The 60,948-nt window shown below is 62.8% G+C and overlaps 5 protein-coding genes across 13 annotated transcripts; 2 read left to right on the top strand and 3 right to left on the bottom strand.

Moving 5' to 3' along the window:
* The first annotated feature begins 228 nt into the window (after positions 1–228).
* PERM1 (PPARGC1 and ESRR induced regulator, muscle 1) lies at positions 229–4,710 on the top strand. 3 transcript variants are annotated; one of them, XM_032863092.1, is made up of 5 exons: positions 229–293; positions 691–913; positions 1,279–3,422; positions 3,936–4,061; positions 4,318–4,710. In XM_032863092.1, the coding sequence occupies exons 3-5, from the start codon at positions 1,421–1,423 to the stop codon at positions 4,425–4,427; spliced, it is 2,238 nt and encodes a 745-aa protein (XP_032718983.1). In that variant the 5' UTR covers positions 229–293; positions 691–913; positions 1,279–1,420; the 3' UTR covers positions 4,428–4,710. The 3 variants fall into 3 exon arrangements, with proteins under 3 accessions (XP_032718983.1, XP_032718984.1, XP_032718982.1); XM_032863093.1 differs by lacking the exon at positions 691–913 and having other exon boundaries at positions 277–293; XM_032863091.1 differs by lacking the exon at positions 229–293 and having other exon boundaries at positions 630–913.
* Positions 4,711–5,374: 664 nt separating this feature from the next.
* PLEKHN1 (pleckstrin homology domain containing N1) lies at positions 5,375–13,381 on the bottom strand. Of its 4 annotated transcripts, XM_032863097.1 has the most exons (16): positions 13,246–13,381; positions 13,047–13,146; positions 10,274–10,420; positions 10,100–10,180; positions 9,904–9,976; positions 9,446–9,573; positions 9,233–9,364; positions 8,870–8,950; positions 8,006–8,081; positions 7,743–7,882; positions 7,457–7,606; positions 7,123–7,263; positions 6,820–6,960; positions 6,431–6,667; positions 6,129–6,177; positions 5,375–6,044 (listed from the first exon to the last, which is right to left on the bottom strand). In XM_032863097.1, exons 1-16 carry the CDS (start codon positions 13,326–13,328, stop codon positions 5,929–5,931), a joined length of 1,875 nt encoding a protein of 624 aa, XP_032718988.1. In that variant the 5' UTR covers positions 13,329–13,381; the 3' UTR covers positions 5,375–5,928. The 4 variants fall into 4 exon arrangements, with proteins under 4 accessions (XP_032718988.1, XP_032718986.1, XP_032718987.1 ...); XM_032863095.1 differs by having other exon boundaries at positions 9,233–9,573; XM_032863096.1 differs by lacking the exons at positions 13,047–13,146; positions 13,246–13,381 and having other exon boundaries at positions 10,274–10,660.
* An 871-nt stretch (positions 13,382–14,252) lies between these two features.
* KLHL17 (kelch like family member 17) lies at positions 14,253–20,243 on the bottom strand. Of its 3 annotated transcripts, none has more exons than XM_032863098.1 (12): positions 20,017–20,243; positions 18,900–19,159; positions 18,691–18,812; positions 18,292–18,513; positions 17,698–17,814; positions 17,285–17,498; positions 16,822–16,966; positions 16,570–16,737; positions 16,055–16,143; positions 15,873–15,946; positions 15,486–15,667; positions 14,253–15,173 (listed from the first exon to the last, which is right to left on the bottom strand). In XM_032863098.1, the coding sequence occupies exons 1-12, from the start codon at positions 20,133–20,135 to the stop codon at positions 14,945–14,947; spliced, it is 1,941 nt and encodes a 646-aa protein (XP_032718989.1). In that variant the 5' UTR covers positions 20,136–20,243; the 3' UTR covers positions 14,253–14,944. The 3 variants fall into 3 exon arrangements, with proteins under 3 accessions (XP_032718989.1, XP_032718990.1, XP_032718992.1); XM_032863099.1 differs by lacking the exon at positions 20,017–20,243 and adding an exon at positions 19,356–19,717; XM_032863101.1 differs by lacking the exon at positions 16,570–16,737.
* A 1,362-nt stretch (positions 20,244–21,605) lies between these two features.
* On the top strand, positions 21,606–34,635 carry NOC2L (NOC2 like nucleolar associated transcriptional repressor). Its single transcript, XM_032863090.1, has 19 exons — positions 21,606–21,715; positions 21,844–21,996; positions 23,351–23,525; positions 23,612–23,734; positions 24,393–24,513; positions 24,599–24,689; positions 25,610–25,688; positions 25,794–25,904; positions 26,297–26,410; positions 27,139–27,327; positions 27,608–27,747; positions 28,686–28,797; positions 30,407–30,520; positions 30,854–30,955; positions 31,898–32,041; positions 32,157–32,270; positions 33,272–33,407; positions 33,763–33,897; positions 34,202–34,635. Exons 1-19 carry the CDS (start codon positions 21,690–21,692, stop codon positions 34,306–34,308), a joined length of 2,286 nt encoding a protein of 761 aa, XP_032718981.1. The 5' UTR covers positions 21,606–21,689; the 3' UTR covers positions 34,309–34,635.
* A 342-nt stretch (positions 34,636–34,977) lies between these two features.
* SAMD11 (sterile alpha motif domain containing 11) lies at positions 34,978–55,404 on the bottom strand. 2 transcript variants are annotated; one of them, XM_032863103.1, is made up of 13 exons: positions 54,511–55,404; positions 53,251–53,342; positions 49,129–49,310; positions 47,777–47,827; positions 43,771–43,895; positions 40,593–40,682; positions 40,285–40,419; positions 38,218–38,380; positions 37,018–37,133; positions 36,712–36,790; positions 36,132–36,628; positions 35,362–35,472; positions 34,978–35,241 (listed from the first exon to the last, which is right to left on the bottom strand). In XM_032863103.1, the coding sequence occupies exons 1-13, from the start codon at positions 55,025–55,027 to the stop codon at positions 34,997–34,999; spliced, it is 2,403 nt and encodes an 800-aa protein (XP_032718994.1). In that variant the 5' UTR covers positions 55,028–55,404; the 3' UTR covers positions 34,978–34,996. The 2 variants fall into 2 exon arrangements, with proteins under 2 accessions (XP_032718994.1, XP_032718993.1); XM_032863102.1 differs by lacking the exons at positions 34,978–35,241; positions 35,362–35,472 and having other exon boundaries at positions 36,267–36,628; positions 36,712–36,764; positions 54,511–55,403.
* Positions 55,405–60,948: the final 5,544 nt, after the last annotated feature.

Genomic DNA, 60,948 nt, shown 5'->3' with positions numbered 1-60,948 from the left:
GAGTGGCCTTCAGCTTGGGCAAAGGAGGCCCGTGCAGTACTGGTTGCCGGGCAGCATTCTCTGGCCCCCGTCTGACCCTACCAGGAAGGCATCCCTCACAGAGCTGGAGGCTCCTCAAATGCCATCTATTTGTGTCCTGGACCCTGACAGCGGACAGGAGACATGTGACCACAGGGATGGAGTATTTTTGGCAGTGGGGGTGGGGCCTGCGTTGTGAGCCCAGCACCATGCTGCTCTGGGACAGGCAGCTCGGACGCCCAGCTCCACTGCCCAGTCTGGCCACGGGGTCCCAGGTATGACACTATTAGTCCCTCATTCCCACCCTAAGAAGTCCTAAAGTCAGAGAGAGGGATTTCCCCAGGACCAGTGAGGAGGGCAGATTTCAGGGGTCAGGAAGGCACAGTGCTCTGGTCGCAAGGCGACTGCATGTCAGCACTGGCCTGGCCAGAGTGACCTCCCGGCTCCCTGGGGGTGGTGATAGCGGACCGAAGGCCAAAGAGCACTTCCCATTGGAGGCTGAGACACAGGGGGGCTCTCAAGCAGTTAGGGTCACCTCTGTTCACCGAGATGAGGCAGGAGGAAGCTCTGCCAGCTGGGCAAGTCTGGGTGAGGGGCAGAGACCTGGAGGACCGCCCTTGTGGTCCACTGGGAGTTAGGAAGCTCATTTCTGTTCTGTGACCTCCTGCCTAGGCAGGGGGCAGAGCCAGGCACTCCCTGATGACCCCTGAGTGGGGTCTAGCCAGCACTAGTGTGACCTCGGTGATCTCAGTGGAAGCCCAGAAGCCTGTCCCAACCAAGGCTGGTGGAAGGTCATTGCCAAAGGCTGGTCACCTGCTGGGCACTGCGGCCCCTCCTCCATGGCCAGCTGCCACCTGAGGCGTGCTGGGACTGACCCGGGCTGATCCTCCCCCAGGTGAGCTGACTCCCAGTGAGTGATCCTTGAAATGGGCTCTGCTGTGTCCAGTCAGCCATGGTACCTGCAGGTCTGGAGGGGGACTGGAGAGGGTAGAGCTGACCCAGTGGAGCAGAAAACGCTCCCAGATGTGAAGAAAGCCACTTCCGGGGACAAAAATTCAAACGTGAGGAATGCTATTAGTGCGCTTGGCTAATCTGAGCCGTGTTTGATTCTGGGAACGTAGCACCGGCGCATCACAAGGTTATCATTTGGGTTGGCTGGGAAATCAGGAGAGTGGGAGTTACAGGTTTTCTAACTTGGAGGAGGGGCCGGTTCTGACAGCCGCTCAGCTCCCTCAGGCTTCTCCTTTGGTTTTCTTTCAGGAAGCAGATGGGGTGCTGGCCCCCGAGCCAAGGAGGCGGGGGGCGGCGCAGCGAGCGTCCGGCGGCCGGTGCCCGGGACCTGGGCCCACGAGGACCCCGGCCGGCTTCCAGCTCTGCCACCCGGCGCCTCTGCTGACCCGAAATGGAAAACTTCCAGTACAGCATCCAGCTGAGTGACCAGGACTGGGCTGAGTTTTCGGCCACGACGGAAGAGTGTGGTCTCCTGCAGGCCGGCCTGGCCTCAGGGGATGAGCTCTTGTCCAGTGACATTGACCAAGGGGACAGCAGTGGCAGCAGCCCTCCGGGGCCTCCACCCCTTCTCGAGGGGCGGCCGGCTTCTGGGGGGAGGGGCTGGCCCGGCTTCAAGGAGGAGGACGTGGCAGCTCCCCGGCCGCTGGTCAGCAGGTCTTGGCATGAGCCTGTCTTGGCCCCGGGGCCCAATCAGCAGACGCCCAGCACGTCCGCACGGTCAGAAGCTCTGCTGTCCCTCGGATCTGATGCCACCCCCCAAGGCCAGAGCTTGTCGCTTCGAGGGCCAGTGTCTTCCCGAGGCGAGATGCAGAGGCTTCTGCAGGGGCCTGCCCCTCAGGGCCCTGACGCTAGTCCCCCTGGTGAGCCTTCCCAGAACTCTGAGCCTCCTGGCTGCACCCCGGCTCCCCAGAGGCCCCCTGGTAGCCCCGGAGCCCCGGCACGCAGCCCTAGCCGAAAGAAGAGGCGCGCCGCTGGGGCCAAGGGGGGCGGGTACCTGAGCACCCCCAGCTCGGCTCCCCCCCAGCAGGGTTCCCCGCTGCCTGCTGAGGTCAGGCCCAAGGAGTGCCTTGGCCTGGCTGTGTCTGGGGGGCAGGGTCTCCTGGCTGGGGCAGCGGAGCAGACCGCAGGAACTGGGCAGGGAGAACGGGGTCTGGAGTCTGCAGGAGCCCCTGCACAGGTGACCCTGCAAGGAACAGATCCGGATCTGCCGACACCTGTCCCTGCGACTGAGGAAGGTACAGACCTCCTGAGAATGGCCCCGGGAGCTGAGCTACACACCACGTCCACACCTGCCTGGGCCACTCGTCCAGATATGTCAATGGCTGAGTCAGATGTGCCTCTGTCTACACCTGCCTCCAAGCTTCAGCCTGACATGCCTCTGTCTACACTTGCCTCCAAGTCTAGACTGGGCATGGACCTGCCTGTGCTGGACCCAGTGGTCAAGCAGGAGGTGGATTCATCCACACCTGCTCCGCCGCCTCACCTTGTGTCCAAGGCCCAGCCTGACGTGGGCGTGTCAGCAGCTGTTCCCGCTTCCCAGGCCGAGCCTGACGTGGTGAAGGTGGAGGTTGGCCTAGTGGCCACGCCACGACTGAGCCCTCTTCCGTCTCCAGGAGGACACCGGGAGAAGCCCAGAGAGGAGCCCTTAGCAGGTGCCCCTGGACATCACTCAGGGGAGCCCCCACCAGGCCGGGTCCAAGCCCCCAGGAAGAAGAAAGTGCGCTTTTCCATGGCTGTGCCTAGCCCTGAGGGGCCAGGCTCAGGAGAGACCTCAGGAACCCCGTCGCCAGCCACAGCCCGGCCCTCATCCCCCAGGACAGCCACGGGGGGCCGAGGGGGGCCTGGAGGCTGGGACGCCATGGCAGTTGGGCCCCGGTCTCCGCAGCCTCGGATCCTCAAACACCTGCCTCCCCCTTCCCCCTCCACTTCGGTGGGGCCCAGGCCCGGGAGCAGCTTTGCAGTGACCCTCCCAGAGGCCTATGAATTCTTCTTCTGTGACACTATCGAGGAGGAGGATGAAGGTGCTGAGGAGGCGGCAGAAGCCGACCAGGCCCTGTGTGAAGCACGGTGGCCAGACGTGTGTGAATTCTTCTTCCAGGACCACGGAGCCCAGAGGCCGGGGCACGGGGGGAGCCACCTTGTGGCCCAGCCCCCACGAGCTGAGGCTGTACGGGCCACTCCACCTGGAGACCCTGTGCCCATCTCCATCCCCGAGGCCTATGAACACTTCCTTGGGGAGGAGTCCCCGGGAGGCACGCCTGAGCTGGCCGCCCTGCTCCAGGTGCAGGCCACAGAGCCCCCCAGCTTGGTGCCCTGGGACATGGGGCCTGGCATCCCACCAGAGCCCGGCCCAACCACAGCAGAGCAGCTCAGTCTGGCAGTCAGACAAGCAGGTGCGTGTCGTGTGGGCCCCATGGGCTGTCCAGGCCTGGGAACATACTGTCCAGGGAGTCCAGCCAGGAGGGCCACTGGGGAGGGGCAGGCTAGGACCCCGAGTCATGAGCCGGCAGGGGGTGCTTGGGGATGATCTGGGAAGGTCGGACTAGCTCCTGGCCGTCGCAGGACGTCGTCCGGGTGGGGCAGACTAGGCCAGACATGGCAGCTGCTCAGGGATCTGTGTCTGCGCGGACCATCACTCTGTATCTGGGCCCCGACGACGGCAATGCCCTGCCCCCAGCCTCTAGCACGGCGGATGCTGGGATGGCACAGGCCTTGCCGCCTGGTTAGGCTGTCAATAGACTTCATGTCACACTCCCCTCGGAAGATACGTCACAAACCAGAAGTGGATCCCCAGAGGCAACCCGCTCAGGCCAGCTTGACTCAACTATGCCACACGCCGCTCTGTGTCTTGGGACGGAGGTGTCTGAGGGGGCAGCCCGAACACAGAGCGTGCTTCTCTCTCCTAGGGAGGCTCCGAGATCCTCTCACCTCTTTGACCCTCAGCCAGAAGGACATGTGCCTGGTGTTTGTGGCCTTTGCCACCTGGGCTGTGAGAACATCAGACCTGCACACCCCAGATGCCTGGAAAACAGGTTTGGGGGCCCTGGGGGAGGAGCGGGCTGGTGCCCGGGAGGACCAGTGCCGTCCAGTCTCACTTGCTGGGCCGGCGGGGTGAGGGGTGCTTGGCAAAGCCTAGGTTCCTCCCGTGACCTTGCTACTCTCACGGCTGACCCACCCCTCGCCCCCCTGGCCTCCTCTTGCCCTTTGAGGACCAGGCCATGTGGGTAGCAGGTGGTGACCAGGCCGGAATGGAGCCAGCACTCAGGAGGCTCTGTGTTTCCCTCACAGTCTTGCTGGCCAACATCGGCACCGTCTCTGCCATCCACTACTTCCGCCGGCAGGTGAGGAAGGGACGCCGCAGCCCCAGCCCTAGCCGCAGCTGCAGCCCCAGCTCTTAGAACCCAGGCTTGGTCCAGGAAGACACAGGACAGAGAAATGGCCATGGGCACTGAGGACAAGGTGCTGCCCTCAGGTCTTGCCCTTTGACCCCTGTGTTCTACGGCATCTAGGAAGGAGCCAGTGTTCTTGGTCCTGCTCCCTTGGATTCCACCGAAGTTCTAACCACTGGCTAAGGCCAAGGCTATGCTTCACACCTGGGAGGAGGGAGATTCCGGAAGCCTGGGTGGGTAGGTGCTGAGCAAGGAGCTGGTTAGTAAGGTGACCAGATAAGCTCATAAAAACATAGGGTGCCAGTGAAACTTGAATTTCAGACATGCAGTATTTGATGCTTTGCACTGTTATGTGTGGTTTATCTGAAATCCAATTTAACTGGGTGTCCTGTATTTTACTGGGTTATCTAGTCAGTGGGGAGAAGCAGGGTAAGGCATTGGGAACTTGAAGGTGTTGGAGCAGCAGCCCCAGCTGGAAACCTGGGAAGGGGCACGAGTGAGGAGACTAGATGGCCTTCAGGTTGGAGGGGGGTGTCCCAGGGACACTCTGCCCTGTTGACAAGTGGGGTGAGGAAGGGAAGGCCTCTGAGGCCTCTGTGACCCTAAGCCCCAGGCTGCCTTGGCTCCTGCCCGAGACAGCGAGCAGGTCCCTGCAGGGGCGGGTCGGACGGTGGCTCCAGCAGCCCCTACAGGGTGGGGGTCTGTAGGGCAGAAGCTGGAGCCCCTCCACTGCGGAACCTTGGATGAGGTGCAGAGGCACAATACGGTGGCATCGGATAAAGGGATCAGACATTTGGGATTGTCCTAAGGCTTTGAGGCGCTGGAGATGGGGCAGGAAGGTGGGTGGGAGGCTGGTGGTGGCAGAGCCGTGGAGCCCACAGGGCTGGGTGCACAGGGTCCCCAGGATGGGGGACTCCTGACTGCTGAGCGGAAAACGCATGGACACACAGCACAAATAAAACCTTCTCTTTCTTTCTTATTTAGTCTCTTGTCAGTTTCTCCTGACCTGCCCCAGCCCACTGACACTCGCCCAGAATGCCCTCTACCTCTGCTTGTTGTGTCTCGGACTTTGCTGACCTCCTACTGTCACACCCTCTGACCTCACGTGCGCTGACCCTCACTAACCTGACGTTCTCAGCCCTCTGACCTTCCCACCTGCTGCTCCTCCCACTGGCAGGTAAAGCCTGCGCCCAGTGGCCTTCCTCATTGCTTCCCTGGAGGAAGGACTGCTGCTGGGTCCCCTGAGAGGCCTGCTCTGATCTGTGGTCCAGCCACGTCACCAGGCCGTCTTCAGGACGAGGCCCCCCTCCTGGCCCCTCCAGAGCCCAGGGAAGTTTGGGAGCTCTCTTCAGCCTGCTGGGATCAGACACGGACTCAGCACTGGGTGGGGTTCAGGGGTCGGATGCCGGTCAGCCTGTGGCCCTACAAAGAATGCCCCAGGCTGTGCCGTAGTCCCCATGGCAGAGCCCACGCTGGCAGGTGGTCCTGAGAACCAGCCACCCAGAAGCCATCAGATCCACTGGATGAGCCCCCCGCCAGCCTCAGCTACTCCTCGGGGCCACCGCTTGTGGGAGGGAGAGGAAGTGTTGTCCGGGATGTTGCCATAGTTCTTGGGGGGATGACCACCTGCTGGGGAGGACAGAGATGCCAGTGCCTTTAGGAAGCCACACCCAGAGCTCCCCTCAGAGAGAGACAAGGGCCCTCACTCACCTGAGGGAGGTGGCAGGGGGTCGGGCGAGACTTCCCGCATAGGGGAGACCTGGGGATTGCAACCACAAGTCTGAGAGCTGAGCCCTGCGGGAGGGGGCTTGGAGAGCAGCCCACCCATCTGCCAGATCTGAGCCCTCCCTTTTCTGTTAGGTGGTGTAGCTTCCCTTCCTGCCGCCACCCCCTACCCCTGCCGCTTCCTGTCTTTGGTCTCAGCTTGCCCTATCTTCCTGCTTCCATTTCTCCTGCTCCCCCAGGGCCCCAGAGCCCCCACACTGTTTCCACCCCTCCACAGGACCCCTTACCTGGCAGGGGTGAGTGCTGCTACTCACATGCTGAGGGGACTCTGGAGGGAGTGGCCCCTGGCCCTTGATGGAGCCTTGGTGCCGCTGAGAGGCTCTGGGCTGCAGGGCTCCCTTCTTGGAGAGCAAGTGGGGACCGGAGAGTCCAGAGCTGGGGCCCGAGACAGGCACAGACACAGGGACCGAGGGGAACGGGCTCGAGGACTCGGGTCCAAGTGAGCTCTGCGCTGCGCTGAGAAACTGCCAGGGAAGGGGCGGGGACCTGAGGCCCTGGACCAGGACCTCCGTGGAGGGATCCCGGCCCTCTGAGCCCCTTGGCCCCTTGGACATGGCCTGAGCAGACCTCAGGCTGTGGATACATCTAGCCTTTCTGTCATCCACAGGGAACTGACCTCATCCAGGCCCTGGACATCCGTGATCTTGTGATAGGAGGTAGCAGGTGGTGTGTAGGGATCGGCATAGAGTGGGGAGTGTGGGGTCTTCAGAGAGTGGTCTGGGGCCTCAGGGTTGTCTTCTAGGCTCTGCCTGCTCAGCTGCAGGCAAGAAGATACAGGTTTCTTGGAGCTGGAGGTGGCCTGAGCTCTCCCTTCTCTGTGCAAGGCCTCTAGGTGGCTCCAGGACCATCTAGGCCTAAGAGATGGAGGCCAGGGAGGTGGAGGGTGGGAGGGAGAACTGGGTCAGTGTGCTGGGCCCACCTTGGTCAGGTCCAAGTACAGCGAGGTGGCCAGGCTGGGCTCCTCGCTCCGGGCCTCACTCCTGGGTGACCGACTGCTGCTGCTCCGTCTCAGCTCGGCCCTCTGCCTGCGGGTGCTGGTGCGGCCAGGGTCGGCCTGGTCCTGCAGGAACCAAAGACCTTCCAGAAGGTTCCCAAGGGCCCTCACCCACTCAGTCCTCTGAGGCTGCACAAAGTTCCCTCCAGGTCCTGCCTGGGGTGGAGTGCCATGGGGACCCATGTTCTCCCACACAAACTGTCCTCACGGCCTCCTGTGCTTGTCTTCTGCTTATCCCTCCTCACCTCCTGATACTCACAGGCACAGGCTGGGCAGGGCAGCCTGTGGTGGACGGCACTGACGACTCAGGGAGAGAGTGGCTGGTGTGGGCGGAGGGGGGCGCAGGGCACCCTGAGTCCCAGCTGGTTCGTCCGTCTGAGGAGAGGGAGCCTCGGCCGCCACCCATGACCTGGCCAGCAGGAGGCAGGGAGTGGGGAGGTGAGACAGACAGCAGGACCCTCTCCCTAACCACCCACGCCCTAGACCTACGCTTCAGCCCAGAACGTGAGACGTGGGGGCAGCATCTCCTCCTGTGGACCCCTCACCTGTGTGGCCCCCCACAGCCCCGGGAGGCCAGCCGGCGGGGGGCCTCCAGCCCGGGGCGAGATGGTCTGCAGACAGAGCAGCCAGTGGCTGTAGTCCTCGTAGCTGGCACACAGCACACGAATGGTGTTGATGAGCGGGCCTGACACACAGACTCCGTGAGGGGTGCTGGCCAGCAGAGAGCCAGGCCCCTGCAAGGCCCCGGCGAGGAGCTGGGGCACCCAGCGGGCTCCTGCCCTCCCTCCCGGGCCAGGCCTCTGCCCACCTTCAATCAGGAAAGAACGGATCTGCTTCTCCTTCTCCTCCAGGTTGATGCGGATGGTGCGGAGGGGCAGCTCCCCCTGGGGGGCAGTGACGGAAGATGGGGCCAGAGCCTGGGGGTGAACTCTGGGCCCCTGCCTGGGCCCATACTTCTGTCTCACCCTGCAGAGCTGGCCTGGCCCTCACATGGTTAGGCAGAGGGCAGGACAGGGCTGAGCCGCATCCCTGAGGGAGGTCTGCACTCCCTGACTGGCGTGAGGGATCTCTGTGCCCCTGGACTCTGGGTGAGGCTTCACTGGCCAGTGGCAGGCACAGACAGATGCCTCTGGGGACTGGTTCCCTGGGTCACCTACTAAGACTGGGGGTAGGTTGTGGGGGATCATGGGGAAGATCCCTGCATTTTCCTCAGCGACTGAGGGCCATGATCACACCCAGAGCGGAAGCTAACTGTGGTGCACACAACAGACGCACCCCAGCCCCAGAGCACCGTCCTATACACGCATGCACACACGCGCCCCCAGACCCTAGGAAAGTGGCCTCTCAGAGGTATAGGCCCCCTCAGGCACACTGGGGCCTGGCACAAGAGTGTCTCCCTGGAGTGGTTCTGCCCCATGCCACCGGCCCCAGGCGATGGTCCTGCTGCTGGTGGCCAACATTCCAGGGTGATAAGGGGTGCTTGGGCAGGGACGCCTTCTTGGCCACACCACCGCTGAGACCAGACTGACCAGGGCAGCAGGCCGGGTGGGTGGGGCCAGCACACTCTGTCCCAACAGGCCCCGAAATACAGGTTCCTCCTGAGCTGCTGCCCTGTCCCACCCCCACACACAGGGTGTCTCCCGGGGCGCGTCCTCATTCGGGAGGGACCCACCTTAAAGCAAAGCCCATCTGCTTCTTCGGAGAAGATAGCCAGGGATGTCGGGTACAGGACCAGGAGCCGGTCCCATTGCTCCTGTGAGGAGGTCAGAGGGCAGAGTGTGGGCGGGACCTGTATGTGCCAGGCCCTGGCCCCACTTGTCTCCTGAACCCCTCCCTCATCTCCTCCCCCCACCCTCTCTCCTCACCCCTCCCCATCTGTGCGCCCTCCCCCATCTCTTCTCACTCACCCTGTGGCTCCATGTCCTCAGCCCTGTGTCCCTATGATCTCACCCCACTCCCATCTCGCCCCTCCATCTCCTCTCACCCCTCGGCCCCCACCTCCTCCCACCCCTGAGCACCGCCCCCCACCACATACCTGCGAGGGCAGATGCTGCAGCTTGACCCTCGAGGCGCAGACGGCGCTGCCCACCGTCCGATGTCCAGATGCTGCCCGGAGCCGGATCAGCCTGCGCTGCAGAGTCCAGGGCAGCTCACCCTCGGGGGGGCCCTGGTGAAGGGGGGTCAGGGGCAGCAGAGGGCGTGGGCACAGAGGGGAGAGGAAAGCGGCCTGGGGGTCCCCAGCACTGACCTGCAGGGGCGCTGAGTGGCAGAGCTGTGGCCCTCGCACGAGGGCTATCTGCTTTTCCAGGTGGTACAGCCAGTGACCCAGCTCAGCCTGGCTGGGGCACAGCACATGAAGAGGAGCAGGCAGCGGGCCTGGGGGTAGAGGTGGGGCGTGGGCTGGGCCAGCAGCCCATAGGAAAGGCCTGATCCAAGGGTTCCCTGGGCACCACAGGACCTGGGACAGGAGGAGCCTGTGGCACCATCCCAGACCACTGGCCTCCAACAGGCTCTGGAGGTCCCCTGCCCACTGTCCTGCACCCCAGCTTGGCAAACGCTTATGTGCCCACTGGAGGAAAAGCCAGGATCTCCCCATGGGCTCAGGGTCCCTCCAGGTTCGGAAGCTCAGCCAGAGCTCAAGATCACTGAGCAGCCCCAGCTAGAGGCCCCTCCTGGGGGCCAGGTCCACTCATGCCCCCCACACACCTGTGATCTGGAAGGCGTGCTCTTTGGACCCCTCAAGCGGGCAGATGCTCAGTTCCATCAGCGGTAACAGCCCCTGCCAGAGCACATGGAGGGACGGGAGGGCTCGGGGACCCCTAGTGGACATGGATACCCACCTCCCAAGAGGCTGCTCTCTCCCTCTACCCCTGGCCTCCCCCATTTGCCTATTTCCCCTCACCTGGAAGGTGAGTCCTTTGGAACCATGGGCCTGGAAGTAGAGGTAGGAGGGGAATAGCTCCAGATAGCAGTCGCTGATGTCCTAGGGGAGAGCAGGGCTGCTGGTCTGAGGGGCTGGGAGACAGGCCCCAGGCTGGTACCCGAGCACCCCCCACTCGGCCCGGCCTGGCCCCACCTGGCTGTGTTGGAATCGTAGCTGGACCTTGGCGTAGTACACAACCTTGCCCAGATCCCTCACGGGCACCCTCTGCCGCCCCTTCTTGAACACACTCAGGAACGGCTGCTCTAGGTTTTCTGGCTGGATCTCCAGGCCCCGGAGGTCCTGTGGGGAGCAGAGCTCAGGGGAGGGGGCCTGACCTGGGGCCAGCTGCCCCACCCATGCCCACGCCCGTGGGTACATGATACCAAGGCAAGGAACACACACACACCACCACTCATAGGTACAGAAGCCCGACGCACGCTCACGGCCTCTTAGTATGGAACTAGGGGCAACAAACACGCGTGACATCACGTGGTCTGGTGGAGAGACCGTGAGGTCTGAGCTCCGTGGACATTCCACCCCGATTTCTGGTATTTCCTAACCTGTGCACCTTCGTCTTGATTACGCAGCCTCCCCAGACCGGCCGTGTCTGAGGGAGCCGATGTGCAAACCCCCTCTGGGCCTCCAGGGTCAGCTCCAAGTGTTTACTACCTGGCTCCGGGGAGGGGTTCTGCGTAAACAGTCCCACCACGGCCACTGCAAGCTAGCAGCATGTCAGTTAACAAGCAGCTGGGAAGAGAGGCGCCCCACCAGCCCTTGCGCGTGTGTGCTGACCGCGTCCGCCCACCGCAGCGGGACTGTGACTTCAGCCACAGAGAAGGCAGAGGTCCCGGCACTGGCCCACAGGGTCCTCTTTGATCTGCCTCCTCCCTTTGTCCTCTTCTCCTACATCAGGCACAGGCTGACACCAATACTTGCTATTCCCCCACCCATTAGGACTTGGCTCAGATGTACCCTTCTCCGTGAGGTCCCGTCTGGTAACCTCACACTGTAGCCTTCCCTGTCTCCTCTGCACACCTTTCTTCCTCTACTCTTCTCAACACCAGCCGCATCTGGGCTTACCATGTCTTTCACCTGTCTTATCTTCTGGTTCCGTCATGTGGGTGGGAACACCAAGAGAAGAGGGTCTTTGTCTGTTTTGCCCACTGCTGTATCCCTAGAAGTAGGCCAGGCCCGAGATGTGCTGGGGGTTCCCCGCTAGTCTGCTGAGGGGAGGGAGTGTCGGGGCACAAACACTTGGCCAGTCCTGCCACACAGAGAACTCTCTCTAACTGGGGGCTCCATTATACTATTGGAAGTCAGACAGGGATGGGCACTGACCGGACACCCTGGCTAGAAGGTCTGAGGTCTAGGGGCTCAGGGGTGAGTTGGGGAGGGGCCATGCTCTATTTGGGAGCTGGCAGAGGCTGCCCTGAGGGCTTTTGAACCCTGGCCAAGCTAAGCTGCCCCTTGGGCAAGCCCAGGAATGTGAGGCCTCCTTCCCTCTGGGTGGGGCCTCCTGTATCCACACCCAGTGTGGGGAACAACGCAGGGATGGGACCCATGAAAAATAGGCCACGAACAGGAAGGACCATGCAGCCTTCCCTGTGGCCCAGGCTCAGCCTTAGGGGCTAGGGAGGAGTCAGCTCAGAGCCTTGGCGGGGTGCAGAAGCCCTTACGGGGGAGGGCCTAAGAGATGGCTCCTCCCCCAGCCCCAGCTCCCAGGTTCAACAGGCCTGCTCCCCTCTCCTGCTACTATGCTCTGGCAAGAGAGGACCACCAGGGCCACCACATCTCACGTGATTCCACCAGGCACATCTGACGTGTCCTGGGCTTGGACAGAGTCGAGGTGTGCGATGCAGTCACGCGGAGGAGCTCTATCGCGGCCCGGCCAGACCCTGGACAGAAGCGCCCGTCCACCTCTCTGAGGCAGCATGGTTTCTCAAGCCCGCACTTGCCTGCATGGGGCCCTAGGACCTCAGAGGGCAAGAAAGGGGACAAGCCTGGGCTTCCTAGCTTGATGGGGACAAGCTGGAAAGGTGGGCTCTGGAAGCACGCACCCGTTGCTGGGCTCAAAAGAACACTGTGAGGAGAAGAGTGCAGGGTTGGAGCTCTGGCCCAGAGTGACAAACGTTCCTCCTTCCCTGGCCTGGGGTTAGATTTTGGGTATCATTTCCCTCGCATTCAGGGGCTTTTGCACATAGCAGAGCCTCCTACCATACCCGATGCTATCCAGGTTACAGTAAAGGGCTGGGTGTCTCTCCCCTCTCAGCTAACCCTTAGCTCCCCAGGAGCTGGGCAGGGTGAGAGGGGGCAATATTCATGGCCTAGCATGCGGGAGCCGTGTCCTTGCTGTGTGGCCTTGGTAGGGGGTATCACGGTGGGCTGCTATGGAATGAGGCAGGGGTGGGTGCCGAGACACCCCTTGGGAGAAACTGAAGCCTGAAACAGGTGAGAGGCTGGCTCAGTGGGCACCTGGAGCCCCTCACTCTCGCGGAGTGACGGCAGCCGCACTGACACAACCCCATGCCACACAGCAACACAGACATGCCGGTCCACCTCGAATGTGCCTGGACGCGCTGTCTGGCACCGAAGTTGTGGGGGGTAGCGGGTAGACACCCCAGGTAAGGCTCTGGGTGGAGAGCCTGGTCACGGCGCCCCCTCCGGTGGAGCAGAGACTCCGGAGGCCCCGCCTGCGGCCCGCCCCACTGACTCAGTGTCTCGGTTTCGCTCTCTGCTCAGGCTTTCCGCCAGGTGAGCTCCCCAGGGCGGGGCGGGGTCTCCTTCCTCACTTGATTCTGGATCTGACTCCCCCCAGGCTGACAGGGAAGACCCTGGGCCCCGGGACGCTAGGACAGGTACACACAGTCCCACAGAGACCACCACCACGGCACCCTGTGAGCCGGGACACGCCCACCCGCCTGCTCACCGGCCCAGGGATGTAGTAGAAGATCTTGTCAGCGGTGGCGTCCGGGTCAGCACCTGCCTCGGTGCCAAACAGGCCGGCCAGCTTCCTTGCGCCATCCTCTCTGGGGACAAGGGAAGGGGGGCTCACAGCCTGGCCCCCGGGGCAGCCTGAGGGAGCCCCCTGTGATCTGGGGACCAAGGCTGTGCTCCACACCCCTCACCTATTTCCCTTCAGCGAGGGCTTTCTGGAGAATGAGGCCCGGAGCCTCCTAGGGGCCTGAGGGACGCAGTGGTTGTTCCCCATGGGTGGCGGTGCTGGCGGGACCGAGTGGAGCAGGTCGACCGGGTCCCTCCGTACAGAGCCTCCTGTCCCGCCTCCCAGGCGGAGCTCTGGGAAGTCTTGCCCCTCGCCTAAGGGCCGGATGAGGGTGGAGCCTTTCTGGGAGGGACCGAGCCCTGACCTAGGCCCGAGGCTTTCAGTTCTCTGACCCGGGTCCTCCCCACCGGCAGGCCAGGCTGGAGTTGGGGGGCTGGTGGGGAGAAGTCTTCTCCCCTGGTCCCGCCGGGAGCACCCATCTCAGCCTCCAGTCTGGATGCGAGGAGCTTCGGAAGCCTGGTTTGTGCGTACTCGGTCTGCCCACACTCAGGCTAGGGTTGCCTGGGGTTGGGGCTCTGTGAGCCCAGGGCTCCCTCTCCCCAGTACCACCCCTCCCCATGGAGAGCACACATCCCGTCTCCACCTAAAGGCCACATTCTGAGTCACCACTGACTGTGAGGGGGTGTGTGATTGTTCTCAGCTGCTGAAATAGGAGTTTGTGACTTTGGGCAAGGGGAAACCATGACCCTCCCCCAACCTCTCCCACTCCAGCCCAAACCTCACCCCAGGCCCAAGTCCAAGAAGGGGGCCACAAACCTCCTGGGTGCACCGAGGCCCATCACGGTGCGGTGAGGTAGGGTTAGTACCGTGCATGCCTCTCTCCCCAGAGCCTGGGATGAGATGGGACCATGAGGGTCTCTCAGGGCCAGGCTGACCGGGAGCCACACTCCTAGCTGGATGCCCATGCACGATATCACATCCCTGACCCACCTGGGCGTGATGATGTTGCCTTGAAGGACCCAGATACCAAAGCAGAGCCTCAGCCCAGCTGCACACCTGTCCCCAGGCCCTCCTGGTCACCCCAGATAAGACCCCAAAGGGTGGAGATGTACACTCAGCCTGAAGCCCACAGAGCCCGAGAAACATGTTTATTGTTCAAGTTGGCTCATATTGCTGTGTGGGGTCTGGGGCACACTGTGCTCAGCTCAGTGCAGGATCCCGAAGACACACCATGCCCATGGGAAGGAAGCTTGCATCATGTCCTTCTTGGGAGTGTGCCTGGCTAGGCAAGGTAGGGGAGGCGTGCAAACCCCAGGCTGGAAGGGTCTGCACCTGCTCAGAAACCGCCCCCCACCCCTGCAACCCTGGCCTGCTGCTCTGCACCTGCCCCCGCAGTCCCTCCAGGTCTAGAGTCTGAGCTCACCTCTGACCCATCCACAATCCAAGTGTCCACCCCCATTGCTCATTGGTGCCCCCAGTGGGGCAGGACACCTGGGAAGGCAGCTTGGTCCCAGAGACACAGGACACGTCAAGGGGAAACGCGTGAACTAGTAGGTGCTGCGCGGTTCACTGACCGATAAATAATAAATAAATAAACAAACTAGGAAGTAAGTAAACGGCGCACACGCACACGCACACACACACTGAGCAGCGAACACAGAAGTGGCCGGCCTCGACGCAGAGACAAGGACAGACAGGGCAGGACTTTCCTGGTGGGGGCCGAGCACCCCGCCCCCGACACGCGAGGTGCTGGGGCCGCCCTGTGGGGCTTAAGGCATGTGGGAGGCCGCGGGGCCGGGCCTCTGGGCAGTCCGCGCCGCTGGTCAGAGGCTGGTGGACGACACGGACAGCGTGGGCGAGGAGGGCGGCGGGAAGTTGAGCAGCTCGAGCACTGCCACGCCCACACTGCTGCGCCTTGTGAACATGCAGGACGCGGCCACCCACTTGTTGGTCCTCGGGTTGTACTTCTCGATGGAGTTGAGGCTGGAGCTGCCATCGTTGCCCCCCACGGCATACAGCCAGCCGTCCATGGCCACCAGGTCGTGCGTGCTCCTGGGGGTGGGGTGGGGGCGGGGAGGTGAGCCGCTGGGCGAGAACTGCTCTCAGAGCCTCCCGGGAGCCGGGGGAGGAGCCCCCGGGGGCGGGGCCGGGGCGCTGGGCGGGTCGCAGGGAGCTGGGCGGGACGCACGGGGCAGGGCGGAGACCGGGGAGCTGGGCGGGGCCCTGGCGCTGGGCGGGACCGGGAGCTGGGCGGGACGTATACAGGGATAGGAGGCGTGGACACATCACACTGGCAGGAGGCCTCAAGGCACACCTGGGAATCTCCGGCGGGCAGTGGGACTTGTGGGGGAGGGGCCAGCGCACCTTCGGATGTTCATGGGGGCCACGCTCTCCCAGGCACCGGCCTTAGGGCTGTATCTCTCCACAGAGTTGAGGCAGCTGGTGCCGTCGTTGCCTCCGGCCACGTAGAGGGCCCCCTCCAGCACCGCCACCCCTGCTGAGCTTCGTCGGCTCAACATGGAGGCCACGGGGGTCCATGCATTTACCTGCGGTTGAGGGGACCAGCTGGGGGCAGACCCGTCCCCAGCCTCCCTCCTCCTCCACAGTGCAGGAACCCTACTCTAGGACAGGGTGTCTGTGGGACGGGTGGGACCTAGAGGGCTGATCATCTGGGTGATGTGGGTGTCCCGAGTGAGGACCTCAAGTCGCTCTTGGAAAGGGAGATTCATGGGCTTGGGGTGCGTTTCCTACCTGGGGCTCATACTTCTCCACGGTTGCCAGGTGTGACGAACTGTCGTAACCACCCACAGCGTACAGGTTCCCGTCTGCAGAGAGTCAACGTGCCCGTGGTGCGCCTGCTACGGGTGGGGTCCCCAGGGTGGGGGCAGGTGGGGGTGGGGTGGACACTACACAGAGCAGGCCCTGTCACCCACCAAGCATGGCCACACGCACGTATCGCCTCCGGGTGCTCATGGCAGCGATGGACGTCCATGTTCCCATCAGAGGGTCATAGCGTTCAGCACTGTGGACACCAGGCCTGCCGCTGACCTTGAGCAGTGGCAGAAAGGCTGCCCTGGTCCCAGGACCTGCCCTCTCCCACGGAATGATTAAAATCCCATCCTGGGCAGTCACAGAGACTGATCCCAGAATCCCACTGGAGCAAGTAGCAGGCCCTCTAGGTGGGGACAGGGGCCCCTAGCTGGCCGCCTGCATGATCCTGGGCACGTGTCCGTGTGGTGCCCAGCCCCTGGGCTGGGGGAAGAACTTGAGAGGAAAAGAAGGGGCAGCTGAGCTGGTGTAGATGAAGAGGCCCAGGGTGCCCTGGTGACTTGAGTCAGGTTGGATCCCTCTTTGCTCCCCTCAGGCATGATCTCTGCAGTCCTGATACAGCCACACCTGCAGCCGAACCATCCCCAAGAGGCCACCCGGCCCTGACCCCGGCCACTACCTGTTGAGGCAGGAGGCCCCATCGTAGCCACCAGCTGCATACAGGAGCCCGTGCAGGGCAGCCACACCCAGGCAGCTGCGCCTCGTGCCCATGGACACCTCAGGCTGCCAGGTGTTGGTCACAGGGTCGTACGACTCTACGGTGGCCAGGTCTGAAGTCCCATCGTAACTAGGGGAGGGGTCCGCTGCCGGTCAGGACTGGCCCAGTGGGCATATGCTAAGCCCCTGACCCCAAACCAGCTTCCACACTTACCCACCCACAGCATACAGCCGGTTCCCAACTGCTGACACGCCCACCCGGGCCCGGCGCGTGGACATGGAGGCCACCACGTGCCAGCGGTCAGTGCGCGTGTCATATGCTTCACAGTCTCCGTGGATGGCGAACAGGCTCCCACCACCTAGGAATGGGGCAGTGACGGGGCAGGACAAGAGACCCAGGGAGGCACGGCTGGGGGTCTCTAGCGTAGCTCAAGGTCAAGAGTACGGGGGCTCCAGGATGGGTGAGGATGAGGATTGGTGAGTGGGTCATACCACACGGGGTCCTCCACAGGCGAACAGAAGAGCAGGTGTGGGGTGGGGACAGGATGTGACCAGCGCGGTATGAGGTAGGCTTGTGCTGGCCTCAGGGACAGAAGCACAGGTCAGGGATGGGAGAGGAGAGGGGGAGCACGTGGGGGAGGGTCCTGGACCCGAGGGGACAAGGCAAGCGAACATACCCACGGCGAAGAGCACGGGGCCAGCGCCCTCACAGCGCCGGGGCCGCGTCCGGCTGGTGCCCAGAACACCCCTTTGCTCAGGCAGCAGGTGGAACTTGAGGGCCTCGATGAGCAGGTCCTTGCAGTCAGGATGGTGCCTCACCAGGCTCTCAGCATCCACGTGGCCCAGCAGGAAGTCCCGGCTCAGCAGGGGCAGGCGCACACACTTCATGAGCTGGGAGGCAGGGGTGCCACGGTCAGGCGGCAGGCCCCAGGGAAGAGCTCCCCTCAGACGTGCTGGCTCTTCTTAAAAAACGTCTTTGCATCACTCCTGTGAGGGGGTCTCTGTACACAGCAGACCCCAGGGGCACCCAGGCCCTCAGCCGCTATGTGTCCCCTCCTAAGCACAGTGGGCCCCTAGGTGCTGGCCTCACCCTTGGCACATGCTGTCTCCGAGCGTCCACGTCATGTTTGACCCAGCTCAGGACGGCACGGTAGACGTCCTCCTCTGAAGGCACGTTCAGGCTGTCGCTAGAGACCAGTTCCAGCACCTAGGGGTGGGGACCCTCAGACCTGAGATCTAGGGAGGACCTTGGGGGCCCATGGAGCCCTGAAGGTGCCAGGAGGGAGAGTCCAATGGGGAGGCCAGTGTTCCTACAAGAAGGGACCAAGCAGGGTCAGGAACCACAGACTTGGTTCCCACGGGCCCAGGCCCAGAACAATCCTAGGGATGCAGAACCAGGGCCCACAGGCTGTAGGCAGGGATGTGGTCAGAAAAGGATGGGATCCGAAGTCAAAAATTGAAGGTTTGGGTGGGTCAGAAGAAGGGGGTATGGTGGGGGTGGGGTGGGGAGAGGGCAGGGGATGGGTAGTGAGGCTGGAATGTGGGTCAGAGGCTGGAAATAAGGGTTGGGGGGCAAAGGGCCAGGCCTGAAGGGCCAAGATGAAGGAAACCAGGAGTCCTGGGGTTGGGGCCAGGGTCTAGGGACTGGGTCAGGGTCGAGGCGGTGCCCCTGCTGGCACGTTACCTGCTTTAGTGGCAACAGCATGAACTCCTCGGTCTTGGCCACATCCACAAAGTGCTGCAGCACGTACCTGTGTGCGGCCTTGAGCAGGTCGCTGCATGAGTGCGTGTCAGCAAAGCCCCGGATGCCCAGACAGTTGGAGGGGTCGAGCTGACTCAGCAGGAACTTGCAGCAGGCGTCACGGACGCCATTCAGCTGCAGGAGGCTGGCAGCTGGGAGCAGAGTCTGTAGGATGACACGAGAGAGAGAGAGAGAGCCAGGGGAGCAGGGGCAGGGAAATGGGCCATGAGGGACTGAGGGAGAGGCACAGGGAAACACCAGGAGCTGAGGCACAGGGGCCCAGCGGAGCTGTGCGAGGGACTGAGGGAGAGGGAAACTGAGGGAGGGACCAGGCAGCCTCACCTGCACGTTGCCTTCGCCCACCACAATCTCAGCCGTGTATGCAAACTGCACCAGCTGGTCCAAGGCCTGAGGGTCAATGTCATGCAATGTCACGTGCGTCTGGCGGCTCTCACTCATCTCATCTGTGGGGACAGTGGGTCAGGCCGGTCCCTGCCCAGGGAGATCTGAAGAGCCCCCCGAGTGCCCAGAGTGGATGTGGGGGTACTTGCTTGTGAACATGGCGTGGAAGTAGGGACTGCAGGAGGCAAGCACCACCTTGTGTGCTCGGATCTCCTTGGCCGCCACGTGCAGGACGATGTCACACAGGAGGCCACGCTGGCGCATGCGGCTCATGGCCACGAAGGCATCATGGTAGTGCCGTTTGGAGTTGTGGGACACGGTGTGGCCCTCACGGCTCAGCAGCTGCATTGCACCCTCCATTGGGGCCGTGGGCCGGGCCTGGCGAGGGCGCGCGCGCTCTGCCTCCGGGCTGCAGATGGGCAGGGCCAGGTCAGACGCAGGCTGCAGGGAGCTGCTCACCCACCCCTGAAACTGCAGGCAGGGCCAGGGCACCTAGGTGGCAGCCCCCCTCCCTGACAGCCCCTACCTGGCTTCCATCAGAACCCCCCCTCCTTCTCCTTCACATAAAGGGGCCTCCCTAGAAGTGCAGCAAAACTGACCCACACCTGCTCCTCCGGTGAGGTCCAGTCGCAGCAGATGCCAGCGTTGGCCCTACGCAGCTTCCTCTGCCAGGACCCCTTCTGGCACCATACTCCCCTCTGCGCAGGTGTCCCCACAGAATAGCCTGTCTCTGCCCATAACTTGTAAGAACCAAGTTCTCTTCGCCCTCTTTGGGACCAGGCGCTCCTCTGTCACTGGCCGCCCTTCCCGTTCCCCATCAGAGTCCAGTGTCCTCAGCACGGGCTGGGCACACAGGATGTGCACCAAGCGCGACTGCCTAAGGCTTCAGGACAGTTCTGAAGACGGCCCCTATGCCACCAGCAGGTCGAACCTCACCTGACCCTCCCCAGCGGCTCCACCCGCCCCCCCCCCCACCATCCTGCAGACAAGTCGCCCAAGTCTGAGCGGCGCAGCCAGAATTCAAGGGCGGCGGGAGAGGACAGCGCCTCCGGGAAGCAGCCACTTCTGCGCGCCCGGTCCCACGTCGCTGCGAGCGCGACAAACGGGGGAAGTTGTACCTCCAGGGGCGGGCCGAGCCTGCGGGGCGCCGAGGCCGCCTCCTCCCTGCAGCCAGCCAGGGTGGGCGCACGCCCCTCCTCGCATCCCTCCCGGACCCACTCAGCCCCTGGTCTGGCTCACGGTCCCCAGGCCCCTCGGCCCACTTACGCCGGCGGCTGCGGCTGCGGCTGCGGCTGCGGCGGCGGCGGCGCCTCCGGCCCAGGCCCCGGGCTGCCGTGCTCTGGGCTTTGCGTCCTGCCAGCCGGGCGCTCGCTGCGCGGCTGCATGGGCTCGGCTGCCGGACCCGCCGCGACCCGCGGAGAACGCGCAGACGAACGGACTTCTGACTGCCGGAGGGCTGCTAGGCGGTGGCGGCCGGCTCGGCGTCCCTCGCTCCCGCCCGCAGCCGCTGTTTCTCGGCGCCGCCCGCCCCGCCTCCCGCGTTGCCCGCGCCTTCGCGAACGGAACGCAGCGCTGCAATCTTCCCAGCCACGTCCGGGCGCCCCGCCCGCTCTCTCCTCCAGGAAGCCCCCGCGGCCCCGCCCGCCGCCTACGTCGGAGAGGCCACCCCCACGGTCCATGCCCGCCTGTTCCTTTAAGAAGCCCCGCCCCCGTAAGCACCCTGGACGGCCCTGCTGCCCTTGGGCCTGTGGCAGCTCGGTGCAACGTTCTGCCTGCCCCCGTTGTGACCCCAGGCAGGCCAGTTTGCCCGGCCGGCCTTCGCTGGGTTCGCTCCGTGAACCCCTACAAGTACCAAGCCTGGGACTGGGCACCAGCGGCGGGGTGGGGGTGGGGCGGGGGCGCAGGGCCCGGGGGATCTGCCAGGAGTCACGCCTGCTCCCGAGAAGCCTGTGGGATCGGGCGTCCCAGGCCCACACACTCCGGCCCTTTAGGGGGCGGGGATAGGAGGGCTTCGTCTGGTTCTCCCGCCCCTTCTGCAAAGCAGCCTTCCGGCCTCTGGGCTTCTGTACCCGCCCTTCCCACAGGCGGGGCAGGGAAGAGTGGCCGCTCCCGCCCAGCCCACACTGTGGAGTTAGGCAAATTCCTGGCGGAGGGCTCGGAGGACCCAAGTATCAGGCGCAGTACTTCCCGGACGATTTGGCCAAACGGGCTTCAGTAACAGCTCCGGGATCTGTCCACTGCCCCCCACCCCCGCTGTGGCCTGTCCAGTGAAGTAGAAGCGACTCTCATCATTCTGACCCTCATTCGATGCAGGCGAGACTGGCCTGGCCATCAGAGCGTCATTTTTTCCCGGCGAATTGCTCACCGATGGCATTGCCTACGCGGCTAGCCTGCTTTTCCTGCGAAGCTGGGCTCTTTATTATTGATTCGTGAGAGCTCTTTGCATAGGAGTCCTGTCTGTCAAGTGTCTTCCCCGGGGCGCATTTTGTCCGGCGCCTGTGCATTGACCCCCTTCCAGGCACGTGCTTCTGGAGCTCTGGGGAGGCTGTGGGAAGCAGGGGAGAGGGTGCCCCAGGTCCTGGGCCTCGTCTTCCCTGGGGCAGGTGATTCGTGAGCAGCAGGCCAGAGTTCCATCCCGTGCAGTCCTGCCCGACTTTCGAGATCGACAGCCCGACACTCAGCGATGTGTGCCGCAGCCGTGACTGAGTCCGGCCTGCGCCATTAGCCTCCATCCGGCCGGCCACCCTGGGAGCCCGGAGCACAGAGGATGCGAACTTGCCCTCCCGCGTGGATGCCACCGGAGCCTCCGTTGGAGAAACTTAGAGCCACCACTGGGGCGCGGCGGGGCGGGGCCGAGGGCGGGGCCGGCCCGGAGGAAGTGCGGCTGCCGGACAGCATTCTGGGGCCGGAAGTGGGGCGCACGCTGCGGGCGGGCGGCGATGGCGGCGGCGCGGGCCGGCAAGCGGTGAGTTGGGGGTCCGAGGACCGATTGGGCCCTCCGGTGCCTCCTGGAGCATCTCCGTGTCCCCGGTGCGGCAAGGCTGGGCAGGCCGGGCCGGCGGGGAGGCCTGACTCGGCGGTCGTAACCCGCAGGCGCCTGGCGGAGCTGACAGTGGACGAGTTCTTGGCTTCGGGCTTCGATTCTGAGTCGGAGTCCGAGTCCGAAGGAGCCGCGGGAGCCGGGACGCGGGCGGTGCGTGGAGCCGACCGGAGACGGGATGGGCCAGGCGGGAGCCCCTCGTCCAGGTGAGGGGAGCGTCCCCCGCGGGACGTACGTGAGGCCAAACCCTTTCCACGGTCCTGGCCCGTCACGCGGGTGGGGACCGGGGGCCTGCGACCCCGCCCCAGACCTTGGGCTCGTTCGTTCCTCCAGCGTTTGCTGTGACGAGCCTCCTTTTACTCCCTTGTGTTTTCACGCCTCACCTTCTTGGAGAGCCGTCAGTCACGTGCGTGGCCCAGAGGGACCGGAGAGAGGCGCCGGACAGGGGGAGAGGGAGGGGGGAGCAGGCTCCCGGCTCAGCAGGGAGCCCCGTGCGGGACTCGATCCCAGGGCCCTGGGACCGTGGCCTGAGCCGAAGGCAGGCGCTTCACCGACGGAGCCCCCAGGCGCCGGACAGCCCGTATTTGGGGCGTGCACTGGTGCGTCACGAAAGGGTCCCTTTCCGGTCTGGAAGAGGCTCGGCCGCCCGGGTGAAGCAGAGGCGTGGTTAGGGCCAGAAGACTGAGTGCGGCAAACGGCGCAGGAAGACGGGGTTAGAGAAATGGGGAGGAAGTGCGCGGGCTCCTGTTGCTGTTGTGCGGAAGGGCCTTTGAGGAGCTGCTCGTTGGACAGAGACTCGAGGGAGGAGGCCGCGCACACGGGGGAGAATGCTGTGGTGTTCCAGTGTTTCGGGCATTCGGAGCGGCGGAGCTGCTGACGTGGGGGCAAGTCTTACAAGGGAGGAGTGACAGGGAGGGTAGGAGGTGGCCCTGGAGAAATGATGGCGGAGTCAGACCTCGCAGGCCGCTCCTGCGCCGTGCCGGTAAAACGGGAAGTTCTCTCAGCGTTTGAGCCGTGAGTCGTGTCACAAGACAGAACACACAGGGTCCCTTGGGTTGCTGTGTTGAGAATAGCTTGGAGGCGTGGGTGCGGAGGTAGGGAGAGACCGCTGTGGCAGGCGGGAGGTGGAGAGCTGGTGCTGGTTTATGAGGAGCTTGAGGGCTTTGAAGGGGTGTTGCTGGTGAGAGCCCATGGCACTTTGCATGCTGGCTAGAGAGAGCGCGGCGTCTCTCACTTGAGAGCCCGCGGAGGTCGGGTCGCGGCTGCGGGAATGGAGCAGAGTGTGGGCGAGCGAGTTCCGGAGAATCGCGGTGCCGTGTGGACATGCAGGTGTTGAAGGCTACAGAGAGGCTGTCCGATGCGTCCAGAGTTTAGGCGAGGGGGATCTGCCGAGAACGCGACCCTGGAAACTGCCCTGCGTTGGCTCTCCGCAGCCCTCGTTCAGGCCCTGCGGCTGCTCTCTGGAGGCTGGCGAGCTTACAGTGTGGAGGCCAGGAAGCCTGTGTCCCCACCCCTGTGGGCTGCGCCGGCCGTTGTGCCTGATGAACCCCCCCTTCTTAGCCGGCGTAAAGGTCGAGCATCTGAGCACAAGGACCAGCTCTCTCGGCTGAAGGACAAAGACCCCGAGTTCTACAAGTTCCTGCAGGAGAATGACCAGAGCCTGCTGGACTTCAGTGACTCAGACAGCGCGGAGGACGAAGAGGGCCAGCTCCACTCCCTGCCGGACACGCTGGAAGTGAGGGCCTAGGCCAGACGGGTGGGGGCAGGGGCACACTTAGGGCCCCTGCCCCCTGCTCTAGCCTGGCCCTCTGTCTGGTACAGGAAGCCAGCGTGGAGGAGGAAGACGCGGATGACGGTGGGACCCCCCGAGGACTGAAGGGGAAGAAGAGGGATTCTGCTCCTGTGACCCTCACGATGGTTGAGGGATGGAAGCAGGCGGCAAAGGTGAGGCGCGGCATGGGGTGGGCAGTTGGACACCACCGCCACCTGCTTTACAAGGAGTCTGCCCTGGCCTCGTTGCAGTGGCTTGGATCTGTGCAGTCGGGAGGAGGTGGGTGGGGGGAGGCCTTCTCTGAGCACTGGCGCGGAGTCCTACTTAGCACATTTCTTTACGCTGAGGGGCTCCTTTGGTCAGAGATTCTAGGGGCTCTTCTGCTTTCTTCCCCTCAGCTTCCCTCTCAGGTGCTCCCTGGTGCCTGACATCCACTGTGGGCAGGACATACTCTGCCTTTGTCGGTCACTGGAGCCAGAGCCCTTCTTCCAAGGCTTTTGCATTGGTTTCTGTGGGAAAAGGAAAGGACAGAAGGGAGAGTTCGGGATACCACCTGTCATAGGTTGCCACCCAGATCTCCGACCCTCAGCCTCTCCCCTCTGACCCTGAGCCAGGTTCCCTTCCCTTCCAGGAACATTTTGGACTCCTCTCTCTGTTCCCTGTATGTGTCTCCATAACAGGGCTTCTGCCGCTGCTCCACGTCTCAGAGTGTGGGCAAGGGGGCACCTTTCTCTTTCAGATCAGGTTTCTGGAGCTCTGGTTGCCTCATGCTCTGTCTGACACAGCTGACTCCCCCCACCCCGACATTTTGGGTCCTCTTAACCCCTTTAGCATCACCTTACTCCAAAGCTGTTCCACGAAGTCGTACAGGCGTTCCGAGCTGCTGTGGCCACCACCCAAGGAGACCAGGAAGGTGCCGAGGCCAGCAAATTCCAGGTCACGGACAGTGCTGGTGAGCTGGGCGAGGGGACGCGGGATACAGGCTCTCTGTTCCGTCTTCTGTCCTGTGAATGGCATCTGTGGTCCCCTCATTGTAGTGTTTAATGCCCTGGTCACCTTCTGCATTCGTGATCTCTTTGGCTGTCTCCAGAAGTTGCTGTTTGGAAAAGTCCCAAAGGACAGTAGCAGGTAAAAGGGAAGAGGGGAGGTAGGGAGGTGTGGTCAGGCCCCTGCATTGGGGAACGCAGAGGCCTTGTAATCTAGGGGTCCTCTCTAGGCCCAACCAGGACAGAGGGATGTTGAATGAACATAGAGCCAGGCCCGTTGCAGTGTTCCTGGGAGAGGCAGGGCCGCTTGGGTGGCTTTGTCCTCCTTTCGTTTTTCTTCCTAAGAAGGTACATCCTCTACCCAGAATTTTTTAGGGGGCCCAAAGTGTGTGCTTGGCTTTGCGCCACTAGTTTTCTAGGTCGGGAGCCTCTCTTTTTTGATCTCTCTTTCTTTCTTTAAATGAGTATCTTCTCCACTCCTTTGCTGTTTGGTCTGGGGAGGTGTGTGTGCCCATACAGGTAGGTGCCTTTTCACAGCTGAGTTTCAGAATCTTAAGTTCCATATTAGAGGAAGACCGAGCAGAGGAGGCCATGAAAAGTCTTCAGATGAGAGAGAAGAGCAGCAGACCTTTGGCAAAAGGGGAGGCACATTTGCCTGGGAGGGCCGTGCAGCCACGTGACTAGGAGGTAGTGAGGGCCTGAAGGGTCAGACTATCCCCAGACGCCAGAAAGAAGGCTCCAGGGAAGGGTCCTGCGTTACCTTTTGAAAGGGAGGCTTGGGGCGGTGGCGGACCTGGAGACAGGAGTATCTGGGTCTGGGTGGAAGTTGCTAAGGTGAGACTCGGGATCAGGATGGTGCAGCTTTGTGGAGGTGGCCCTGTGGGAAGGGGGCAGGGAAGCTGACAGACAGGTAGGGGTGGGGCTGGCGTTGGCCAGGTATGGACTCTTGCATGAAGGGGGCCGCTGCATGGGGAGAGCAGTCACCAGGAAGGGTGGTGGGTTTGGGGAGAAAGTGCATTGTGGGGGTTCACTCAGGTGGCTATGGGTTTGGTCTCTCTGTAGGGTGCTGCACCCGTCTGGCAGCCCACTGTGGGGCAAGCTCCGGCTGGACATCAAGGTTTACCTGAGCTCAGTTATACAGGTGTGGTTCCAGAGGGGAGAGGGCCTGCTGTGCTCCACGGGGCCTGGCCATGTCTGGTGGGCCAGCGTGCGCTTGGGGCCTCACTGCGCTCTCCTGCTTCCCCAGCTGGTGGCCTGCGTGGCCGAGGTGACAGTGGCAGCGGCCGTGCTACAGCATGTCAGCAACTCCGTGCCCTACTACTTGACCTTCCCCAAGCAGTGCCGCCTGCTGCTCAAGGTCAGCCGGCCGTTCCCCGTGCCAGGGTGGTGGGGGTGCGCGTCGCTGCCCTTCCAGCGTGCCCCTCTCGTGTGCCCGTCCCCACCCTACCCCTGCTTGGGTTCTGTCTCTGTCAGCTCTTTGCTCCTGGGGCTGCCCAGAAACCAGTCCCGTAAGGTGGTGGCTTTCTGACGTTTCTGATGAGAAGCGAAGCAAGATGTACTCGTTTTCTCACGTGCTACGTGGTACTGCCTTCACGGGGTCAGTTTTACGTTTTTGTTAGCCCCGAGTTGAGTTCTGAGTGGTTCTCTTCTGAGATGCTTTGGGAAGGGCTGTCTCCCAGCAGTGACCGCAGGGCTCTTTGGCTGGGCTTGGGGAGGCTGGGGCCGGCAGTGACATCTTGCCTTCTGCAGAGGATGGTGGTCCTGTGGAGCACAGGTGAGGAGACGTTGCGTGTCCTGGCCTTCCTGGTCCTCGTCAGGGTCTGCCGGCATAAGAAGGATGTCTTCCTGAGTCCTGTTCTCAAGGTAGTGCGGGCCCAGGGCTTCTGCCTCTAGTGCCCCCGAGTCTGTGTCCATCAGAGTCTAGGTTGGAAGTGCTGGCCTGAGGGCCGGGGAGCTGCCTTTGTGGTTGGTGCCCTCTGTTGGCACTGCGGCTCTGGGCTCACCCACACCGTCGTCATAGTTCCCTCCCTGAGAAGTTGGGGACTGTGGTAGGGATGGGAGTTCTTGAACGCCTGGGGCTCCACATCGGCTACTTCGCACACCTCTCTCCCTCAGTGGATGAGGACGTTGGGTGTGGAGAGGGTGGGGACTGTGCTGCTTGGCCTCAAGCTTGGATGGCCTGTCCCATGTGGAGTCCCTCTAGAAAGCCCTGCGTAGGCCTGGCACATAGCTGGGGCTCTTCTGCCTCCCTGCTTCCCAGTCCCTCCATGGTGTCCTTGCGTCTTCTCAGTTGCTCATGCTGCACTCTCCCCTTGGCACTCTCCCCTACCTGTAGGGTCCCTCCTCGGCACTGCAGACCTTGTTTGAGATTGGTGGCTGTACGGTGCGGAGGCTGAGCAGCAGTAGGGGGCCCAAGTGGCAGGCAGTGTGTAGGGGGAGGGGTCTGCAGCAGACATGGCCAGACTGTGGCTCCCGCCAAGGCAGCAGCTCTGAGAGAAAGGCCCAGGTGCCTGGCGGTGGCTTGGAGCTGGGTGGTGGGTACCTAGGGCCCTGGGAGCTCAGGTGGTTCCAACTGGGGTCTTTCCTGGCAGCAAATGTATATCACGTATGTGAGGAACTGCAAGTTCACCTCTCCCAGCACCCTTCCGCTCATCAGCTTCATGCAGCGGACCCTGACCGAGCTACTCGCCCTGGACTCTGGCGTCGCCTACCAGCACGCCTTCCTCTACATCCGCCAGCTAGCCATCCACCTGCGCAATGCCATGACCATGCGCAAGAAGGTGTGTGGGTGTGCCTGCAGGGCGAGGGATGGCCCCAGCCTGACCCAGCTGAGGGCCTGAGGGCTCCTGGAAGCCTCAGTCTCTCGGGAGAGACAGCCCAGCATGTGTCTGGGACCAGGGCCTTTGCTGGTGGGGGCTTCGGGCATAGGCAGCGGCGGGGGGCAGGGGGGCTGAGGTTGGGCAGGTGGGCTGAGATCCCGTGCACCTGGTGGGTGAGGAAGAGCAGGGCCTTGCCAGGAGCCCCGCGCTGAGCTGGAGATGGCCCTCGCTCTGTGTGCAGGAGACGTACCAGTCTGTGTACAACTGGCAGTTTGTGCACTGCCTGTGCCTGTGGTGCCGTGTGCTCAGCACCCTCTGCCCCCGGGAGGCCCTCCGGCCCTTGGTCTACCCCCTAACCCAGGTGGTGATTGGCTGCATCAAGTGAGTTCTGCCGGTGCGGTCGCCCTGAGGTCGGAGGGAGGCAGCTTTCCGGGGGCTGCTGTGGGGATCGGGCTCGCTACAAGGGGGGGCATCCTGGACGGCCAGGAGGAGCTGCTGCTCTGGGAGGGTCTGGGCCATCCCTGGACCGCGGGTCCGTTCCTGGGTAGCGCCTGAGGAAATACGGGGCGGGAGTGGTGTGGTCTCTGGCCCAGTGTCCCCGGCTGGTGCATTCTAGGTGATGCTGGGTAGAAAAGGGTAAGTACCCTTGGAGGGAATTTGGTTTTTGGACAGAGCTGGGCTGTGTGGTTGTGACTCTTGAGTTGTGGTCAGTATCCAGGGCGGATCCTGGAGGAGCTGCAAGAGGCCAGGTCGCTGCCGTTGTTGGCCAGGAGGGGTCGCCCCTGAGCTCCTGAAGGGGGAGGCGTCCAAGCGTGGGGCAGTCCTGCATTGAAATGAAACTAAGTCTGGGGGGCCTGGGTGGCTCAGTGCGTTGAGGCCTCTGCCTTTGGCTCAGGTCGTGATCTCAGGGTCCTGGGATCGAGCCCCGCATCGGGCTCTCTGTTAGGCATGGAGCCTGCTTCCCCCTCTCTCTCTGCCTGCCTCTCTGCCTGTCTGATCTGATCTCTGTCAAATAAATAAATAAAATCTGAAAAAAGAAAAAAGACACTAAGTCAGAAGTCATTTGGGGTGTTCTCTCACCCCGACAATCGAGTGAGGAGGCAGGTCCTTGAGACCAGGTTGTCAGTCGGGGCCTTTCACTCTGCCGTGTTCCGTCTGGAGGAGTCAGAAGGGCAGGCGTGCCCACCCACCCCGACAGAAGTGAGGCTAGAACCCCATGGGTAGAATGGGTCATGGGCAGCCAGGCCAGAAGGGGGAGGCTGGTTTGGGGGGTCTCTGAGGCTCAGGCCTCTGCTCACCCCTGCTTTCCCATGCTCCAGGCTGGTCCCCACCGCCCGCTTCTACCCCCTGCGCATGCACTGTGTGCGCGCTCTGACGGGTCTCTCGGAGAGCACCGGCACCTTCATCCCAGTGCTGCCCTTCATACTGGAGGTGAGAGGGTGCCCGCCACCGGGGACTGGGGGTGGGGGCGCGGGGTCGTCTGGTGCCTCCGGGCTGTCTTCGGAGGCACCTCCTGCTGTCTCTGGACTGTCTCTTCCGAGATACGGTGCTTCCAGCATGCTGGTTTTCTCACTTGTAGAGCAGGTTCCGGGAAGGCATCGCCCTGTGCGGAGCTTGTGTCGTGTGCTGGTAGGCGGCAGTGGCCGTGAGGACACGGACTGCTGCTCTGCAGGGCTGGCCTGACGGTGCTGGTTTTAGGACACGCTTGGGTCTGTCCGGTCTAGGACAGTGAGCAGGCGAGCTGGGCCAGAAGCCTCAGTCTGATTCCAAAGCTGCCTTTCTTCTCCTGTGCGCTCCTGTGTGCGTTTGTGTGTACGCGCACATCTGTGTGTGCACACGTGTGTGTGTCCTTGCATGCCTGCACGCGCGTGTCGCTCAGGTACCGAAAGGTGGTCTGACTAGAGCCCAGAAGCCCACTAGGAGCTAGGACTGGACCCACTGTATGCTTAGGACTTCACGTCTCCCTGTTGGAGAGGCCCGAGTGCCCCCCACCGCGAGATGGGCCAGGTTAGTGTCTCAGTGTGGTGTGCGGTGGCCCCAGGGCTGTGTTCTGTGTCTCCTTACCGAGTAGAAGAGAGAAGGGAGCCCCTGAGGGTCCTACTCTGATTTCTTCCTCTCACAGCTCTTGTACGGACTGACCCCTGCCTCAGCGTGCCGCTCTGCAGGGCATGTCCTTCACACCCAGGCCTCTCCTTTCCAGAGAAAACACGTCAGGAGGCAGTTTCTGCCCTGCCCTTCCCGGGTGGGTGGGAAGGGGTATTGAGAGCAGCCCCCCTCACCGTCCCCACACCACCTCAGGCTGAGCCAGTTTCAAGAATGCTGGTGTCCCCCCTCGGGAGACACTGTTACTGCCACAGCTGTGGGTGCTTTTCACCTGGGGTTGCATTGAGCTCGGCTGGGAACCATCATCCCTGGCTCTGTGGCGTCTTCTGTGTTGACCACCCATGCCCTTCAGGACAACATCCTGGATCACCTCTGTGCACGGGCTGTGCGGGGGGCAGGCATGGCTTCCACGCTGCTGCCCCAGGGCACCCTGCAGCCTTCAGCGTTTGGACCCAGGGTGGGCTTCTCCAAGACGCAGAGAGCAATGGACACAGCCGGTGGTCTCTGTGGAGGATGAAGGAGTGGTGGCGCCCCAGGCCTTCATCGGAGATGCTCCTGGGGATGCAGCCCTGGGGTTGGCCCAAGGCCTCGGGGATGCGGTCACGGGGAGAACGTTGCGCTGGCCGTGGCTGTGTGCAGGTTCTTTGGTCTATAGGTGTTGATTTTTACAGCTTCTTGGCCTAGATTCAGAAAGGAGTCGGTAGCATGTGTGCGCTCCTGGTCCCGTTCCCTTCGGCCAGAGCCCCAGTCGGGGATAAAGTGATGGCCTCGGAGGCCAGAGTGCTGTATGGCAGGGGTGTGGGCACCCGCAGGGCTGGCACTGCACGTGGCTGCCTGTCCCTGGTTACACAGTGGGTCTGTAACCCAGGATATGGGTGGAGTGTGACACAGTGGGGCATGAGGCAGAGCAGGCCGGGCTGATGCGGCCTGGGGACAGGTTTTCCAGCAGGTGGACTTTAACAGGAGGCCGGGGCGCATGAGCTCCAAGCCCATCAACTTCACCGTGATCCTGAAGCTGTCCAAAGTCAACCTGCAGGAGAAGGCGTATCGGGTGAGGCTGGCCTCCTGTGGAGGGGCGTGGGGAGATGCCTTGGGTGGGGGTCCCAGCCGGATGGCATAGGGCACTGAGGTCAGTGTGTAGGGTGGCAGGGGTCAGATGAGTGTGGAGTTCATGTGGACCTTCCTGGGTCTCTCGGGATGGGAGGGGAATGGTGTTCCTTGGCCTCAGCCACACTGAGTGTGAGCGTGGCTTCTGGGAGGCTGTGGGGTCCCGTCCTCCAGTTTCCACCCTGTAGACTGAGTGGACACATCGGACTGCTCTGGAAGAGTGCAGAGCTCCTGTCTCCCCAGCCCCGACCTTCTCCTTTCTTCCCTGCTGCCCCAGGACGGCCTGGTGGAGCAGCTGTATGACCTCATCCTGGAGTACCTGCACGGCCAGGCCCACAGCATCGCGTTCCCTGAGCTGGCGCTGCCCGCCATCCTGCAGGTGTGTACCCACCGTCTGGGTCCATCTTTCCTTCCCAGACCCCTCGATGGCCTGCCCCCGTGTAGCAGACAGAGCTGCTTGATGGGCTCGGCTCCCCATTCACGGAGTGACCAGAGGGAGGCATCCTTGTCATAGCCACACAGGGCCAGGAGCCAAGCCTAGCCTCTGTCGAAGGTCCACCTGCTTTCAGGCCAGATGTTTTCCATCTCATGGAGGCAAGTGCCTCTCATGGAAAGGGCCAGGTGGCACTGCCTGTCCCTGTCTGGCGCTGGTGGGCAGAAGCAACCCGCACAGCCAGAGGCCTGTTCGGTGAGTCCGGCTGGGCTGCTCTCCCCAGAGCCGCACTGGCCCTAGATGCATCCAGACACAGGGCTGGCTGTGTCTGCGAGCCTTTATTTCTGGGCTCCAGGTCCCAGGGGTCCCAGTGTGGAACAGGGCTTTGCAGACTCTGCTGGTAGAATCTGATGGTAAGTGTTCTAGACTTCACAGTCATGGGCTTTCTCACAGCTGCTCAGGTCTTCCAGTCGTTGTACCAAGAACCCACAGAAACGTGTGAGTGAGTAGGTTGGACGCGCACCAGTACGACTTTATTTACAGAGACAGGCTGGGGGTGGTCTCTGACCTGGAGGGTAGGCCCGTGCTGCCCCACTGCTGCTGCCGTGCCTTTGCCTGGCCTGTGGGATGGGCCGTCTGCTCTCCAGCCCCCACAGGCCCAGGCACCAGAGATCGTGCAGCGCCCCCCACCCCAAATCTGGTGTGTGCACTTGGGTCCTCTCCCCAGGTGTGTGCACTAGGGCTCCCCATGGCCAGAGCTGTGCGACACATGAACCCACGTTCCCTGCTCTCCCGTCACCTCCCTGTGGTCATGTGTGGCCCAGACGGATTGTGAGGTGCAGAGCAGGTCTGTATCTGGACCTTGACTGAGCCCCTCTTCTTCCACAGCTGAAGTCCTTCCTCCGGGAGTGTAAGGTGGCCAACTACTGCCGGCAGCTGCGCCAGCTGCTGGAGAAGGTGCAGGAGAACGCAGAGTACATCTGTAGCCGTCGCCAGGGGGCCCCCTTCGCCGTGGCTGACCGGCACGCAGTGGTCAGTTGGGAGTTCGGGAGGCGGGCGGGCAGCACGTCTGAGGGCACCGGTCAGGGCCGGGCTGGGCTTTGGAGGGTTGCCCAGGGTGGGACTGATCCCGGACCTTTCCCCGCAGGATGCCTGGGAGAAGCAGACCCGAGAGGAAGGGACCCCTCTCACCAAGTACTACAGCCAGTGGCGGAAGCTGAGGGAGCGAGAGATCCAGCTGGAGATCAGTGGCAAAGAGCGGGTGTGTCTGCAGGGGACGTTTGCTGGGGGTGGAGGAGGGGGATGTGGGCATGGCCCACTGGGTTACTCTGAGACCGGGATCCAGCTCCTTGGCTGTGACACCAGAGTGGGGAAGGGGGCTTGTGGGAGGGGACAGTCCCAGGGACGATGTTGGCAGGATGGGTGGGGGCCTGTGTTCCAGCTGCAGCCTGTTCTTTGGCAGCTCTGAGGGGGCAGATGTCCTGCAGAGCTGGGTAATGGTGGGGGGACGACTTCTCTCATGACCTGCAGGAGGAGGTCACTGGAGGCCAAACCGGCTGGGGATTTGCGGGGAGTGAGTGGCTGGACTGACCTTGGCACCAGGAGTGGAGGCAGGGAGCCACAGGAGGGGCTGTGCCTCTGAGTCTGGGCCTGGCCAGTGGGTGTGGGATGGTGTGACTTGAGGGGACAGCTTTATGCTGAGTGGCATGCCTGTGACTGTCTGTCCCTGCGCTGTCCCTGTGGGTCTGCTGTCATTTCTGAGATGAATGGTTGAAGATTTGGAGGCAGAAAGGTGAGGGGCTGCAGCTGGGCCTCCAGCCCGTGGGTGTGACTGAACCTTTGATGGCACTTCGTGGCCAGTGTGTGGTTGGGGCCTCCTCTCCTGCCTGGCAGGATGGCTGTCCAGGAGTCCTGTCCGGTGATGTGCACCAAGAGTTGGTTAGAAAAAGTGGCCAGACAGAGTCTTTTCGTGGGGGACCTGTTGGGAGGCAAAGCTTGAAGGGGAATGGGGGAGGGAACGGGACACTGGGATCAGATAAAGCCTTTGGAAATGCGAGGAGTGGGGAGACAGGAACCGTGGTCAGGATTCTTGCCATGTGACGTATGATGTGGCCTGATGTGGCCTAGTCGCGGCTAGGGCTAAGCCTTGAGGTGGAGGGGGTTCCTGGGGCTGAAGCAGGGCAGGTTGGGGACTGGGCTGGGGTGGGCTCTCAGAGCCTCCTGACGACCCTGCCCTCCTGCTCTGGCTTTGGGTCCTGCCAGCTGGAAGATCTGAACTTGCCAGAGATAAAGCGGCGGAAGGTGGGAGACAGGAAAAATGAAGACCGAGTGGAATTTAAGGATCTCTTTGACCTGGACAGTGATGGGGAAGACAGTGCCATGGACTTCTCAGAGACAGGTAGGGGCCTGAGCTCCTTGTGGGGAAGGGGACGGTGGGCTTGGAAGGCTTTCTTAGCCACCTCATGGAACCAGAAGAGGGTGCCGGCTCCCACCTTACCGCTTATGTCCGCGGGGGCCCTTCTACCGCTCTGCTTTGAGGTGAGGGCTTCCTGGCATTGGAACACGTGTTCCCAGACCTTGTTCCCTCGCTCTCACTCTGGGCACTCGGGAATCCTCTCTACCTGCCCAAAAGAGGCCTGAGTGAAAGGTGTGGGTGTGGGGCTGTGAGCCTGGCCCAGCCTCCTCCACTAACTGCCCCCAGTGAGCACCTGCTGGCGGGCCCACTCCCATGGGCTTTTCTTCTTGATCCCCAGGGATGCCTGGGTCCCCAGGAGCTTGGCAGAGGGTAGAGGAAGAGGAGGAGGAGGAGGAGGAGGAGGAGGAGGAGGAGGAGGAGGAGGAGGAGGATGGCAGCTGTAGCAGCCAAGAAGCAGCTGGCAATTCAAAAGGTACGCGGTTCCTGGGCGTGAGGGTTGGTGCTGTGGCCCTTTGAGCCTGCCTGTCCGGGAGCCCAAGGGTGTCATGGGTGTGGCAGGGTGGGTAGGCAGGGCAGTCAGCTGGGAGGATAGCTCTAAGCTGGGCACCCCTCCTTGGGGATCCCAGGCCAGCTGGTCCGTCCCCGCTGGTTCTGGCAGCCAGTAACAGTGGCACCAAGAAATTAATTAGGGCTGCGGTTAATTAGTGATGAGAACTCTCCGAGGCTGGCTTCTCCCGGTAAAGTGGAATTCACATAGCCTTGGTCTCGCCCTGCAGATGGAGGCCCTGACACACAGGCGGGCCTGGGCCTCCGGGAGCTGCGGCGGCTGGCTCAGGGGCCGGAGGACGAGTTGCAAGACCTCCAGCTCTCCGAGGAGGACTGAGGGCTGCCAGCCAGGGGACCTGCAGGGACTGTGGCGCACGGCTCCCAACTCGGCGGGCAGTCGGGCACATAGCTTCTTGACTGGCCCTGAGCCTGGCGGTCAGGGCCCACGTTGGGGTGGGGGGAAGGGCCGTCGATGGCGCACAGGGCTTTATCTTTCTAACATGGAAGACCAGAAAGTACTGAGCCCTGTGCAGACCCCTGCAGTGGTGGCTGTGGAGCCCGTGTCTACCACTGCGCCCCCACAGTGTTGGGTCAGAGGCATCAAGACCGTGAGAGGAGCTGATCTGGGGCGGCACTCTGCCCCCGACCTCTGCCCCAATGGCAGGCTGCCCAGCGGACTGCCAGGAGCAGTCCTAGTTCCAGAGCTGGCGGGCACGGCCACCGCCAGGGAGGCATGATGGGCCGCCTCTGTGTCCTTCATCATTCTTTGGTCTGTGTGCTGGTACCCAGGATATGGAGTCCCTGTGCTTGGGCTCAGGTGTGGGTCCCCAGGCTGTCTGCACCTGGCTCTATGGCCACCCCAGAAAGTTTTGGAAACTCTTTTCCTCTTAACTCACATTTTCCTTTAAAACAATTCTTTGTGTTTTTGCATCCAAATCAAAAAGAAAGGACGCTGTGGGGTGGGTCTTCTGCGTCAGAGCTGCTGGCGCTGGAGCGTTAGGGAGCACGGTTGCTCACCCACCAGTTCAGCACAGAGGCTGGGGGGCTCTGCAGGCCCTGGGAACCGAGCCACAGTTCCATTCTCTTGCTTGGGAGAGGCTCGGCCAGCAGGGGGATGTCCCCCCACATAGGGGGAGGGTACCATTGTGGGGGACAGGGGCTGTTCCCCAGAGGTGAGCTCCCGCTCGGGGGCCCGCAGCGTTGGTGGCTGCAGCGGCAAAGCCACAGGGAAGCTGGCCATGTAGAAGACGCGGCCTAGGCGCTTGGCCACCTGTGGAGAGACGGGCCTGGGTGGGGGACTTCTGGACCTGTGGCTTGTAGCCACAAAGAGCCTCCGTGCTCCCAGGCCCCTGTCTGGAGACGACGGCTCCCCTCCCCCACAGGCACTCACCTGGGCCCGGATCTTGAGAGCAGGCCCTAGCTTCAGCCCCATGGTGGTCAGGAGGTGCTCCTCGGTCAGCAGGGGCAGGGTCTCCCCGTCGATCCCCTGTTCTCTGAATACCTGAGGTGGGGGGTGTCAGGGCCTGAGTGCTGGGACCAGTTCCTGCCCACCCTGTTGGGTCCCTCCAGCCCACCAAGGGCCAAGTGCCTGGGGTTGCCTCATGGCTTTCCGGAGAAGCTGTTGGTGTGGTTTGCTGGGGAAACTTGCAAACGAATGCCTGTGTTGGGAGGCAGAAGCACTGACGGGGGGGGACCCATGCAACAGCACCCTTTCCCCTCCCCACACGTGATTTATGAGGAGGGGAGCTTTGGGGTGGGAAGGGGCGTGGGGAATGAGGACGGAGAAGGTGGGTGTCCACGTCCGCCCTCACCGATGCGTATTCTCCACAGCCAGCCAGGCCCCCCACAAAGCTGCAGACGTCGTCCACTGTCCACTTGCTGAGGTCCTCGGGGGCTGTGGCCTCGTCCCCATCCATGAAGAGTCCCCCCATGGTGCCTGGGTTGGGGGGTGGTATTACTAGGGCGATGGCCAGCTCTCTCCTCTCCTCCCACCCAGGTCTACTGAGCTTGGCCCAAACTGTTCAGAGATGTTGGATTGATGACTAACAGGGGTTTATTTCCCCCTCCCCATGGACACCCTCCCTAAGACCCAGGTGCTGGTGGGGACTGACTTTCATCCACCCCATGGAGGGATCTAAGGCCTGGAGGGGGGATGCCCACCTGTGTGGAAGTAGGGGCTGACGGCATAGGGTAAGCCCAGGGGCAGGGGAGGGGGCAGCATGGACCCTGAGAGAAGCCCCTTCCCCTCAGGGCTGGCCCCTCCAGTTGAGGCTTGGCCCCCAGCAGCCACCATCTCAGGGTCCTCTCCTTCTGAATCCTTGGGGGGCTCGTCCTCAGAGCCATCTTGTGCCCAGAGCCCAGCCCCGGTGGTCTCCTTGGACTCACTGGAGTGGACTGAAGCCGGGCTGGGGCCCCCCTTCTGAGGGGCGCGGCGGACAGGCTCCCGGGGAGGGGTGGGCGGGCCGGGGCCCGGGGGCCCCTGGGGGGGCAGGGCCAGCAGCGGCGCGGAGCTGTGTCTCAGCACCAGCATGGCCCCGCGCCGCTGCAGCTCCTCCGCGCCCTGGGACGGGCGCAGGGCGGCTTCGGGGGCCAGCAGCTGTGGCCGGTGCGCGCTCTCCAGCTCCTTCTGACGCAGCAGCTCTGCGGACATCTCCAGCCTGGACCAGGGGAAGCGGACAGTCGTGTGGGTCATGCAGCTCGGCAGTTCCGCTTTCGCCTCACCGGTCGCCACCACACTTACCGGGCCAGGTTCTGCTTCCGCAGGAGCTCCTGCTGCCGGGCGAGCATCTCCGCCTGGGCAGGGGGCAGGAACCCGTAACCTGGTGGGAGGGGGACAGACCACGAGGCCAGGTGGCCGAGTGGTCTAGGGCCGCCCAAGCCCACCTGGTCCGCCCTTGGCTTCAGCAGGGCGGGGATGGGTGCGCGCTCGGCGACTCGGGGCTGGTCACCGGCGAAGCCGAAGGCACCCACTCCGACGGCCTCGTGGCAGGTTCACTCACTGGCCCCTTAGGACACAAAGAGCTCGCACACCCCGCCTACTCCTCACCTGGGGTCTGGCAAAGGGCGGAGGGCACCCCCAGAAAGGGGGGCCTGAGGTGGGGGCCCAGGGTGATGTGCGGGGCATTCTGGGGCGACAGCAAGGGGGGCGGCTGCGACAGCTCCCTGTGGACGACAGGGCGGTAAGCAGGGCGCGCCGCAGGCCCCGGTCTGGTCCCCGCGAGCCCCCTCCGTTCCCGGAACTGCCCCGCGCCCCCGCCCCTCCCCCTCCCCTCCCGCCGCCGCCTCTACTAATTGCCGGCCCCGCGGGCGGTCGATGCGGCTGCTCGTTACGACTCCGGGTCGTGCGCCGCCCCCGCCCTCGGCTGGCGGCGCCAATTAATCTCCGCGGCGGCGCGGAGGCGCTGACCCGGCGGGCGGCGGCGACTGCAGCGGTAATTACCGCGCGGGGCGCGCCGGGTCCCCGCCTCCCCGCCTGCGGTGGACCCTGTGCGGCTGGGGGGTGGGGGGCGCAATTAGCTGCAAATAGCGCTCGGGGGAGGAGGGCGGAGGGGAGGGCAGCGTTGTTGGGGGGCGCGTACCCTGGCGCCCGGCAGGAGGCCAGGGAGAGCTGCCCGGCCCATTACGCCCCGTAACTCGCTCACCCCTTGGCCTCTGCAGGTGGACCAGCGGGGCGCCCGCGGTTGGGGTGTGTGTGTGTGTGTGTTCCCTGTCCCAGCTCTCAGACTTAAGGGTTTCCAGACCTCGCCCTGCTCCCCTCTTCTGTCCCCCTCCTCACCGCGCTCTCCAGGAACTCCCCCAGTCTGTCGCCGGCCTCTCACCTACCTGTTGGGGGAGCAAAGCCCTCAGCTGTCTCTGGGGCACCTGGATTCCCTGAGTCCCACGGTTGCTCAACAGAAAGGGCAGTCACCCTTAACACCCTGCCCAGAGGGGCGGTCACCCCCACACATTCTACTCCAGGAGTGTTCTGGACCTCCGACCAGCTCAGTGGGTGTCAGGACCTTTCTGCAGACCATGAACCTGGTGCCAGCCCCATACCTGGCGCTCTCTAGCACCATGGCAGCCTGTAGCCGCCATGGGGGAGAAGAGAATGCACGACTGAAGGCAGGTGACAAGGTAAGGAGGGGCAGGCCGTGGACGTGACCTGCAGAAATCAGGTACGAGGTTTCCGAAAGGCCCGCCCCAGTTTTGTGTCCAAGAAACTAGCAAAGAGAAGATGGGGGCCTCTCTGATGTGGGCACCCCAGTACCTCTCTGAGAAGGATGGGGTGCCTGCTGGCACGGTGCCCTCTCGGTGCTGAGCCAGGCCCTGCTTTCGACGCTGACCTGCCGTGGATGAGGGCAGGTGGACTTCCAGGCCACTGGGGCTCCTCACAGCTGCTGCTGCCACCTCCTGCCGGACTCTGAGGAGATCTGGGAGTGGGGGAGGCTGGTCAGTGGTGACCCAGAGGCCAGGCTACCCCCGGTCTCTGACAACCCAATCCTGTCCAGCGAAGGACACCAAGGAGACCAGAAGCCAATGAGAGCACAGCCTTACAGTGACCTTGCGCCATGGGAACAGAAAGATGAACCGAAGGCCACAGGACTGGGAGACCCAAATCCTTACAGTGCAACTAGCTTTGTATGGTGTCAGGAATGGGGGATGGGAGGCACCCGCCTGTACTGGGCTTGGGGCAGGTAAGGTTTGAAAGGGATTTGGGGATTTCCGTAACCAGAATGCAGTGGGAGGGAGGGAAAGGCTCTGAAGACAGGGGTTCTGTGGTGCCTGAATGTTGATCCTGACAGGAGTTCAGAGGTTATGGAGAGCCAGGCTGCAGAAGCCTTGAGGGACGGGGTTGTACAGAGACCCAAGAATGGGGGCGCAGGCTTGCCCCCGGGGGAATGGGTTTCCAACCCTGTACTGACAGTGCCCCGCGACCCCCTTCTGGGTCACACGCAGTGCACGCTCAAGGCGCCTAGCACTCTGCTCCCCGTCCGGGTCCCCCCGTGCAGCTCAGGCCGGGCCTCCGAGTCCCCCCCCCGCAGCCCCCCATCTGTGCAGGCTCCGCCGACACCGCCGCCGCCTGTTTATAAATTAATTACCCGAAAAGCGGAGGTGGGTCCTGCCCGGGCCGGGTGCCAGCCCGCAGAGCCCAGCCGGCGCGGCCGCCTGCATCGATCCCAGCGGGGCCCCTCGCCCCCGCGCCCTCCCGGCGGCCTCGGTTATTTACAGTCGGCTCCGCGGGCGGGGGCGGCGGCGCAGGGCCGTGATTGACAGCCCGGCTCCCGGCGCTGCTCCCCGGTGGCCGGCGCCCCCTCCCCCGCGCAGGCCAGCCGAGCGGGCCCCAGGCAGGGCAGGGAAAGCAATTAAAAAGGAAGATTTTTAAATTATTAACATTTGGTGAATTATTCAGGCTCTCGGTGCCTGACTGCCCTCGGGGACAGTGCCTTGTGTAAGGAGAAGAAATCCTGCCCCCTTTCCCAGCACTCCTCACCCACCTCCAGCCAGAAAAGCCAAGTTGGGGGCAGCACCGTGGGCTGGGGTCTGCAGACTAGGGTGCAGCTGGTCAGGGTGTCAGATGGTGGGTGGGTGAGGTGTGTCGGTGAGAGGCAGGAAGGACAGAGTGAGCACAGGGTGGGGAGCTAGGTGGGGCAGGGACTGCCCCCCCCCCCCTGCCGGCTCCCGGGCTCTCCTGAGCACCAGCCAGCTAGGTCCTCCTGGCCACATTCCAGCTGCTCCCCATCCCGCCTTCTGGATGTCCTAGCCTGACAGCCTCCCTCTTCCTGGCGCCTTCCGCACAGAGACCCAGGCTGTCCCCAGGTGAGGTGTCCAGCACAATCTCACACACTACCCTGACGGCAGCTGCAGTAGAAGGGGCTGCAGCATACAGACCAGGGGACAACGTGAAGCTGCAAGTACTGGAGAGAGGTGGGTGGGCCTGGCTCCGTCCCCACCTTCCGCTCTCACTGGGGCTCATCCCAGACTCAGTTTCCTCATCTGTGGATGTGGATGACTGCTGGCATGTCACCAGGGAGGGCTGGCCCTGCTGGAGAGTCTGTGGGAGATGGCGGGGAGGGACTGTAGGAATATGCAGGTGGGGGGTCCCCCAGCTCTACTCAAACAAGTGGGTGCTGGGCAGAGGAGGAGAGTCTCCCCTCAGTGCTCACCCACAAGGGGCTAATGGGGCCCACAGATCCGCATCCAGACCCAGTCTCGGTGTCAGCAGCCACAGACCCGAGGGCCTCTTGCCAGGCTGAGCAGAGACCTCCCGGGATAGCAGGAGCCCAGCACGCACGGGTAGACATAAGGGATGGTGCTCTAGGGTGGGGGCACATACCGTGGCTGGGGAGGCCCAGGTGGTAGAGGCGCTGGGGGTCCTCAAGGGTGCCGGCTCCACTCAGGGCAGACATAAGCCTGCGGTAGTGGTCCTCAGGGGCCATGCTGGGCCCTGGTTCTGGCAGCAACAGAGTCTCTGTGTTGGGGAGAAGGTGAGGGGTTCTCCTTCAGGTGCTGCTACACAAAAGGCAAGACCTCCCCTCTTAGAACCTGCTGCTGGGCCGATTCTGCCCTGCACAGGGTCTAAGTTACCCCTCCCTCCTCTGTAGCCTGTCCCCCCCACCCCCCGCCTCCAAGTTGAGCTCCCACCTTGGGGTGACTTGCTCCGTGCCTTCTTCTCCAATGGGCAGTCGCCGCTGCTGTGGGGGGAGCGGCCTAGCCTCTTGCCCGACAGGTCACCTGTTGGGGAGGATAGAGTGAGTCCCCTCACGCATCTCCAGGCTTGGAGGGGATGGAGGCTGGGAGGTCCAGGGGCCAAGAGGGACCCAGTCCAGGTCTCAGTCCCAGCCAGCCCCAGCTCAGCCCAGAATCTAACTCATCATGGCCCAGGTGCCCTTGGATCCCCGGCAACTCAAAGCCTTTTCCAGCCCAGGGTCCCAGGCCTTCAGCCAAAGGACATGTTGCCAGGGTTTGGATAGGTCAAGGGACGGTTCTGATTCTGGATTTTGGGGTACGTAGGTATCTGGCAGTAGCGTCAGGTGGCAACTCAGGAGTCCACAGGCGCCCTGTTGCCCCTGCCCAGCCAGACTGGTCTCCTGTGCAAATTCTCAGGCCCTCCTGATCATTCTGCCAAAGAGGAGCCGAAGGCTTTGGTTTAGCCTGGAAGTCACCTTCCCTCCCGGGGTGAGGACCCCAGCCTCTGTCCACTCAGGGAGGTTGCTAGGCAGGCCCCCAAGATCAGGCACACCTGCCACACCCACTCCTGGGCACCTCCACCTAGGTCACATGCCTCCCCACCCTCGAAAGGCCTGAGGCAGCACTCTGGCCTTGCCTGTCACACACCTGCCTGTCTGCCTGCTGGGCTCTGAGCACTTGAGGGCACAAGAACAGTCTCATCTTGTATACAGCCTGGCCAGAGTAGTGGGGGGAGGGAGCAACTCTCCCATGTCCTCCCTCCAAATTATATTCATCTGTCTCCCCAAATCAGCCCTTCTCCAGCCCAGCCCCCGATCCCTCCTTCCTGAGCTCAAGGCCTGGGATGGGGTGTCTGATGAACAGCCCTGCAGATGTCCTGGTCTCTGGGGCCCACCACAGTGCTGGCCTCCAGGCTTGCGCCTGTGGTCTCGCCCCCTCTCCAACCTGAGAAGGCTGCCTGGGTAGGTGGGGTGAGGGCTACCCCCTCTGTGAACCAGGCCTGCCGTGACACCTCAGCAAGGCAGGCTTCCCAGAGCCTAATTCCCAGAGCCTAATTCCTTTCTCTTATTCCCTTAATCTGTCATTTTTATCAGGCCGGGGAAGTGCGGCAGCAGCGAGAGGCCAATCAATCCCCACTTTACAGCTGACAGAATGGTGCTAATAACTTATCGATCTTGGCCACCTCGGCAGCCCAAGCCCAGGCCTTGCCCCAAGAGGGACGAGGGCCTTACTGCTTGGCGGAAGGGCTCCTACCTCAGGGACCTGGCAGGACAGGGAGCCACACACCCAGCATAAGGGCCCCTTGAGGAAACCAAAGCTGGCCCCCAACAGCTCGGGGGCATCGGGGCCCAGCTGGTAGGAGAGCCACAGCATCCCACTGGTGGGGGGGCGGTCTGGAGGGGGACTCGGGCTGGGTCCACACCTGCTGCCCAGGCCCCTTCCTGCACACACCCGATCCAGCACTCTCACTTCCCGGAGTCCCATTCCCATCTTCCACAGTGGTAACTCCCCCTTGCCTTGCTGCGGGGCACGGGTGGACGGTGGACGGTGGGGAGTGGGCCCCTCTCTGTCTGGGAGAGGAGGTAGAAGGAGGACCCCCAGTGAGACCCAGCCTCGTGGCTGCAGTGAGGTCCTGCCAGGGTAATCTGGGGCTTCCCTAGTCCTTGATAAGGGCCACGCTCACTCACAGACATAGATACACAGTCCTAAGACGCCAGCACGGACCCAGGGGGAGCCCCTCACAGTCCTGCATGGCCCTTCCTGTCCAGGGTCTATTCCTGTGGGAATAGGGACTGAGAGGTGGCTCCTGGGGAAGCAAGAGGAGGTGACGGCAGGCAAATGTCCCCACCTGAGGGCCGACAGGAGCAAGTGGAAGCCAGTGGGGACACAGTACACACAAGGAGACACAGTACACACATGTGACAGTTCACACAGAGCACCTGTGACCCCTGGCGTGCCTGCGCGCCCGCCCTGCACTGCAGCATAAAGGAGAGGGGGACACCCAGACACAGAGTGTGCCCTGGGTGCCTGGGCCACACCACGGCCCTGAGCACACAGCCCTGGCGGGGAGCAGGGCACACGTGCCTGCTTGCACGCCTGCACACTCGTGCCCTTGTACTGTGAGGTCTTCCTGTGTGCGGGCAGCAGGGGGAGGGCCTGCTGGCTCAGAATGTCTCAATCACTGTGGGGCTCCCGTGGCTCCAGCCGATCGATGGGGCAATTAGATTTTATCAGCTGCCTGCTCAGCCGCCTCTAAGGCCTCCAGCGAGGCTCCAGAAGCAGCCCCCTCACACCCACCCCACAAAGGCCTTCCCAGACACAGGTGTGTCTGGGGGAACTAATGGGAATGACCATCTCCTGCCCAGCTTTTCTGAGAGCCACTGCTGGAGACTTTCCTGCCCTGAGGCCGTAGGGCTACAAGGGACCCCTGCCTACTCCTCTGACAGTCCAAGCGTAGCCATGCCCCATTCTCTGCAGCAAAGCCACACAGCCAAGTCTCCTCCGGCCTGCTGCTCTGGGGAGGGCCTGGGTCCCCCAGCTACCCTCTCGACCCGAGCTCCTGCTGCCTCCAGGAGCTGTCCTTCCGAGATGACCCTCTGAGATGACCATGGGAGCTCCTGGGCCAGCACTCTCCTGCCCCACCCCTGCAGAGGTCCAGGTGGCAGCCCCCCATCTCTTGGGCCATGGTCCCCTTTCCTCTAGGAGCTTGTGCTCTGTGGGGCCGGTGGGCGCTCTCATGCACACAGAGCATGTCCCTGCCCTCAACTGAGCCATTCAGGAGGTGCATTTCTGAGGCTGTGGGAGGCCCGCGTGTCCCTGACTGTCCTCCCTGCTTCTGCTCCTGCGGGAAAGGGGTGGCAGTGGCCTTGACCCCTTCAAGCCCACCCCAGAAGTAGCCATGGTGGGACCACTGCCTTGGCCTCCTGTCTGCCTGGCTGGCCTGGGTTAACACAATTACCATCCCGTGGAGCCCCCGGGGATAGCCGGCCTCCCTGGCCGCCAGCCAAGGCTGCTGGGGGTGGTGGCATCCGGAGCTGCTGAGCAGAGACGCCGGGAGGACGGCAGGGCAGGCTGTCCTTGGGTTCAGCCGCAGCGGCCCAGGCAGCCGTGGCCTCTGCCCCCCGCTCCTCACCTGTGGCCCCCAGGCCTAGCTCCACACCAGCTCTTCGGAATTCACAGCGGCTCTGGTGCTCGGGCATAACGAGGTGGCGACTGCGATGGACGCTGGATAGGAGGGCGGGCAGGTCGCTGTCCTGGCTGCGGTGGAGCGAGACAGGGAAGGTGAGACCCCAGAAGGCCCAGCCCTGGGCCCGACACGTGCCTGACTGAGCTCGAGCACCTGCCTGCGCAGGGCCAGAGGACAGCCTGGAAGTGTGCACCCCTGTGTGGTCTGCGGCAGCACACACGTGGGCGTCCCCACCACAGGTCCTGAGGGAAACATCTAGTGGGTGTGACCGAGGCAGGTCTCACCCAGGACCAGGACCTGCCAGGTGTCTGCCCGGCACGGGCCCGCAGCTCAGGCCCCACCGCAGCTCCCAGGGAGGGTGTGTGCCGGGGCCAGCAGCCAGGCTCAGTCTTGCCATGATCGCCCAACAGTGACCGCGGCAGTCACCCGACGAGGGGGTGTCTGCTCATGAGGAGCTGTGATGGGAGAGGACACCACTGTCACACGTGCCTCTGGCATTTCCTCCCAGGCCAGCCGCTTCATTAAGTCGCACGCTCTCTTTCAAGGAAGGCCGGCAACTGCCCACAGACCCTCTTTCTTCAAACGCGGAAACCGAGGTTCCTACCACAGCCCTGCAGCCAGTGAGATGTGAGCACACACAGGGACACACGCATACTCACACAAGGGCCACGAGAGTGTGCGGCCACACGCGCACGCGGACACGCAGCCCTGGTGTGCTCGGGGCTCTCCCTCTCCCGGAGGCTCCCAGCTAAGAGCCTCGGCCACAAGGCATGTGCGGGCCTGGAGCAAACGTGTGCTTAACTCTTTGGTTCCCTCGTTTCTCTTTCTGCTCAAGCGGCTCAAGCTTACACCACAGAGTCCCAGAGAAAGGGCAGAGCAAGCAAATGTCAGTGGGACTGTGTGGGGGACAGGCCCCTACTCTGTCTGCTCCTGGGGCTCTTGGCATAGAGAAGGGGCCTCTGACACAGAACAGAGGCAGCCTGGAGCAGCAGAAGTCAAGACGGAAGAGAGGAGGGGCAGGGATGGCCCTGGCACTGCACCCGCCCCCGTCCCCTTGCTCCCTGGCCCACCTGTAATAGGGCAGCCTTCCAGCTGGGCCGCTGCAAGGGGGCCTCCACGGAATGACCTGGGAACCGACCCTAAACCTCATTAAATAGCCCCCAGCCCCCCTGGCCTGGGTGGCTGGACCAGGCTAATCCAGGCTGCCCCTAAGCAGATCAGTTTCAGCCCCAAAGACTCCAGGGCTGGGCTCTAGAGCCTTCTGGGAGACCCAGACGCGGGTCCTCTCCCCACCCCCACCCCCTCTCCCAGGAGAGGAGGCGCCCCCCCATGCAAGGAGGAGGGCAGTGGGGTGGGAGTAAGTACTTTATGGGATTAACTGGCAGCAATTCTCATCCCTCTATCATCCTCATCAATGCGAGGGTGTGGAGCAGAGAAATGCTGTCCTCAGCACTAGGGAGGGGTGGGGGGTGGCTGGACGCTGCCTCTGAGATCTCCTGTGAGGGGATCCAATTCTGGTGTCCCCAGGACTCCCACAGGAAGTGGATCAGCTCCCCGAGACCGGAGGTGAGGAGAGGGCCCATCAGTTTGTTCCCCACGAACCCCTCGTCCAGCGCCCACACAGGGACTGGGGACGGCACCCCTACCTCGCCGCCCCCACCCTGACCACCAGCTCTGTCACTCACTGGCCAGTCAGGCACTCGGGTGGTGCCGTGGCAACATGGAGGTGAGGCCTGGTGGGAATCAGGACACCGCCACTCACTACACCCCTGCTCTCTGCCTTGGGGGTGCGCCTCACGGGCCCCAAGACAGCCTGGCCTGCCTCTGGAACACACGTTCTGGCCACTCAGTGAACAAATTATGCCAGGTTTTATATAAAGAACTACAAAGAAACACCAGGCTGAAAACACATAAACTCTGCATTTGGTGTCCCAAGTTTGAGGCTCCTGCAGCCGTAGAAACACTGTCTGCTCCGGGCTGTGCGTGAGGGACCAAGCCCGGGAGGCTCTCTGTGGCAACACAGGGTGGGGCTGTGTGTCAGAAGGTGACGGGGAGAGCCCGAGTGACAGAAGGGGCTGCATGCAGGAGGCTGTGTGCCAGAAGGTTGAGGGAGAAGTTTCTGGCCCCTCTGGCCCCTCTCCCCCAGAGGGGCATCCTGGCCTCCTGCAGGCTCCCTCAGCTGACTGTCCTACTGTTCAGTGTTTGCCCAGGTCCCAGCGGCACAGGGGCCTCAGGAGGGCAGGGGCCACCTCTCCCGCCAGCTGCTGGGGGTGCTCAGGTGTTGAAGCAGGAGCTCCAAGCAGGCCACTGGGCCAATGGATGGAAGTCATGGGCAGATGGAGGTACAGACAGATGAAGACTGATGGATGGAGGGAGAGGGACAGATAGAGCGGAACATGATGACAGATGAACAGACGGGCGCTACTGAGTGGACGGGCGCAGAGACGGGAAGGATGGGCATAGCAGAGAGAGAAATGGACAGGGCCTGGAGAACAAACAGGAGACTAGAGATGAAGGACAGACAGAGAGGCCAAGAGGGGCCGGGCTGTCTGCCGGCTGCAGCCCTCCTTGGCCCAACGTTGAGGTACCCCCTCCGCAGGGGGAGAAAACAGGCTGGAAGACCTGCCCCAAACTACAGTCTCCTTTCTGGTAAACTCCAGAAAAGCGTCCCAGCCATCCCTAAGGCCTGTGCGGGACTGAAGGGGCCCCCGAGCCCTTGGACTTAGCTCCTTCCCAGGGGGACCCTCCGTCTGGACTCCTGGGACCTTCTCTCACTTTACAAGGCTGGGGGGTGCTCAGGAGGCAGGAAGGGTCATTGTAGGACTGGAGGGGCCTTCCTGGGGTTCGCTAGAAGCTTCACTGACAAATTCATCCTGTAGTTTCCCAACAAAACGCTCATAAAATGTCATCAATGTTCATCATGGTTCATGAAAATGATCAGTTGAGTAGGCAGCTTCAAAATGAAGTGGAAATAAGTTTAAAGATGTTTTCATTGTAATTTGGCTCTAGGACTCAGATGTTTTAAGAGATGTATATAATAATACATATGGCACAGAGCTAGGCTGGGAGCGGGGAGGACAAGCTCCCACCTTGGGGGCCTGGCCCCTCAGTTTTGGCTGAGGAAACCAGGCCTGTGCTGGGTGCCCGCTGCCTCCTTGGTTGGGCCCTTCCTCTGCCCTCCCTGTGGTTAAGACTTGACCCCACAGACCAGAAGCCACAGCCTGGGCTCTACCAACAGACTAACCATCTTTGGCTCGTTTGGAATCTAGAACTTGGGTCTCCCCAATGCCCGCCCCAACCTCCTCTTCAGGTCCCCTCGTTTTTATCTCCTTGGTTCTGTAGTTCCCTGCCCTCCATCGTGCTGCCACAGCCTCAACCACAGCTGCCTGGAGCAAACCTCCAACCTCCCGGGCAGGGCCTCCAGAAGGACCCCATGAAAACACACACTCTGTCACCCCTCTGCTCAAGAATTTCGGTCAGCCCTTCACTGCCTGGAGCACCCTGTCCCATAGGCTCGGCTCCCAAAGTCCTTTAGCATTCGATGGGGCCAGACCTGCCACCCCCCACCCCTCACATCCCCTTCCCTTGTTCTTCCACATCTTCGCAGACAAACTCTGTCCCTACTGAATGTCTCTGCACCTAGGAGATGCCATGCACACATCACCATTCTCGTCTCCTGGTGGGTCTTTGGGAGGGTGGGAGTGGGAGGTCATGCGTCCTCTTTGGGCAGACCGACTCAAATGGCCAGTCCCATGCAGGCAGGTGGTGCCCAGAACCCGCATTTTCACTGTTGTCAGGGCCCGGGCACCAACAGACAGACACAGCACAGAGTAGGGAGGGGAGGAGGGGACGGTGGCTGGAGCGATTTAGAAGCAGGCTCAGGGAAGCAACAAGGCGCCATCCAGCCCATGCACGGTGTGTGGGGATCAGCCTGGCCCGGGCCCGGACCCACCTGCAGGACGTCTCTCGGAAGGTGATGTTCACGTCCCAGTGGGTGTGGACTCTGCAAGGAGGGAAGCAGAGGGTCAGACCGGCCTCCAGGTCTGGTACCCGAATAGCAGGGTGTGTGGATGGCATGGCCCTCCTCCGCCCCAGAGCACTGGCCCCCAGGGAACTGGGCTGGCTTGGATCTGTCTCTACTGCTATCTGTACCAGCTCCACCCGCCGGTGGCTGCCACCAGGACAGAACCATGGGGCAGGAGCCGACTCCTGGTTTCACCAAAGGAATTGGGAGGACAGACTTGAGGCTGCCACAGCTCTCCTTGGGGCAGCAAACCCAGAAGAGTGGCCACACTGGGCTCCGGGTGAGGGCTGCAGCCTTCCCGCCCATCAGCCACCGACTGAACCAAATTCCGTGTGGTTGGAGCAGCTCCACCAGGCTGGACCGGTCAGGGAGCAAGGCCCAGGGCTGCTACCGGCAGCAATGGTCCAGGGGCAGCCCCAGTGGGTGTGGTTTCCTGGGTCCCAGCTGCTACTAGTCGGCCTCCTGCCTCACACTGTAGGTAGGGGTTTGCCGGCACGAGAGGTCAAGTAAGGACACAGCTCTGCCCTGGGCCTGTCCCCTCACCCATAGCACTGTTCCCGGAAAGACCCTCAGGCTGAGGGATGGTGGCTGAAGACTGTGTGGGTGTGTCACCTCAGCAAGCGTGGGTATGAGGGCTGGGAAGCGGGGGTGTTGGGGGTTAGGGAGGGTTATTTTAGGGTAGGAGAAATTGGAATATGTTCAGAGACTAGGTGGGAAGAGAAAAAGCCTGGAAACTCTGGGGGTGAGTAATATGTGCTGGAAGGACAGACAAATGAATGGACAGACAACAGGTAGGTGGTGGGATGAAGAAGTGAGTGGACAGAGGGAGATCTCTGCCAGGGGACAGTGGAGAGCCAGGAGGGCCACTGCCTGCCAAGAAGAATGAGCACGTGAGTTTTAGGGGCTGGTCCTGGGGGAGGGGCTGCTCAGATCCTTTCTCTCTGCCTGGCTGTGGTGGTGCCAGGCCCTCCCTTCCTGGGTCTCCCTGACCCTCCCCCTGGAGCCCCTGGCCCTTCCTAGAGCCCCCTCCCTTCCCCACATGGAGCCACATCGACCTCCTCCCTCCAGGTGGGGGCAGGGTGGGTTCTCGCCAAGGCCTCCTGGCATCCAGGGTTCAGGCTCTCTCAGCTTGAGCAGATACCAGGACATGACAAGCTAAACTTGAGCCCTGTCCCCGGGGCAAAAGGCCCTCCCCCTGGCCTGGCCTGGCCTTCAGCCACCCAGACATGTCCCAGCCAGAGTCCATCTGCCCTCCCCACCCTGGTCCCTCGTAAAGGTACCTTCTCTTCATGATACGGACATGTGGGGTGTCCTCCTGTTTCAAGCCTGGCCGCCGCCCACAGGCTGGGCCACTCCCATCGCTGTCACCATCACTGGGCGAGAAGCTGGGGGTCAGCTCCTTTTTTAGAACCCGTGCAGTGGGGAGGGCAACTGTCCTCTTGTCCGCCAGCCGCCCCCGGTTCTGGGCATGGAGGGAAGAGAGGAAGGTTAGGCTGAGCCGGGGCCCTCAGGCTGCTGGGAGGCCTGCACTCCAGGCCCACCCCTCAGGCAGGTGCAGGCCACAGAAGCCCTCAGAGCAGCCACTCAGATCAAAGAGGCACCACGGCTGGCCCTGCCACAGGGCTTCTAGCCTGCAGGACAGGCCCAAGGGTCCACGGAGTCCTAGTGGCCAGAGGCGAAGATAAGAGCAGGGAGGTGAGGCCTGGGTCTGCCCCCCCCCCAACCCCGTGCTGGCAGGGGGGCGGAGTGAGGGCTGTAGGCCCTGGCCGGCCTCCTCGTGACTCTTTGGTATCCAGATTCTGCACTCCAGCCTGGCTCCCTCCCCAGGCTATCAACCTGAGTGTGGGGATGCCCACTTGGAGGCAGACTCCTGCTTTCCCTGGCTCCAGGGAGCCCCAAGGGGCCACGTTTGCACAACACAGTACATCCGCGTTCTGCCACATGTTCAGCGTGCAGCCGCCTCCGTGTGCTTGTGTCTGCTGAACAAATCCCACACAGCTCCTGCCTGAACCCCCAACAAACGCCAAGTCCTTTTTCTACTCTGCTAGTGCTATGCAGGGGTTCCAGGGGTTGTTCGAAGCCTGAGTCTGGGGCCTGATCCTGCTGGACCCTTGCAAACTGCAGGCCTGGGGCTCACAGGTCATTTGCTGGGGAGCCCTTCCCAGCCTAGATCCCATGTCCCAGCCTAGATTCCTTTGTCCCATGGGCCCCAAGGGAGCCCACCTTCTGGGTCAGAAACAGCGACTCGGTTTCTTCCATGACACCCACTTCTTCCCTCCCCACCCGCATGTCGTGAGTATGTGGAGCTGATGCGTGTGCTGTGTGCTGGGGGTCAGAGCAGGAAGGCAGGCCCTGTGCACAGACACGGGGGCACTCCCCACCAAGCCTGTCCCTGCTCAGAGCACGTGCACACACCAGACAAGGTCACCACACACCGCAGCTCCCTCCAGGGTCTTTGGGCCCTGCTGCCCCAGAGGATGAGGAAGAGTTATTGATTATTTTCTGGTGTGCAGGAAACTTTTTCTTCTTTAATAAGGAGTTGCTGTTTCACGGAGGTGGCAGGACCTTGGGACCATCTAATTCTTTCTCATCTTTTCAGTCACCTGGGGACCCATGGACACCATCTTTCCTGTTGCCAGGACAACCATACCCATGAGCCCGAGGAGGAAACTGTGAAGGAGGGTTTCACTTCACCCTGGACCAGTGTCATCCTGGACCTAAAGGACAGCTGTGCAGCCATTAAAGTCCTGCTCTCCAGAATAAAGAAGGGTTTTTCTTTCAGACCGAGCCCACCTCAGCTCCAGATTTGGGCAGTGTTCCCAAGAGGGCCAGGGAGCCCTATTCTTCTCTCTTCGCTGGGTCTGAGGACCACAATTACCCCCTCTCCAGGTCCCCCCTCCAAGACTCTCCGAGCCACAGTCTCCCCCATACTTGCCCTCGTGAATCCACTTGGGACACCCTCCGTGTTCCTCTCTGCAACACTTAGTGAGATACACTGGATGGCATTGGGGTCAGGTGGGGTGAGGTAGGGCAATGGAGCCTGAGGGTTGGCCTGGAAGATGAGATGGCCTGTTTTGTGGCCCCTTCGGAAACCCTGGCCTGGGTCCTGTGCTCTAACAGCAATAGAGAGAGTGGGCAAAGCTGCAAGCAGAACGGCCTGTCTGGTCCCTGCGCCCCTCTGTGCCAGCCAGCAGGCTCCAAGGGAAATGCTTTTAACATTCTGCCCTGTCCGAAGTGTGCACAGCTGGGAAGTCCCACTCAGCTCTGCCCTTCTCTAGCCTGTTGTGGCCCAAGCACCAGGGCCTCCTCTCCTGCCTTTCTGTTTTAATTAAACTAGTCTCTTCAGAAAAAAAGGAAATTTATTTCCCTCTGCTTCTCATCTGTAAGACAATGAGGAGGAGAGGAAAATGATAGCAGTAAGCCTGCCACTTGGGATGAGGCCAGACCACCTATGCTGGCCTGGGGTGGCTCTTGGAGGTGCTCCTGTGGGAGGCAAGCTGAGGAAGAGGGACCAGGATGGGCAGCCCTGACCCCGATCAAGGACAGGGAGCATACTTTCCTCCCACGCACACCCAGAACCTCAACCCCTCATCCCTGCACAGCAGCACATAGATCTGAAAGCACAGGCCCCCCAGAACGCAAGAGTGGGCACAGGAAAGCCACATTGTCTGGCTGCGACCCCTGCATCATAGGCGCACCTCAGTGTGTTCCTGGGTGTCTGCGACCATGAGGAGTGTACGTACCTCTGGGCCTGGCTGTGGGGGATGGAGGAAGACAATCTCTATGTGGCAAAAGTGGGGCCTGGAAAGTCAAGAGGGACTGTGGAGCTCCTTCCTAAGTGAGGGGTACCGGGATGGGCCTGGAAGGGATCTGGTTCAGGAGAGGCAGGCCCAGGTCTGAGGCATCCCTCATACAGGGCAGGGACCTGGGAGCCCCAGACCAGCAGGCAGTCCAAGGCTGCGGCCTCATCCCTGCCTGAACTCTCCACCCCTACCCGGTCCAAGCAATGTCCTGGGGAAGTCGATACTGGGCTCAGGCCACCTGAACCAACACTCCTCTGAAAGACCTCTGGAGGGGGTGGGTTGAGATAGGCTGGGCCCCTCCAGTCTGAACAGAAACCCCAGGCTACCCTTGAGGGTGCCCAGAAGACTCTTCTCCAGTACCAGCTGCTTGAAAAGGTGGGTTAAGTGGAGAGGGAGATTGGCGTTTTGCCCCAGGCAGGTACCGTGCTAGTGGGTAGGAGGTGGGCTGCCTGTGTGTACATACTCCGGTGACAAGTCCATGGCATGGTGTGTGGGGTGGGTACACACTGAGGCATGGCTGTAACCCCCTTGCATGTCTGATCTGGTGTCTGTCTTCACAGCTGTGTCTGGGGCTTCCCAGTCTGCCCAGGTTACCCGCCTCCAGGGTCCAAGAGGAAACCAAAGCATCCCTTCGTCCTTCCTATTTGCAGTCCAAAGTAAAGAAGCTCAGGTGGGCATCTTGGGTCCTTTCTCACCCCTTTCTGTGTGAGGGCGCTGCTGATGGCGTCAGGAAGAGCAGCACAATGCCAGCCACCCCCAGGAGCCAGGGCCGTAACTGGCTCTCCCCCAGCAGCTCAAATTGGTTCCTCTCAAGACCCAATTTTTTCTTCAGACCAATACTCCAACTATTGCTACCTGGAGGGCACAGGGTGTGGGTGACAGTGCTTCAGGGTCAGGCCCAGAACCCCAATCTCTGCTGCTCCCCTAGGCCAAAGAGGGGGCTGATATACGTCTACGCTGGGTTCGGGGTCCTGCATCAGCCTCCATCTCCAGTTCTTGCCACCAAAGGCCCACACTGCTCAGATTCTGCCCTATCTGGGTTATACCCTCACTCAGACTCTCCTGGATACCCAGGGCTTTGCCCAGCAGGGTTCTAGCTCTTGGCATCCCAGATGTTAACCCATGTTAACCACATCCAAGCTGTGACCACCCCAGAATGCACACCCAGGCCTGACAACATGTCACATCCCAGGACAAGTGTTACCTTAGGATCAGCCCCTCTCCCAAGCCGGGCCAGCTGACACAGTGACAACCCCCCTCCCCACAAAGACCTGTGACAGGGCAAGGTCCCTAAGCCATACTTGGATGGCACTGTCCAGGGAGGAGACCTTTCCAGCCTAGACTGTCCCCAGAACCTCAGGAGAAGCAGCTCCAAGGCTCCCAAGAGATGCTCCAAGATAGGCAACAATCAGACCTGCATCTGGAGAGAAGCCTCCTCCAGGATCCCACCCAAGGCAAAGTCTCCCTATTTGCCCTTGGGGAGCTCACTCCTGCACACCGGCAGGGCTGAGTTTAGGACTCTGGATCGTAGAAAACAGGCACAAGCTCCACAGGGGAGAAGGAAGACCCCCAAAGCCCCAACTTTTCTCCACATCTCACCACCGGGGAGGATATTCGGCAGCCTGGACAGTCGCAGATCGGAGGGTGAACCTGCAGAATCCCTTTGGACATAAGCGTCTTCAGACTTTTTCCTGGGAAGAGAGCCAAGGCAGGACCGATGAGAGAGCAGCGCTGGGGCCAGGGGAAGCCGGCGCACTCGGACGCAATTTCGGGGCGCAGTAAGCTGCAGGGCCGGTTCCCCTTCCTGGCACGTGTATGAACATCCAACTTCCGAACCCGCTACCTGGCCCTACCGCCCACCCCACCCTCGCGGACGCCGCGGGGATCTGCGAGCCCAGAAACTCAAAATCCAGGGAAGCGCCCTCCCCTGACCGAGGGCGGCCTCCTTCCGGCCCCCTGCGTCCCTCCTCCCGCGCTCGGCCCTCTCCAAGCCGGTCCGGGGGAACTGGGAACCCGGCCGGGGCAGGTAGAGCCTGCGCGCAGGTGAGCGGCGCCGCGGGGTCCTGGGCTGTGCCTGAGCCCGCAGCGGGAAGAGGGCGGCCACAGCAGAGCCGCGAACCCAAAAGCCCAGCGCGACTGGGTCCCTAACTTTCTAACGACCCCCATCGCCACCCCCGCCCCTGGAGCTCATTGAGTTTCCCCCGCTCGCCTGCTCGGGCGCCCGCACCTCGCGCCCTCGGAGCCCGACTCCCGAATCTCCTCCAACCAGGCTGCTCGCGGCCCAGCCGCGCTCCTGCTCCGCGCGCGCCCCCGCCCCGACGCGCGCCCCCGACGCCCCCACCTGCCCGCGACACCCCTACACCTTCCCCTTCGGTCCAGCAGCTCGCACCCGCACCCCCGCGGCCTGCGTGCTCCTCTACTCCCGCTACAACCTGGTGGCTCCCCGACCCCGGAGGGAAGTTGAGTCCCGCCCAGCCGGCCTCCCGCAGGCTCCCGAGTTCCCGTCAACTTCCCCTGGGCCGCAAAGCTCCGGAATCCCGCAAAGACCTTCCGAGTGGGAGGAGGGGCCGGCTCGTGTGCCGCGGGGAGCCTAGAGCACCGCGGCTGCAGCTGGGGTAACGGCGGAGGCCGAGGGCGCTCTGGTCGGGTCCACCAAGGCGACCGCGCTGGGGGCGGGGGGTAGGGGGCGGGGAGGGGGGGGGAGTGTCCCTGCGGCGGCCCCAGAGTCGCAGCGCCCTCTCTGGGCGGAGATGGTCTCCCAGGTGGCAGAACGAGGGGGTCCGGACCCAAGGGTCCTTGGGGAGCCGAGGGGAGGGACCGTAGCGGCCTGCGCCCCCCGCGCCCGCCCCGCGGCCGCACCTTTGTGGCGGATGCTGCGCTTCCAGTCCTTGGCCGTCTCCCGGCCGCTGACGAACTGGAACTCGTTGGGTGTGAGCCACTCCCCGCGGTGGCGGATGGACGGACCCTTGCTGCCTTGGCAGAGTTTGCGCACGTAGAGCAGCGCGCGGTTGGCGCCGCACTCCACCTCGATGCACGGCTCGCCGTTGTCCAGAAGCGGCTGGAAATCCGGCGCTGCGGCCGAGGCGGACGAGAAGCGCTCGAGGGCCAGAGGGTCCCGGGGCAGGTGCAGGTGGGCGGCGGCCTCGTGCAGGCTCAGGTAGGCGCGCGGGGAGCGGAGCGGGGGAGCCAACAGCGCCTCGTAGCCGGCGGTCGCGGCGGGGAGCGAGGCGGCCGGGGGCAGGGCGGCCGCCGCCGGCAGCGGTGTCAGGTAGCCTGGGAGCGGCGGCAGCGGCAGTGCGGCCAGGGTCGGATGGAAGGTGGCCAGAGCCAGGGCCAGGTCTTCGCGGCCTGGGAGCTCCTTCTTGACCGCCGGCATGGCGGGCCGGTGGCCCCGTAGCCCGGCTCTCCGCTGCCGGCTCAACTTGTTCGGGCCCGGGCCGGAGTTGGGTCTCGGGGGCTGGGGGCCCAGGGGCCTCCTGGCCGCGCGCCCGCCGCACCCGCTACTGCGCCCCGGCACCTGCAGCCGCGCCGCCCGCCGGGCCACCTCCGACCGCTTCTCACCCGGCCGGCGGGGCCTTGGCCGCCCGAGACATGGTGCTGCCGGAGCTGCTATCGATCCGCTATCGACCTGCTTCAGATCCCGGGCGCCAGGGCTCCACAGGGCGCCGGGCCACCTGCGCCCGCGCCCCCTGGGGCGACCCCGCGCGCGCCTCGCTGGTCCACCGGGGGTGCTCAGCCGGGCAGTGGAGTCCAGAAGTCTCCGGCCCTGAGCCCCGCCCCGCCCGGGGGTCCCAGTCCCCCGCCCCGCCCGCCCGCCGCTCCGCCGCCCCGGCCGCGCACCCGTGTACACTGGCGCGCGCCCGCCCGGCAGGGACTTGGGAGACTCCAGCCGCCGCCGCCGCCTCCGCCGCCGCCGCCACAACTTGGCCCATTTAAACGGCCCCGGCGCGGCGGGCGGGCGGGCGCGGGCTCCAGCAGGGGGTGCGTGACGGCCGACTGGGCTCCCACGGCTGGCGGCGGGGGCAGCGGGACAGGGCTGCACCCCTGCCCTGTTTCCGAGTGGGCGAGGGTGTGGGATGGGGCGTCTGCTAGCGAGGAGCTGCGCGCACCCGCCGCGCCATTGTCGAGGGAGTCACTGGGCGCCGCGGGAGGCCCGGACTACACGTGGGGAGGGGGCGGAGGCCGGAGGCGGAGGAGGGCTCTGTGACTAGGGGCGGCCCGCGGGCCCGGCTCTGGGAGGGAGGGTTTTCACAGCGGCGGGGGGTGGGGGGTGGGGTGGGCGGCAGTGTCGGGCGTGGGGGGGGTCCCTGCATCTGCAGGGTTGGCACGTGTGTGTCGGGAGGCTTCCGGTTCTGCGACTAACAACGAGTCTGTCTGTCGGTTACTCTGCACTTGACGGGGCTCATCGCAGGACAACTTTTCCTCATCGTTCTCACTTTATAGATGAGGAGGGTGAGACACAGAGAGGTCACCTAATGAGCGGTTTTAAATCCGGGCTCTCTGACTCCAGGACAAACAGTATGTGAGCCATGCTGTGGGGCAGGAAGGTGGGTGAGGGATGGAGGGCATAGGGAGGAAGAGGGGCCGATGAACATGAGATCGCACCCTTGAGCACATTTCTGTACCCTAGTATGAGCCATATCCACTTCGGTGTCTTGAGGAAGCAGGTCAGCCTTGGCCCAGTCCTGGAACCGGGGAGGCTTGTTCTTTGGTGTTGAACCCCATCTCCCTGCATGCGGGCATGTCAGCCTTGCGGCAGGAAGAGAAACAGAAACCTACGAAAAGCTGATGAGATAGGCTCGTCTCTCTCACAGGCGTTATTCTGAACAAGCTAGAGAGTAGCCTCAGATCCCATCCCAGCACCGAGACCCCCACCTCCACCCCTCTGAGATGCATTCGTGTGGGCATCTGTCTGACCAGGCTCTGGGGGGCCGAGCCGGCTCCCAGGCATGTTCGCACACACGCCTTGTGCAAGGGAGGGATGGAAGTGAGGGAACACACCACCATCACTCACCTCCTACCAGGCACCAGCACCAGCTGGGTGTAAGCCTGACCACTGGCCACTGCTCTGCTTTCCCGTGCTGAGACTCACAGCCAAAATCAGTGGCAGGTGGGGCACTAGCCAGCCCCCAGGCCAGCTAGGAGAGCAGGGTCTGTGCTGAGACTAGACACAAGTCTGGGAGCACACGACCCTCTATGTCCCCTTCTGCTTTTTGCACATCTGCCTGCTGGGCTTTCAGGAGCCAGGTGTGGGCATGGGTGTGAATGTGAGTGACCCTAGTTAGTTTGTCCTATGTGCAAAATGGACTCCCATGCGTGCCTGACCCGGGTGCACACTCAGCTTCTGTGGCCCGTGTCTTGGCTCTCGGGTGTGCTGGCTCCCTAATGGATGCAGGAGGCTGTTCCTTCCCCAGAGCCAACGCCCAGGGAGGAGCCATCATGCTAATCTGTGGTCCGGACACAGTTTGGAGAGGTTACCAGGGCTCAGTGGGAGGCCCACCAGCTGCCTGCAGCCCTGAGACTGCTTTTGAAAGACGGTCCCCTCCGCTCAGTTCTCATGTTTGCCTGCACCTGTTCACGACCCTTAGGCCTCCTAACCTCCGACCTTTGAAAGGTTTGGGGAGGGAAGGCTAGGGAAGTTCATCTCTAGATCTGACAAGGTACCATGTCGTCTGTGGAGGGGGCCTCCCTTCCCTTCTGCAGGACCACCCCTGACTCACCCCTGGCCTCTTTCATCCTGAACAGGCCCACAGTGGTGAAGGAGGGGCAAAGAAGTCCCAACTCTGGCTTTCCGGAGCGGGATCCAGCTGGCAAGGCACCAGGCTAAACCCACCAGCTCATGCAGGCCTCCGTGCTACTCACTGGCTCCACCTCTCCCGGAGGGGTGGGGCGGGGGCCTTCCTGAGAAGACCATGACTGGGTTAAACGCTCCCTGCAGGACCCCTTCTCCTCCAAGGGCCACTCCACGACTCTCAGGAGACCCCCTTCCTGGACTTTGGCTAATCAGTTCACCCCTCCCTACACCCCTAACTGTTTCCCTCCCGCTCACGGGATCAGAGCCTCTTTCCCACAGGGATCAGGCATCCTTAGTCCTGGACGTTATGTGCCTTCCACAAGGATCTGCTCACTTTCTCGCTCCTGTCCACCCGTGTCCCGGTCGGCATCTGGTAGCCCGCGCGCTCCTCTGCACTTCTGACTGGAGCCAGAGGTCAGAAGGACAGAATTTTGGCTGTAGAATCTCCTCCAGCCTGGAATTCAGGTCTGGTGGCGCTTTGGGGAACACAGGTGGGATCATCCGCCAAAGCCCGTCCTCCGGCCCTCAGAGGCCCCGCCCCTGACTCCCTGCGGCCTCCGCGGCGGTATCGCTGCTCGCGGTCCCCCCGCTGGGGGCCCTTTGCCGCTGGGCCCAGGCCGGAGACGCCGCCGCCGCGGCCGCCGCCGCCGCCGCCGCCGCCGCCGCCGCCGCCGCCGCCGCCGCCAGGGAGGGGGAAGGGGAGGGGGGGGGTCATAAATAACCCGCGGGGCGGCGCGGGCCTGGGCGCTGCAGACAGTGACCCGAGACGTCCCCGGGGAGCGCGGGGGGGCAGTCTGTAGACCCTGCTGCCCCCAACCCAGGCTCGGCCAGCCTTGACCTCCTCTGCTGGAGCTCTCTGACCCCGTCTACAACTGGCCCTCCCGCCAGAAGCCTCCCTCCCATCCTGGAGGGCCTGCTTACCCCCATCCCGAGACTGTGCCCCTTTGAGCCCCTTCTTATGCTTTCCCTCACCAGTCCATCATTTACTGAGCACCAGCTGTGGAACCCCAGGAGAGGGTTCCAGAGGCCAGGCTGGGAGTAAAGCAGTGTGTGTTCCTGAGCTCGCAGGTGCATACCGGGCCCGCCCCCTCCGCCTTGGTATGGCTGAGCTCATCCAGGGTGGCTGTCCCGGCGGGAGGGCAGGAAGGCAGGCAGGGACAGATGGGCTGGTCTGTGAGGAGGTGCACACGTCCAAGTGCTCAGGCAGGCCCTGAGAGCCAGCCACAGATGTGTAGAGTCTCAAAAGCACACGCAGCAGCTCCCAAAGCTGCACACGCAGGGCAGGGCTGGGCCCAGATGCTGACTTCTTGACCGCAAACATGGACACACAGTATACATGTCACTCACACCACAGCCAGGATGAAAGACACCCCAAAGTCCTGTGCACAAACACACAGGCCTGCAGCCTGAGCCCCAGAAAGACAGCAGGGCTGGGGCAAGGGTCTGGTTTAGGAAGGGTTAACTGGAGAGGTCAAAGGGCAGTGATGAATCAGCTGGGGCTCCCTCAGGCTCTGGGCAAGAGTGGCCAGAGCTTCCAGGAATGTGTCTGCTCCCAGCTGCAGGTCAGACAGGGGGAGCTGCAGGCCACCGGGCTCTGACTGTTCACTGACCTTAACGTACGCTATTTAAAGGAGCAAAGACATAAGACCTAGGGTTAACCTTCAGTTCCCCCGTGGGTGTGCAGACTTGGGGCACCCACAGGGCCCATGCTGCCAGAGCATGTGTAACATGATACTCACCTGCTGTGTTACACAGAAGCTCACACACACACACTCTCTCAGACACACACACAAACGACACAACTGAGCTCAAGGTGCAGGGTGAACTGGGTACTCTGATGTACAGAGGAGGTTGTTGGTCTGGCAACATGGGCGGGAGTCTGGCTGCCGTTGGCTCTGCAGGTCTGGCCCCTCTTGAGGAGGAAGGAAGACCCCCACTCCCCCGCATCCCGGGGGACGGAGAGCAGCGCCTGCTTCCCAGCAGCCTGCCGGGCACTGCGGGCTCTTTCAGGCCTAGGTTATGCAGTGGCTTGACACTTGGGTCCTCCTGGCTGGCCACAGAGTGACCCAGTCTTCTCTGCCCTTCTTTGGACCTTAGTTTCTCTGTCTGAAAATGAGATAGGGACACAAAATCTGTGGGTTCCCTTTGGCCCAGAGGAGCGCTGTCAGGGTGAGATGTGGCAACAGGTGCTCTGGTCCACACGGTGAGGCAGGCATGATACACCCTGGATGCTTTCTCCGTAAATGGGCCCTGAGTGCAGGGCCAGGGGCAGCTTCACTGCGAGGTGGGGCCGAGAAATGGCAGGAACAGTCTTCCAGGGCCCCTAGGGACAAGAGAATCTTTCCCAGTGAACAGGCATGAGTTTCACCCCTGTCTCTTCCTCGGGACATTGCTGCCTGGACATGGCTTGCGGTGGACACAGGGTTGGGAGGACACTCGGGGATGGCTGTTACCCTGCTGGGCGGTTGTGGGTGCTCAAGCTCCATGGGGTCCTCATCCCTCATGGCATGACCCTCTGCAGCACAAGTCACCCTCTCCTTCAGATAGCAGGTCAGGAAGATGACCGGAGTGGAGTAGCAGAGCTAGGGTACAGCACGTGGACTCAGCTCATCCCATTACAGCCTTGGGTCTCAGGAATGAGCCGTCAGGAGCTGAGTGTGACCTGAGAGTGTACCTGTGTGCTCGTGTGTGTCCTTACCATGTACTCATACGTGACTGTGCTTCCCTTCTCCTGTGACCACCGTCCTGCCGTCCACGTCAGCTCACACTCAGCGTGGATCCCACATGAAGGCCTTAGGGACCATGCTCCTCAATGTGGGGGTGTAGGCCCTGGAGGCTCCATCCCGACTCGGCTGGTCACATGTGCCCTTGATGCAGTCCCTCTGTCTGGTCACCCGTCTTGGCCTGGGCAGACCTGTGAGCATTGGGAACCTACCATAGTCCTGATGGAGACGTTATGCTGTGCCATCCTCCAAGTCATAAGGCAGTGGTCAGCCTGCATGGGGGGCGTGGGTGTTGGGGTTGGAGTGGGCTGGGATGTGGGAGGGGCCTCAGAGTTGAGCGTGATGAGCGTGATGAGCATGATGGGGTGGCACGGGCTCAGGGGAGCTCTCTGCCAGGGCTGCCGGGTGGAAGCCGAAGGAGGAGGGGGTGGGACACTCAGCACAGAAAGCCTGGAGGCAGAGGGAGCCTGGAGTGAGGGCTCAGGTGGTGGAGGGCTAGGAGGGCAGGTGGCTACAGCTGCCATCTCCAGGCCCAGCTCTGAAAGCCTCCCAAGCTGCGTGGGGACTCCAGCCTGGTCCTTGGAGCCACCGTTTACATGTTGGACTTCCTGCCGAGCATGAGCTCCCTATGAGCGGGACTTTTGTTTTCTGACATACCCCCATGTCCGCATTTGAGGGCTGCACACAGGGCTCTGTCCTGGTGAGGCCCACCCAGCCCAGGCTGGCCTCTCTGGCCTGGGGCAGCCCTATCCCTGCTCACTTCTTCTCGCAGCACCTGTC

The sequence above is a fragment of the Lontra canadensis genome, unplaced genomic scaffold (genome assembly GCF_010015895.1).
Source record: "Lontra canadensis isolate GAN:19392208 unplaced genomic scaffold, GSC_riverotter_1.0 scaffold25, whole genome shotgun sequence".
NCBI classification, from domain to species: domain Eukaryota; kingdom Metazoa; phylum Chordata; class Mammalia; order Carnivora; family Mustelidae; genus Lontra; species Lontra canadensis.
The sequence above is the reverse complement of the archived record's forward strand: the minus strand, read 5'-3'. Positions and strand labels throughout refer to the sequence as shown.

Coding starts and splice junctions, on each gene's coding strand:
- PERM1 (XM_032863092.1), top strand. CDS start 1,421: ATGGAAAACTTCCAGTACAGCATCCAGCTGAGTGACCAGGACTGGGCT. Junction 3,423..3,935: donor TCTGGCAGTCAGACAAGCAG/GTGCGTGTCGTG, acceptor TCTCTCTCCTAG/GGAGGCTCCGAGATCCTCTC. Junction 4,062..4,317: donor CCCAGATGCCTGGAAAACAG/GTTTGGGGGCCC, acceptor TTTCCCTCACAG/TCTTGCTGGCCAACATCGGC.
- PLEKHN1 (XM_032863094.1), bottom strand. CDS start 10,606: ATGTCACGCGTGTTTGTTGCCCCTAGTTCCATACTAAGAGGCCGTGAG. Junction 8,082..8,869: donor CAGATGGGCTTTGCTTTAAG/GTGGGTCCCTCC, acceptor ACTGCCCCCCAG/GGGGAGCTGCCCCTCCGCAC. Junction 7,607..7,742: donor GGCTGTGGGGGGCCACACAG/GTGAGGGGTCCA, acceptor CCTGCTGGCCAG/GTCATGGGTGGCGGCCGAGG.
- KLHL17 (XM_032863098.1), bottom strand. CDS start 20,135: ATGCAGCCGCGCAGCGAGCGCCCGGCTGGCAGGACGCAAAGCCCAGAG. Junction 16,738..16,821: donor CGGCTGTATGCTGTGGGTGG/GTAAGTGTGGAA, acceptor CCCCTCCCCTAG/TTACGATGGGACTTCAGACC. Junction 16,144..16,569: donor GGGGCCTCCTGCCTCAACAG/GTAGTGGCCGGG, acceptor TGGTGTCCACAG/TGCTGAACGCTATGACCCTC.
- NOC2L (XM_032863090.1), top strand. CDS start 21,690: ATGGCGGCGGCGCGGGCCGGCAAGCG. Junction 25,905..26,296: donor AGTGCCGCCTGCTGCTCAAG/GTCAGCCGGCCG, acceptor TGCCTTCTGCAG/AGGATGGTGGTCCTGTGGAG. Junction 33,898..34,201: donor AGCAGCTGGCAATTCAAAAG/GTACGCGGTTCC, acceptor CTCGCCCTGCAG/ATGGAGGCCCTGACACACAG.
- SAMD11 (XM_032863103.1), bottom strand. CDS start 55,027: ATGCCGGCGGTCAAGAAGGAGCTCCCAGGCCGCGAAGACCTGGCCCTG. Junction 49,311..53,250: donor GCCGAATATCCTCCCCGGTG/GTGAGATGTGGA, acceptor CTCCATGCCCAG/AACCGGGGGCGGCTGGCGGA. Junction 40,420..40,592: donor ACGGAGCAAGTCACCCCAAG/GTGGGAGCTCAA, acceptor TCCCCAACACAG/AGACTCTGTTGCTGCCAGAA.